Source organism: Myotis daubentonii, chromosome 3, assembly GCF_963259705.1.
Source record: "Myotis daubentonii chromosome 3, mMyoDau2.1, whole genome shotgun sequence".
NCBI classification, from domain to species: Eukaryota; Metazoa; Chordata; class Mammalia; order Chiroptera; family Vespertilionidae; genus Myotis; species Myotis daubentonii.
The window spans coordinates 156,186,491-156,247,438 of NC_081842.1; the positions used below are offsets into that span (position 1 = coordinate 156,186,491).

The 60,948-nt window shown below is 40.4% G+C and overlaps 1 protein-coding gene and 1 pseudogene across 4 annotated transcripts; both read left to right on the top strand.

Moving 5' to 3' along the window:
• Window positions 1-12,868: 12,868 nt before the first annotated feature.
• Window positions 12,869-60,208, top strand: SYDE2 (synapse defective Rho GTPase homolog 2). 4 transcript variants are annotated; one of them, XM_059689012.1, is made up of 8 exons: window positions 12,870-14,342; window positions 14,549-14,626; window positions 23,734-24,432; window positions 36,326-37,428; window positions 42,404-42,530; window positions 46,753-46,934; window positions 51,746-51,977; window positions 58,134-58,398. In XM_059689012.1, exons 1-8 carry the CDS (start codon window positions 13,031-13,033, stop codon window positions 58,247-58,249), a joined length of 3,849 nt encoding a protein of 1,282 aa, XP_059544995.1. In that variant the 5' UTR covers window positions 12,870-13,030; the 3' UTR covers window positions 58,250-58,398. The 4 variants fall into 4 exon arrangements, with proteins under 4 accessions (XP_059544994.1, XP_059544995.1, XP_059544992.1 ...); XM_059689009.1 differs by having other exon boundaries at window positions 12,871-14,342; window positions 58,129-60,208; XM_059689010.1 differs by lacking the exon at window positions 14,549-14,626 and having other exon boundaries at window positions 12,873-14,342; window positions 58,129-60,208.
• On the top strand, window positions 28,923-30,494 carry LOC132229449 (ATP-dependent RNA helicase DDX54-like; annotated as a pseudogene).
• Window positions 60,209-60,948: the final 740 nt, after the last annotated feature.

The window sequence follows — 60,948 nt, forward strand, 5'->3', positions numbered from 1 at the left end:
GGACCCACCTTCATGACCTAACCACCACCCAGAAGCTCCACTTCCCAACGCTGTCACACTGCGGGTTATATTTCAACGTATGAGTTTTGGGGAGACATAAGCATCCAGTCCATGGTGCAGTCTCTTAGGTTCTTTTCATTTCCCCGGTCCTTCTTCTTTTGGTCCTTGGGCCACCAAGCCAAGGTGTCAGTTGTAGACTTGCTGTAGACTTCTATGATTGTGCTGGCATCCATGGCCAAGCAGCAGGAGGATGGAAAGAGAGAAAAAGGCAACGGGGATGTGTCCCACTATCTTCGGGCCACAGCTCCATCATTCGGAGAAAGGTTTTCCTCCCCCAGAGTGCGGGCTGCCCTTGGCTCCCATTGTGTCCTCCATCATCTCCACCACGGGACTGCCTGGGAGCTGGACTACAACAGTACAAAGAGAAGAAGGAAAATGTGCAGGGATTTCTGCACGTTCTCTGAGCTTGGGAGTTCCCTTCCACTTTTATGAGAAAGAGTGGAGGGCTCCTCCTAGAGCTCTCCCTTTGGGGGGCCCCTGTGCCCACTTCCAGGTACTAGGCTGCATTGCATTGAGATCAAGGGATACTAGGGAAAAAAAAGGGAAATTCACCACCAATTTGGTGGTCCTTTTAACTGTGCTGTTCCCCAGTCCACCTGCTACTATATACTTTCCTGAGCCCTCAAATAGGTGATGTATGCGTTCTGTCCATGTTTGATAATTAAGATAGAGTGTGAAGAAGAAAAAAAAGAGATAGTGTGCATTTTACCCAAAACACTAGTTGGCCTTATTGCTTCGCGATATTTTTTTGTACTTGTCATGACTACAGTCTAGAAGAAACTCCCAGGACCTGTGTATGTTCAGTTTTCATTAATACGTTTTATCTAAGCAAGAATTCTCTTGTTTCTCCCTGCCTGTAGTATCTGAACCAAATATAATGGTGATTCCTATGTTGAATAAGCATTTATTTCATTACTCCTGGGGTAAACAGAGATGTAAAACTTCTCATACCTCTAGGCAGTCTTGACTTATGCATTGAACTTTGTTTAGGAGCTTTGTTCTCTTTTTACTTAGATAATCTTTGGGCGTGTAATTATGCCATTGCTGACTGGTATGCATAGTAAAAAAAGAAAAAGAAAAAAGATAAAGCTTTCAGATTAGCGACCTTCTGCATGTAAAGAAAAACTTTTGTTTTGGGTGTGTTTTTTCAATAAAATTGCATAGAGATTCTGGTAGAAATGACATTCCATGTTGAATTATTTGAAATTCTTGTTATAAGTTTTTATGTTTTTTTCCCCTCAGCCATGTTAGATCAGATACACTAGCAAATACCATGTGTCAACATCCTATATAATAAAAGCCTAATATGCTAAGTGTTCGGTAGACCAGTCGGCTGTTCAACCAATCAAAGCATAATATGCTAATGATATGCTAAGGCAACTCAACCGCTTGCTTGCTATGACGTGCACTGACCACCAGGGGACAGATAGTTGACCAGTAGGTTAGCTTGCTGCTGGGGTCTGCGGCGATCAGGACTGAGCAAGATGGGCCAGACATGCCCTGGAGTCCTCCTGCTGTCCCTCTCTGGCTGGCCAACCTCCCGTGTTTCCCCCTGGCCCCAATCGTGCACCGGTGGGATCCCTTGGCCTGGCCCGCACCCTCTTGCAATCCAGGACCCCTCAGGGGATGTCAGAGAGCCAGTTTCAGTCCTATCCCACAGGCCAAGCCAAGGGACCCCACTGGTGTACGAATTCGTGCACCAGGCCTCTAGTTTATAATAAAACACCACACTCTAAGATAATTGTTCTGGATTACCAGAATATAATTTTAATACTGTTAATGGTGTTGAAATATTGAAAATCATGGTTTCCCAGCAGCAACTATCCTTTGTATGAAGTTGAATTCCACTGTAATAGCTGTGTGTGTGTGTGTGTGTGTGTGTGTGTGTGTGTGTGTAGGACGGGTTATCTGAGTTTTTTTCACTTTGGTTTTCTATGTTTTCCAAGTTATGCATAATTTTAAAGAAAGAATTACTTTCATCAGATAAAAAATGTTTTTAAGATGGAAGGGATTTGTATTAGAAGCTTGGAAAACTGGCTTGGGCCCTCCTCAGGCCTGAATAACCATGGTTAAATGGCTTCCTCTCTCTCTGGTTGCTATCCCTGGGCTGGTACACTCATTGGCAGGACCTTGCCTGATTCCAGTGAGCACTGAGTTTGGACCCTATTGTAGATGTGTGAGATCAAGCTGTCTTTGCATGAAGGTCTTTAGTTATTTTTCAGAGCAACTACTGAGTTTTCATAGGGTACTGACCCTTCTGTTCACCATCACAGCTTTGATAATGACTCTGTAGATTCTTCCCTTCCCTCTCTCCTTTTTAAAAATATATTTTTATTGATTTCAGAGAGGAAGGGAGAGGGAGAGAGATAGAAACATCAATGATGAGAGAGAATCATTGATTGGCTGCCTTCTGCATGACCCCTTCTGGGGATTGAGCCTGCAACCCAGGCATGTGCCCTGGACTGGAATCAAACCTGGGCCCCTTCAGTCCGCAGGCCGACGCTCTATCCACTGAGCAAAACCAGCTAGGGCGGCTCTTCTCTTAATTCAGGGGTCAAGCTGCATGGTGCATCTTCTTATAGGGACACTAATCCCATCAGACCAAGGTCCCACCCTCATAACTTAATTTCCTCCCAAAGGCTCCATCTCCAGATTCCTCTATATTGAGGCTTTAACTTATGAAATTTGGGGAAACACAAATATTCAGTCTATAACACCACTTGAATATGTTTCTTGAAATCTACAATTTCTACACTGAATGGACATTTCTGGTCTTGCATATACTTCCTTGTATGTGTCATAATTGATAAATGTACCAAAATTTAAAATAGCAACCGAAATAAAATTGAGATTTTTTTGTTGTAAAGCAAAACCATGGAGGTATTACTAGTTATAAGTGCTCTAACAAAAATGAGCTTGGGAGAAAAATAACTGGTTGTATGTAGTAAAAAGAGTGTCGTATTCTTTTCTGGATTACCTGAAATAGTTAATAAATAAGTGCTCACCTGAAGTTCCCTCTTTACATATAAGTAAATAACCAGAAGATGATTTTAATCAGGAGAGAAGTTATCAGGAAGTTTTTGGTTTGTTTTTCCCCTGAGGTGGTTCCACTGCTATTCCAAAATGTTAGGTAATATGTAACTCCTTACCCTGTCTGTGCCTTAGAGAAAACCTCCAGTAAAAGAATACAAAAGCCTAAAGATGTGTTTACTTACTTGTCTCTCTCCGTATAATTATGGTTTTTCTCAGTAGTTTCTTGCTTATAAGTGTAAGTAATGGTCTTTGGCTTTGTTTACATAAAAGAACAATGAGTTTCCCTTAGGAAATGAAAGTTATTTCTAAGTGCTACATTCTTTCTCCCTTAACTGATCTTAGAGGAAGGGAAGGAGAGAAAGAGAGGACAGGGAGAGAGAGAAAGAGGGGGGGGGGGGAGAGAGAGAGAGAGAGAGAGAGAGAGAGAAAGAGAGAGAGAGAGAAAACATATTGATTGATTGCCTCCCACCAGGGATTGAATCCACAACCTAAGTATGTGCCCTGACTGGGAATTGAACCTGCCACCATTTGGTGGATGGGACAAAGCTCCAATCAACCAAGCCGTACCGGCCAGGGCTCTGTTTTCTTGGTAGTGAGAAGTTGAGGGGGATCAGAAAAGTCTTTTGGTTTATTTAATTTTGCAAGCCTAGGTTTAAATTTGGTAATTGATAGAGAAAAGCCAACTCTAAGTAAGAAACCACTGGTACTTACGTGTTGCATATGTAGAGTTCCAATGGAAAGCTCTATTGAAAAACTAGGATGTGGTATGTGAAAGCATTTCTGACAGCAATTGCTCAGTGAAACAGCTTTCAGGCTGTTTTGTTTTTTTTAACTTTTAAAAATATTTTTTTATTGATTCAGAGAGGCAGGGAGAAGGAGAGCGAGATAGAAAAATCAATGATGAGAGAGAATTATTGATCAGTTGCTTCCTGCACGCTCCCTACTGGGGACTGAACCTGTAACTGGGGCATGTGCCCCTGACTGGATTTGAACCTGGGACCCTTCAGTCCACAGGCTGACGCTCTATCCATGGAGTCAAACCAGCTAGGGTTTTCAGGCTGTTCTTGTGTGCATGTCCAATCCTCTCTTAAAGGTTCCCTTAAATTTTTTTCTTTTTCATGAATATTAGCTTGGCGTATAGCTAAAGATAAAAGGTAAGGAAAACAGTGCTCCATTAAAAAAATCAAGATACAATTTGCTTAGCATAAAAGTCACAGTTTTTAAAAGTGTACAATTCAGTGGTTTCTAGTATATTTACAAGGTTGTGCAACCATCACCACAATTTAATTCTAAAACATTCTCATCACCCTAAAAATAAAATACCCTTTAGCTATCACTAGTCCTTCTCCCCTAATCTCACCCCTGGTCACCACTGATCTCCCTTCTGTCTCTATGGATTTGCTTATTCTGGATAATTCATATAAATGGAATCATATAATATGTGGCCTTTTGTGTCTTGCTTCTTTCATTTAGCATAGTTCTCATAGTTCAGCTAAGTTGTCTATTACTTCTTTTAATCTTCTTATCAATATCCCATGAAACAATAGCAAACTGATTTTACCATGGAGAGAAAAGAAATATATATTAACTTGCTCTTGGGCATGAAAATCACCCATTCATTCAACAAATATGTATGGAGGACCTACACTGTCGGAACTATTTTATAAGGCGAGGTTATGGCAGTTAAGGGTGGTGGTAGTGTTCCATAAACAGACATCGAATATAATATTAAATAGTAATAGGTACAATGAAGAAACATAAATCAAAATAAGTGGACGTGTCAGAGGTGTTATTTTAGACAGAGTGGTCAGGGAAGGGCCCTCTGAGGAAGAAACATTTGAAGTGAGACCTGATGAAGGAGTCATGCAGAGTCATTTTGGGCAGAGGAAACAGCATGAGCAAAGGCAAGGGCTGTGAGGCAGGAGTGTGTTTGGAGGAACTAGGAAGCTAGTGTGGCTAGAGGTCACTGAGGAGGGAGGAGAGCAGAGAGGTAAAGGGGACCAGAGAGTTGGCCTCAGGTGCAGGGGCAGCTCAGCTATGATAAGGGGGACTGGAAAGGGGGGCTGGTGGAGCCTCAGAGAACGAATAATGCCAGCTGGTAGATTTGGTGGTGGAAGGATGAGGAAGTTCTCTCTTAGAAAGGTCATAATTGAGAGGGAGGAGGGGGTGATGGTGTCAAAAAGTTGAGAAAGAGAAGAGGATGAGTAGACAAGGAAACTTTGTGGAGTTGTAGAGTATCACTGAGGGACCACTTGAAGTTTGTGATGTTCTTTTCCACCCACATTAAGCCATCCAAGTGTCAATGCAAAGTACTAGTATATCAGAAAGTTATTCCTCACCAGAGTTGAGGTTTTGCTAAGTGAGTAGGACCATGGGAAAGAGGAGGGAGAGTTGAGATTGTATGCGAGGGAGTGATTTTACAAGGACCATGCAATCGAAACTGGGAAAGCATGGAAGAAAGGACTGAAGGACAGTGATAGACTGGAGAGATTGTGGGGTTAAAGTATTACTGGAGTCTGGGTGCCAGAGGGAGGGAGCTAGAAAATTGGAATTGGTGTCTGGAGAATTTGCAGTTATTCATTATAACAGACTAGAGGCCCGGTGCACAAAAATTTGTGCACTCGGGGGAAGGGGGGGTCCCTCAGCCCGGCCTTTGCCCTCTCACAGTCTGGGACCCCTCGGGAGATAACGACCTACTGGCTTAGGCCTGCTCCCGGGTGGTAGAGGGCAGGCCCAATCCCTAGGTGCAGCCCCTGGTTGGGCTCAGAGGAGGGCCAATTGGGGAGCTGGGGCGCCGCCCCATGTCATGCACAGAGCAGGGCAATCGGGAGGTTGTGATGCCACCCTCAGTCACGCTCAGGGTAGGGCCGATTGGGGGGTTGGGGCACCGCCCCCTGTCACACTCAAGGCAGGGTCGATGGGGAGGTTGCGGCGCCACCCCGTCACGCACAGAGCAGGGCCCATCAGGGGGGTTGGGGCTCCATACCCTGTCATGCACAGAGTAGGGCCAATCAGGGTGTTGGGGCTCCGTACCCTGTCACGCACAGAGCAGGGCCAATCAGGGGGTTGGGGAGCTCCCCCCGTCATGCACAAAGCAGGGCCAATCAGGGAGTTGAGGAGCTCCCCCGTGTCACTCACAGAGCAGGGCCAATCAGGGGGTTGGGGAGCTCCCCCCATCATGCACAGAGCAGGGCTGATCAGGGGGTTGAAGAGCTCCCCCCTGTCACGCACAGAGCAGGGCTGATAGGGAAGTTGGGGCACCGCCCCGTCACACTCAGGGCAGGGCGGATCAGGGGGTTGGGGCACTGCCCTCTATCACCCACAGAGCAGGGCCGATCAGGGGGTTGGGGCGCCGCCACTCTCATACTCAGGGCAGGGCCAATGGGGAGGTTATGGCTCTACCCCGTCACACACAGAGCAGGGCCCGTGGGGGGCGGGGGGTTGGGGCCCTACCCCCTGTCACACACAGAGCTTCAGGGCGATCAGGGGGTTTGGGCACTGCCCCCTGTCACGCTGATCCTGGTGCCGGGAGGCCTCGCAGCTCCGCTGATCCCGGTGCTGGGAGGCATATTACCCTTTTACTATTTAGAATAGAGGCCTGGTGCATGGGTGGGTACCGGCTGGTTTGCCCTGAAGAGTGTCCTGGATCAGGGTGGGGGTCCCCACTGGGGTGCCTGGCCAGCCTGGGTGAGGGGATGATGGCTGTTTGCAGCTGGTCACACACCCTTCAGGGTGGGGGTCCCCACTGGGGTGCCTGGCCAGTCTGGGTGAGGGGCTGAGGGCTGTTTTCAGGCTGGGACTGAAGCTCCCAACCGCTCCTTTTTTTCTTTTTTCTTTTTTTTTATTCTGGGCCAGCTTTAGCTCTGAGGCCTCGGCTGCTGAAAACAGGTTTCTGGCCTTTGTTTACCATCTGCATTTGATACAATGTTGCGGTCCGGCTGGCTGAAGCCCCGCTGAGAGGCCGGCAAGTCAGGCGGGGAACGTTGGAGTCCTCCATCACTGAAGCAAGGAAGCCTCCCTGTTCGCATCAGCTGCCTGGCTGCCGGCCGTCATCTTGGCTGCCAGCTAATTTGCATATCTCGCTGATTAGCCAATGGGAAGGGTAGCGGTCGTACGCCAATTACCATGTTTCTCTTTTATTAGTGTAGATTCTACCGTGTGACTCTGGGATTGGGTAACGGAGGTGGTAGAGGAAAAGAGAAGTTCAAGGACACAACAGGCCAGGCTATTGGATGGATCTTTTTTGTGAATAATGAAGTCACCCAAGATGATGACATGAAAAATGGCAGAGAGAAAGGGGATAGTGAGGTAGATACTAGAATGAATGAAGGGGAAGTTGGTAGATGGCTATAAAAAGCAGAGGCAGCAGGTGGTAAAGTTTAATGCCATGTATTTCAAAAGAGCTGTGGATTTTTAGGAGGAAGGAATAACGATTAGGAATTGGCAAAGGTGAACAAGAGCTCTCCTTGATATGTGGTTCTTGTGTACATGTATGACTGATCAAGTTAGGATTTGAGCTAGTTCTTCTGATTTAAAATCATTTCCATTATAACACCTCAGATTGGGATTGAAATGATAATTCTTGGGCCTACATTCCAATATTCTCTTGCTATCCCTGCAGTGTAAACCATTTGCCTGCTGCAAAGTTGTGTTGCAGTAAACAGCTGCAAGGATCTATTTTAAAAGTCTTATTCCTGTTAAAATGAAAATATATATTATAGAAAATTTCAAGCATGTATAGAAGTAGAGACACTAGTAAAACAAACCCCTAGTATTCATCACCCAGTTTCAACAATTATCAACTCAAAGTTCATCTTCATGTTTCTATGTCAGGTCTCCTTCCTCAATTATTTTGAAACAAATTTTCTGATTGCATGTCATTTTATCAAGATTTCAATATTTATTTCAAAGGATAAAGAACTATTTAAAAAATTAGAACTAAAATTATAATTCCTCAGCATCATCAAATATCTAGTCAGTGTTCAAACCTCCCTGATTGGGTCATAATATTTTTTTTGAACAGGTGTTTACTTAAATTAGGCTTTAAGTAAAGTCCAAACATTGCAAATGAAGAAACTGGGTCTCTGACCTTTTTTTTTTTTTTTAACCATAGTCTGGATTTTGTTATTGTATTTCCATGGTATTATTTTTATTTTTTTATTAATCCTCACCCGAGGATATATTTTCTATTGATTGAGAGTGTGTAGGAGGAGGGGAGAGAGAGAGAGAGAGAGAGAGAGAGAGAGAGAGAGAGAGAGAGAGAGAGAAAGAGAGAGAGAGAGAGAAAGAGAGAGAGAAACATTGATGTGAGACACATAGATTGGTTGCCTCCAGCATGTGCCCAGACCAGGGCTGGTGATCCAACCTGCAACCCAGGTATGTGGCCTTGACCCTTTGAAGCTCAGGCCGACACTCTAACCACTGAAAACACTGGCCCGGGTCCCACAGTGTTGTTTTACCTGCTCCTCTGTTCTCTGAAATTCCTGGAAACTGGTAATCAGATCTTGCGGCTGAGCAGACACAGGCTCATTTTGGGGAAGAATACCTCATAGGGGTGATGTGTGCTTGATCAGTGACCACAACACCAGGTGCGTCTCTCTCTTTGTGATGGTAGTAGCCACTGGTAGTTTTAGCCGAGATCCATCATTTCATGAGGGTGCTGAATGGTAATATTCTATCCATTTTTTATGCGGTTGACAATTTTTGAAGGAGAACAACTTCCCTTCACCAACCTTGGGTTACCCTGACGTACAAGTCATTCAGCAGAGACAGGCTATCCCATCAGTTCACTTTTGAAAGAGGTCTACCTGAGAGCGCGTGTGGTTTTAAGGATGCATATATTTTACTTTTAAGGTCTTTAACTGTAGCTTGTCTTACCTTTAAAACCAGACTACATTTACAGGAGGCAGTTTCACACCGTGGCTTAAAATTGAGCAAATTTACTGTTAAATGGGAATAGGTTCTAAGACTTGGTTTTAACATCCTTGAAGAGGGCTGCCCTGAGAAGCATTCAAAAGTTCAACAAACAGCTTTGCAATGTTCCACTGCATTTCACAAAAGATCATAACATATTAAACTCTTTTCTGATAGGCAGCCACCTAAATAATTTATAAAAACGAAGGCTCAAGTCAGTGCAAGTGCTATTATTACACCAAGTGTCAATTCCCTTTTTCTATTCGAGGAAATGTGCCAGGGGTGTCGTGGATGGGCAATCAGACAAGGTTCGAATTCCCCTTCACTTTTGGTGACCTTGAGCAAGTTACTACTCTGCATAGTGTACCTATATAATAAGAGAACCTGAAGTATTAGCCAACATTCTAAACATTGTAGATTTCTAAAAAGTTAGTACATTTAGCAAAAGCCTCTTTCCCGCATCCCCACCTCACCCCTCAAATCACTTTGATTAGGGGTGGGATGAAGTAAGAAATGTTGCCAGTTGCCAGATATTGCTAATAATGAAAACACGAGCAGTAAAAATCGCTGTGTTGAGGATAGTGGCAGTGCAGTCAGCTTGGATTCTCGAGGCCGTGGTAGTGCAGTCAGCTTTAGGCTGAAGCCCATGTTACTCAATATGATGGAGCTGCATAGCAGAACAGGCAGGTCTGCTACACCAGATGATCCCTGGAAGGCGTTTAGAGAGGGAACTGGGCCTTCGACAGAGTTAAACTTGCCTTCGGTTCCACTGAGCAAAATGGAAGATCTAGCAGCAGTGAGACAGAAATGCATTCTAATTACCTAGAAAATAACCATGACATACCTAGACATTTCCTTCTACTACGGCTAAACTTAGCCCTCTGCCTCAACCTGCCCTCCCGTGTCCCTTCCAGATTGTCAGTCCTGCCCCAGTCTGGTTTGGCTCCCTGCCTCCCTGGAGACCTATGATCCCATAGTTGCTTCACCTTTTGCGACAGTGCCGCCGACACACAGATGTTCACTCATGGGGCATCAAAATGATTTCCAAGTCAGTGAGAAACAAGTACACACACTGGAAAATGTACCACCCCGCCCCCACCTGATCTTCATAGGAATCTGTTGATTAGAAATATATGACAATTCAGCTAACTGGAGGAAGAAGTTATAAATTGTTAAAACACAAAACAGGATTTTGCAAGCATAGCTTCTTTTGTTTCTGTTCGATCACCGCCTTAATTATAATATGTATAATGTTAGTTCTGTGGCCTAACTATCATCTTAGAATGAAATTTTAATAAACTTTTTGAAGAGTAATGCACTGTAGATAAGTGGGATTTGCGTTTTTAAGGTTATTAAGTAGGGTCACATTGCCATGGCTGCCTTGTTAATTTCTGTTGTGACCAAAATAGTTCTTAAAACTTGTGAATTTCTGTGATGGAACCCTCTCAGCTTTAAAGGGGCAGTAAGTTCAGTTGTGCTGTGCAGCATCAGACTAGTTCTGAGTAATGCCTGGAACAATGCAGTGTTTTGTATTGGCTAATACGTTTTGTAACTCCTAAACTCAACATGTTGGCAAGGTGAATTAAAAATGAAGTTCATCTAGACCTTCAAGGTTGTATGTTTCCATTCATTTTTACATACATATCTTATGCTATTCTTAACAAATAGGTTAACTGCAAAGAAGTGAAAGATCTTGCAACCGAGAGTTGGAATGGAAACAATTTCTGAGATACAGATCAAATTGTTTATAGACACCATTATTGGCAGCTTTACTATCAGTCATTTCCTGTGGGAATATTTCACTGGAACATAACTTTATGCCTTTACTATTCATTAAATAGCCTTGGCTCCATGGAATAAACATAGTGTAGAACTAAAAATAGTGATGTATGCAAATTATAATGTAACATTTCATGCTATTTTCCTAGATCAGAAGTAGGATAATTTAACGAACCATGTTCTTCTCCATCACTGAAAGAATTTTAAAACAACACCAATAACAGTATGGTCTAGTGGAGAGTTAGGCAATAGACTGGAAATTAGAGCCATTTATTTCCTTTAAAGTATTGACATTTAAAATATTTACTTATCATGTCCAGTACATAAGATACCGTTTTTATACTCTGTGGATAATACAAATGTCAATTATAGTTGCTGCCCTTCAGGAGTTTATGAATTTTGTTCTATAGGAGATAGGGTATGTTTTACATAAAGCAAAAGCAATAAATATACTATACAAATAAATAAAGTACTGTTGGAGTGTGGAAGAATGGAAATCATGTCCATCTGGGAGATCAGAGATGACTTTATAAAGAAGAAAGTTGGGTGGGATCTTCTTTTCTTTTTTAAAAATTCTATCTTATTGATTTTAGAGAGCGGGGTGAGGGGGAGAAAGAGAGATCAATTTGTTCCACTTATTTATGCATTCATTTACTTTAAAAAATATATTTTATTGATTTTACAGAGAGGAAAGGAGAGGGAGTTAGAAGCATTCATCAGCTGCCTCCCACGTGCCCCCAATGGGGATGGAGCCCGGGAACCAAGATACATGCCCTTGACCAGAATTGAACCCAGGGCCCTTCAGTGCCTGGGCTGATGCTCTATCCACTGATATTTTTAGTTCTACGCTATGTTTATTCCACGGAGCCAAGGCTATTTAAACGGGTTAGGGCCATGGCGTGACTCCTGTGTGTGCCCTGAACAGGAATCAAAGCCCCAGCCTTGGCATATCAGGACAATGCTCTGACCAACTGAGCTACCCATCCGGGCTAGTTGGGTGGAATCCTAAAGGATGGGTAAGATTTCTAAGATAGAGATGCAGGCAAAAATATCCCAAAGAGGCAGAGACCAGGTAACAACGAAGTTAGTACAGATCAAAGCACAGTTATTGACTGGAGCCTTTGACTGGGGGGGGGTGAGGGGAGGGAGACTACACAGAGAAATATACTTAGAAAGTATGTTAGAGCTAAATTCTCATGTTCAGTTATGCAAGCTTTTATTCAACAAATATTTCTTGAGTACTTACTGTGTGCAAGTACTGTGCTAGGAGATAGGAGTACATTCATGAGCCAGCTCACAAAGGCCCTTTCTAATATGTAAACACCGAAAAATGTTACTGAAGTCAGATGATGCAACACATGGATCCCAACACGAAGTGCTTTAGCTTACAACTGTTACATAGAAGATGTTGGAGAGTTGGTATTTCCAAATGACAGTGTTTCTCTATTTCAATCCAACTGTTCCTCAACCCAGCTTTAATAAAAATAAAGCTCCATTTTACAAGTTTTGGTTGATGTCTGAATTAATTTTGTGTTCGCATGGATTGGGGGGGGGGAGGCTGAAAAGGGATCTCTCTCTCCCGGCCCCCAGCCCCCCCTTTCTCATACACACACACACACACACACACACACACACACACACACACACACACACACACAAAAGGAACCACTGCCAAGGTCCTTGAAGTAGCTAACTCTCTGTGCAAATAAAATGATTGGGAACGTTTCGGGAACACACGGAACCGAGATACACCTGTACTCATAACTTTGTTTTCTCTCAAGTTACGGCTTGCTCCTGCAATGGTGGCAACGGGGAGGGCGGTGAACATGATGGGTGGCAGCCAGGAGGGCACTTTCCCTTTCTGTCTTCCTAACAAAAACTTTGTAGCCTCCAGCCTAGACAGACTCACCTCGTTTGTTTTTATCCTGCCTTCCCACTGCACCCCCACGCTGGCTGCGTGTACTTTGGCACCCCCACCTCCCGGGCCCGCCTTCCCGGCCCCGCACCTGGGCAGCCCGCAGCCCGCGCGCCCCGTCGCGGCCCGGCCCTGGGGCATGCGCTCTGCGCGCCGCCGCCCGCCCCCGCCCCTTCCCGCGGCAGAGTTATGCCAAGTATGTGAGCAGCCCGCGAGGGCCCGCGCTGGCCATGGGGAGCCGCCGCCGCCTCCGCCAGCGCCGCGTTCTCCCGAGCGGGGCGCCGACCTCTCCCCGCGGCGGGGGTGATCCCGGTTCCTGAGGCTGAGAGGATGGCGGACCCTCTGAGGCGGACGCTGTCCAGGCTCCGGGGGAGGCGAGGTCCCCGCGCCGCCGGCGGACTCGGGCTCCGGGCGGCCGCTGCCGCCACGGTGGCGGCCTCCTCCGCTGCCCAGAGAGACGCGGGGGGTGCTCTGGCCGGCCCCGCACGCGAGCGCGCCCGCGGAGCCCCGCCGAGCCCGGAGCCGCCCCCGCCGTCGCTGCAGGCGCGGGGCCCCAGGGCGCTGGGCGCGGGACGGCGTCCGGAGCCGGCGGGGGCGCACGGGCCTCGGCCGCGCGGCGGGAAGGAGGCCGCCCCTCGGGGCGGCGGGCTGGCTCGCGCCTCGGTGCTCGGCGCGCCGGACTCGGAGGGCAGCGCGGAGGAGGACGAGGACGAGGACGCAGCCGACTACTACGAGAACCTGCCCGGCGGCTCCCGGTCCGCGCCGGAGCCCGAGGGGGCGGAGGCGGAGCGGTGGCCCCCGCCTCCCCCGGCGGCGGGCTCCTCCCCGGGGGCGGAGGGCGGCCGCCTGGAGACGGGCAGGCTGCAGACCCAGTTGCGAGAGGCCTATTATCTGCTGATCCAGGCTATGCACGACCTGCCCCCTGACTCGGGCGCGCGGCGGGGCTGGGCGGATCGCTGCTGCCCTGCGGGAGCCCGGGCTCCGGGCCAGCCGCCTTCCGCCTGCGGCGCTGCGGAGCGCCGAGCCGGCCCCCGAGGCTGGGAGCCGGGAGCCCGGGGCCGCCCTTGGCAGCAGGTGTCCCTGCCCTGGTCGCCTCCGAGGGAGCCGTGGAGAGGCCGCCTGCAGACTCCTCGGATGCGCCTGTCCTGCAGCAGAAGCCTCGAGAGCCTCCGGGTAGGTGCCAAGCCCGCGCCCTTCCAGCGGTGGCCGAGCGACAGCTGTATCAGGTGCGGCGCGCGCGGGGACCGGGACGAGCCCCCGCCACGTGGAGGCGGGATGGACGGCTGGAGTGGAGGCAGCGCACCCGCCGCCGCGCCTTACGGCCTCCCGAGTCCCCGCTCCAAGGACCCCGGCCGTTCCCCGGGAAGCACTTTAAGGGATTCTGCGGGCTCCCCTGTGATCGGCAGCAAAGGAGACGACCAAGAGGGGCTCCCCTTCCTTAAGCCGCCCGCGGTGACAGTCAAGAAGCTGCAGAAATGGATGTACAAAGGACGCCTGCTGTCCCTGGGAATGAAGGGTCGCGCCGGGGCGACACCCCCCAAAGTCACGGGAGCGCAGGACACCTCTCCAAGTCCGGGAGCTTTGAAAATGCGGGAAAGCCAAGTCCTCTCGGTGCCCCCAGACGAAAGAATTACGCTGACAGGTAGGACAGTTTGCAACCACAATGCTAACACTCCGAACTTCAAGGTTTACTAACGAGGCTTCTGTCTTTAGGGCGAAGAATAAGGTATGTTTTTGCAGACAGGTACGTGCCCGTGCCAGAGTAAGTGTCATGTAAGTGGCAGCTTAATGCGATTTCGGGCTTATTTAGTAGAATGCATTCACTCGTTTTGCTTTTCTTTTTTCAAGAGGGCGGGCATGAGGAACTCGGGGGCTTTTGTTTTTTTCTTCTCTATGAACCAGTGTGCCTACTTCCTAAGCACAACAGTGAGTAAAGGTTAAGTTCACCACACGCTTTTAGTAGGTTTGGAGTTGGGCGGTGCTGCCTTGATTGTTATTCTTTGTAGCTCTAGGCAAATCCGTAGACTTGTGGAGTTTGTGCATTTGAATTTGTTCCAAGGTAGACTTTACAGGTTTCATAAACTGTCATTTTGCTCATTATACCTTTTCTCTCTCTCTTTCCCAGGCGCGTGTGCACACATACACACAACCCGAAAACAAAACCCAACCAACCAACCAACCAACCAAAATCTATGATAGTAACATTTCTTTTTAGTCAGGTAGGATTTCGAGTACTTCTCTCCACCTTTCCCTCCCGCCCCCCAAAGAACAAAGTAGTAATTTTTTTTATTGTGGAAAACCAGGGGCACTAGTATTTTAATCAAAAGGAAAAATGTCCCTTACATACTTTTTGAGAAACTGTAGACATTTAAAGTCATTTGTAAACTTAAATATACTTGTCCTTATAATAGGATTTTGATGCCTATTTTTTTATGTGTGTGGTTTTTAATTTACACTGAAGGCTTAGGTTATCAGTTCTAGAAATCTCTTAATTATGTTGTAAATAGCAAAAATTCTCTTCTGAAAGAAGTATGATACCTTCAGATTGAGCCAAAAACAAGATGATCTTTTGAATTACACTCTTAAATATAAAGATTTTAGTAGACATGACTTTAGTAAACTCCTTAAAAAGTCAGGAGTTTTTAAAATATTAAATGCTGAAATGTAAAAAGTATTCACTGTACTTGGCAGTTTCTCTGGTAAGAATTACAGATCTTACAGGACTGGGTTTGTACACATTAACTTTGTTTAACCAATAAAGACAAAACTGGGGAGAAGCAAAGTTCACAAACCTTCTAGTCGAACAATGAGACCAAATCAAATGACTCATTTAAAGTGTATAGAAACTTGAAGTTTCTTTGAATCTATAAATCTCTACCCCACACCTGTCAAAAATTTCCCTCAAATTTATTCCATTTCACTTGAATAACAGGATAGTAGAATGCAATTTGTGTGTGTGTGTGTGTGTGTAGAGAGAGGTGTACTTTATGCTAAGTTCAAATTAAAAATACACGTTTCAGGAGCAAAGTATTTATAATCATTTATTGCAGTTATGGACGTTATAACTTTACCTCCCCTGATATTGGTTCAGTTAACTCTTTGTAGGACAGTTAAATTTGAGCCACAACAACAATCTGTATAAAACTTCAAATATATTTTTTATCCTTGTGGCAAAGGTTAAACATTTACCATCAGATGGCTTCTAATGGCCTCAGTTGTAGTGTAAACATTAAGGATTTTAGAAGCAATAATAAATGTAACCTTTACAAATAAATTGATTTTTTTTTCATTGTGAAAATAATTAAATGAAACAAACTTTTATTTATTTATTTTTTTTATTGCTTAAAGTATTACAAAGGGTATTACATATGTATCCATTTTACCCCCCCTGCCCTAGACAGTCCCCTAGCCTCCCCTATCACCCAGTGTCTTATGTCCATTGGTTATGCTTATATGCATGCATACAAGTCCTTTAGTTAATCTCTTACCCCCCTACCTCCTGCCCCCCAACCCTCCCCGGCCTTCCCGCTGCAGTTTGACAATCTGTTTGAGGCAGCTCTGCCTCTGTGTCTATTATTGTTCAAAAGTTTAGAATGGTCTCTATTGTCCATGAATGAGTGAGATCATGTGGTATTTTTCCTTTATTGACTGGCTTATTTCACTTAGCATAATGCTCTCTAGTTCCATCCATGACATTGCAAATGGTAAGAGTTCCTTCCTTTTTACAGCAGCATAGTATTCCATCGTGTAGATGTACCACAGTTTTCTAATCCATTCATCTACTGATGGGCACTTAGGCTGTTTCCAGATCTTAGCTATGGTGAATTGTGCTGCTATGAACATAGGGGTGCATATATCCTTTCTGATTGGTGTGAAACAAACTTTTAAAAGAAATTAAAATGAGCCCTAGTTGGTTTGGCTCAATCCCCAGTGGGGGCCATGCAGGAGGCAGAGCCAATCAATGATTCTCTCTTATCATTGATGTTTCTAGTTCTCCCTCTCCCTTCATCTCTGAAATCAATAAAAATATATTTTGAAAAAAGAAATAAATTAAAATGAAACGTTAGAATTACTATGTGATGGTGTTTTAGATATTTTACAAGATAAGCAAAAGCTTAATCTCTGGTTTAAACAACTTTCTCTGGTTACTTCCTTTCAAATCATCAATTCATCTTTTATAAAATATAAAAATAATTTGTGCAATGTTTACATATCTAGTGTAGATTTGGAGAGTTTATTATTTTAATACCTATATTTTTGAAGGTTAGTCAAAGTTATTAAAATCATCCTGGATACTTTATGTGGTTTGCATATAATCTTTATTACCCCCCTCTCCCCATGAAGGTATGACAACTGTCATTGAACAGCAGCCAAAGAAACAGAAGGGTTGAGTAGGTTGCCCAAGGTCACTCAAACTAGTGTATTGTTTGTATATATTAGTATATGGATTCAAACTATTATGAGGATTCAAACTCAGGTCTTTATGACTCCAAAACCCCTATTTATATGAAGTCAAGAGACTCTAAAGTTCTTTAGAGGTTTGAGTCAATTCTATTAAATTGCTTGGATTGAGGAGATGGATGGAATTTCAACAAGGCTTAGAAGGTTAAGTAACTTTCTCAAATTTGCAAAGAAGATGGGGGCACTGTAGAATAAGTTTTAAGACATTTTTTCATCAACTGCTATATCCATTTTAAATCTTTACCTTTAAATGCTTACTTAGTTCAAATTGATGTTACTTGGATTCTACTTTTAAATCATGTTTTCTAAAAAATTAATTGGGCCCTAGCTGGTTTGGCTCAGTGGATAGAGCATCAGCCTGCAGACGGAAGGGTCCCTGGTTTGATTCTGGTCAAGGGCACATGTTTGGGTTGCAGGCTTGGTCCCCAGTGTGGGGCATGCAGGAGGCAGCCAATCAATGATCTCTGTCATCATTGATGTTTCTATCTCTCCCTCTCCCTTCCTCTCTGAAACCAATAAAAATATTAAAAAATAAAAAAAAATTAATTGGGCAGTCCAGATGAATCAGTACATTCTTGGTTGTATAAAGATATTAAATTGCCTAAAAGGTTTGTATCCATTTTTCTATACAATATTATGAGTATATTTTCTTTCAAAATACAGTTCTATTTAGAATTTATAACAGAATAACTATATAATGGAATAGAGATACCTTTGTAGGTATTTTAGAAATTTTTGAGACCACATGTCAAATGGGAGTCAAAATGGTATTTTATTTTGATTTCTGGCTCCTACTAAGAACCACTAAAACTTTTAGTAGTATAATAATGCCAGTGATTTGATGCAGTTAGGATGTAATGTTCACAGATTGGCCAATTTGTTCCTAATTGAGATGGTTATTTACGAAATCTAAAGTCATTACACATAGTAAATATTGTCAAGTTTCTGCAAGTCTTGATATTACAAAGGAATTTTAACCTTTCTGCAAGTCTTGATATTACAAAGGAATTTTAACCTATTTGCCAACTATACTTCATTATAAGTCTTTATAAATAAGTTTTTAATTAGTATATAGTACTCAGAAATACATTTAATTCAAAAGTTTCAGGTTGAGCTATTTCATCCTTTTACCACCTTAAAAAATAATTAGCCTTACTTTGACTCAATTTTTCTTGATTCATGATGTGTGAAAGAAAAAATTTAGGACATGTAACTTGTTAATATTTTGTCTGTAATCTTTAGACAATTCTTTTAAAATATTATTAGCAGATATGATCTTGTGCAGTATATCTTAAAGAGAAGTTGACACTTTTTTAAAAAAAACATTTTTATTAATTTCAGAGAGGAAGGGAGGAGGAGGAGGAGGAGGAGGAGGAGGAGGAGGAGGAGAGAGAGAGAGAGAGAGAGAGGTATCAATGATGAGAGAGAATCACTGATTGGCTGCCTCCTGCACAGGATCGAGCCCACAACCCAGGCATGTGCCCTTGACTGGAATTGAACCTGGGACCCTTTAGTCTGCAGGTCCATGCTCTTTCCACTAAGCCAAACTGGCCAGAGCAGAAGTTGACACTTAATGCAGATACCCATCTGTTCTCTTTTCGCACCTAATTTCTTACCTTTATGAGATAAATGATCTTTATGCATTTTTCCAACAAATTCTTTTATGCATCTGCACTTTGAGATTAGTAGCTATAGGCATATACTTTTTGACTGTCTTCTAGTTTTAAATCCCTTTCCGAAAAATTCTGCCAGTGTGGCCCTAGAAGCAAGTTCAGTTTTTTGTTTTTCTGTATGTTTGTTTGGGGAAGAGTGGCATAGAACATTTATGTTGCTGGGGGCAGGAAAACCAAGAATTACAAATTCAGCAGAAGGTCCTGTGTTGATTGGGAAGTCCTACATTTCTAAGTAGTGTTATTGTTTTGAGAATCACTAAGGATATTTTTCTAGACCTTTGCCACTCAATGTGTGTGTGTGTGTGTGTGTGTGTGTGTGTGTTTCAGTTATAGAGCAGTGCTTTTCAAGTTTAATGTGCACATGAATCCCCTGAAAATCTTGTTAAAATGCAGGTTTCATATGTGTGGGCATGGGACCTGAGAGTCTGCATTTTGATGAATTCCCAGTAAGGATGCTGCTGTTTGGTACTCTCTTTTTTTGTTGTTGTTAATCCTCACCCGAGGATATTTTTCACATTGATTCTAGAGAGAGTGGAAGGGAGAGTGAGAGAGAGAGAGAGAGAGAGAGAGAGAGAGAGAGAGAGAGAGAAAGAGAGAGAGAGAGAGAGGAGAGAGAGAAACATTGATGTAAGAGAGCCACGTCAATTGGTTGCCTCCCACACTCGCCCCGACTGGGGGGGAGGGGGTGAAGCTGCAACCTAGGTATTGTGCCCTTGATGGGGAATCGAACCTGAGAACCTTCCGTGTGTGTGTGTGTGTGTGTGTGTGTGTGTGTGTGTGTGTGTGTGCTGATGAGCATGCTGGCCTGGGCTGGTACTCACTTTAATTAGTAAGTTTCTACAATTCCCAGTCTTCCTAATCACCTATCTTAATACATTCGTTAAACTTTTTTCTTTTTTTACATTTGTTAAACTTTTGAAAAACCATACTTTATTCTGATATTGATACTAACGCTTACTAGAGAAAAGCACTTGAGCTCTTTCTGCTTTAGTTTTATAAGTATGAATTTATACTTACTACTTATATATGACAAGTTCAAGCAGTTTCCGCTATATTGGTCTGATCTTTCACCAATAAAAATGAGACTTTGGAATCTGCAAACCATAGTATGGTGGTAAACCATAGAGGTTCTGGGTTCCTAACCAGACCCTCCACTTACCAGGCTTGTGACCTTGGACAAGTTACTCAACTTGGCAAAGCCTCAGTTGCTGTGAGACTGAAAAAAGATCAGCTATTTGGTACCATGCCTGGTGTTTAGCTGCTATCAAGAGAAAGGCAAACAGACTTTGTGAGCATACTGCCCTGCCCACATCATTGGGATTCTGGATGGAGAGTGAAGTAATCAGAGGTTGAGGAGTACTGCCTTGCAGAGCATTGGGAATTGAGCTAGAGTATACCCCTTTAGGAGCACTTATTTATTCTACTCTTCTTTTCGGCTTCTTTTTTCTTGCTCCTCCTCATTACTATTGTGGATCTGGAAACAGTCTCTACATTTTCTTCTCTACTTTCCTGTCCCGAAAGGTAACACACAGCTTTTTTCTTAAGGGTTTTTATTGCTAGTCACAAGGGAGGGAAAAGAAAAGATAGAAACAGCACTTTTTCCCTTTTCATTGTACTCTCTCCATTTAGATTTATCTGGAAAAGATTATTACCTAAGGCTAAGGCTTTTATTCTAGACATTTCTTCTGGGCTATCAGACTTGACTCCATAAGCAGGGCTGCTTGTATTTATGTAAACTTAAATACAAGGTTCATGAGAATACTTTTACTTAGGTTTTTAAAAGAGAAGTATGCAAAAGCACAGAGGTTGTTTCTATAGTAGGAATTTTAAAATGATGGAGAGAAACCTGTATATATTATACATTTTCAGTGAGAGTTGGAATACATAATTTCTCAGAAAGTTTGTTGATGATTAAATGTTTAGTAATAGTGAGTCATCTAGACTTATTATGAAATAAAAGTTGAGAGCACAAAATTGGCTTGAGTAGTTCACCACTGTGTAAATACTTTTCGAGTAAAAAATTTTAATTACCACTTCTGGATTTTCTTGTAGGTATTTAAAGTAAAATGACTTTAATAAGAATCTGATAATCATAACATAACATGTGCACTAATAAGAGAATAAAGACTTTTTGCCTTGTAACTTTGCATACTTATTTTTATATTTTTTTTGTTTTTACATTTTTTAACTTTTACTTTATATATATACACAGATATGAAATCTGAAGTTAAAGGTAAGTTTTGAGTTTATGTCAATAAGGTTTAATATTACTTTTAGCATCAAAAGGGAATGAAGGCAAGATTCCAAATACCTTTCCATTTCTGTGTAATGCGCATTCATATGCACCCATTTAACTAACTGTGATGCAAATGGAGTGATTTAAATTATTTATAAGTAATTGCTGAAGTAAAATTTATTATTAAAATTTAATGTGTTGCTTATATTCAGGATTTTTTGTGTGTGTGAGAGAGAAAGAGAGAAACATTGATGTGAGAGAGATACATTGATTGGTTGCCCCCTGGGCTGGGGATCCAACCTGCGACTCTGGTACATGCCCTTGACTGGGTTTGAGACCCTTTGGCACGTGGGCTGATGCTCTAACCACTGAGAACACCAGCCAGGGCTATATTCAGTTTCAAAACTGAAAAAATTGGACTATCAGAAATTATTGTGATGCTCCTATCTATCTATATTTAAACTCTATTCTCACATATTTTGAAATATTCAGCAATAGCAATGGAACTATTTGGTTTCAAGTTTTTGCAGTGTGTAGTTTCATGAAAAATAATGTCTCATGGTGTAATTATTCCCTTTAATATTACACATTCATTAAATGCTTATATTTATAGAAGTATTAAATTTGCTTTATTTTTTTCATTGTAGTTCTTGGAATGTAGCAGCACAAGTAGCAGTATGTTGATAGTGTAATTGTACTATAGTAGGATTCAAAATAATATGTTAACCTATATAAAATTTTGCATGTTTTTAGAGACATCTGAGAGAAAGGTAAAATAAGTTGTGGATCATAGCAATTGTGAGTTGTATAATTTTACACTTTGTGCTTCAAATATATAATTGTGTCAAAACTACATATAGTATCCTGTAAAGGTCTAAAATGTTATTAAATAATATGAGACTTGGTCTTAAATGTAAAATAGATCTAGATTTTAGTGCACTTGGCAGAAGGATGTACTCACTAAAAACCCAGAAACTACAGTGATTCTTGTGTATGTGTTGAATTTCAGTTCTGAATTTTAAGTGTAAAGGAGACAGAACCAAAGAACGACCCTTGAATCTTCAGGTTTTTGTTAATGAAATTAAACTAGACCAATTCAAGATACATATTGAACACCTGTTACATGTTTGCATGTTAAATCCTGGAAGTTGGAGGTGGGTAGCCCTTCCTCGTAGCCCAGGTGTACTACTACAGACTTTGAAGTCAAAAGAGTTTGAGTGCTGCCTCTTCCATTTTCCCACTAGGTGATCTTGGGCAAGTTACTTGACCTTTCTGAATAGTATTATATAGTTTTCTAATGTTACTAGCAGCTACCACCCTATAAGGTTAGCCGAGTTAATATTATCACCATGTCCAGAGAGGGTTGCCTACTTCCCTACTTCTAGTGAGGATCAGGAAGACTGGTAAGAGCATGGATTTTAGGATTAGAGAGGTTTACATCTGCATTCTAGGGCTACCATCTTGACCATATTCCACATATTTTTTGAGGCTCGTGAAAGCAATCGTACCTGTCTCATAGGATTCTTGTGAAGGTAAAATGAGGTTAAGGGCTTTCTTATTGCTTTATATCTCATACCTGGCACAAAATAAGCACTCAATAAATGTGTTGAGCAAATAAATGTCTGGCATAGTAGGCATTCATGGGAGCTTTCTTCCCTTCTGATTCTGTTCATGTCTCTGGAACTAATTGAACTTGAAACTCAATTTGTTAAAGATATTTTATTTGTTTATTCACCTGGTTGGTTGGGTAATGTTTACAATTAAAAAAGATAAATGTACATTTTTAAAGGATTTTTTTTTCAATAGAAGGGAGGTTACTGAAAGCCTTGATTATGCACAAAATAATCTTTTGGGTGTTATTTTTGCCTTATATATTTAGAACTTAAACATTGCATGAGATGCTACTGCATTATATGGTAAGGAAACAACTGTTGAAATCTTAACAATCAGTGAGGCATTTAATAATGAGTAAGGCTCACTTATTTTGCTCAAAGTTAATCTTCATAAAGGTAGGAATATTACTCGTGTTTTCTAAAGAACCTCTAGTCCGTGTAGTGAGTTGAACATTACTCAAATATTAAAGGCATATTGTGTACAGTGCATTCTATATTAGCTTTTAATGAAGTATGTTTTGCTTAGGGTAAGGCTTTGTCAGCCCTAGCATGTTAATAAAGACAGTCTCAAGTTTGTCCATCCTTTTTCTTAGAATTCTTATGACACTTATACTCGCAGTCTGAGTTATAAATAATATAAATAATCTTTAGGTGGAAAATCCAAATTTTTTCTTGTTCAATTTTAGTCTCCGAATATGATTAATATTTACTTTTCTTTTTATCCTTTTTTAAAAATATGTTTTTATTAATTCCAGAGAGGAAAGGAGATGGAGAGAGAAAGAGAAACCTCAATGATGAGAGAATCATTGATCAGCTGCCTCCTGCACACTTTCTACTGGGGGTTGAGCCCGCAACCTGGGTATGTGCCCTTTACTGGAATCAAAGCTGGGACCTTTCAGTCTGCAGGCCAACACTCTATCCACTGAGCAAAACCCACTAGGGCTCTTTTTATCCTTTTAAAAATAGTACTTGAATAACTGATCTCAAGGGACATGTCTTTCTTGGTATACCAGGCATTATATTCTACCGTCTTTTTTTTCTTCAAAACAGATTTATTTGAAAATGTATATGGTTCTACAATGAAAAGAAGAGAACTTGATGATTTGAAGGGTAATATTGGATTCAGAGATCATAAGCCACTTAACAGTATCACTGTGTCAAAGAAACGCAATTGGCTATATCAGAGTACTCTGCGACCTTTTAATTTGGAGGAAGAAGAAAATAAGAAATACCAACATATAAGCCATTTACCCATCTCACCTGTCTCTCCACGTAAACATCAGCTATCACAACCTTTCCTCAAATCATCTGAAGATTATTGTAGGTATGTGGGGTGTAATGATACAGATTCTTCGTTATCAAGAAACTGTTCTTTAGACTTCAATGAGGAAAACGATGCAGATGATGAAGGGGAAATATGGTACAACCCCATTCCTGAGGATGATGACGTTGGCATATCAAATGCTTTGAGTTTGGGTGAGGCGAACTCTGCTGTTCTGAAGTTTCCTGCTGTCAGTTTGAGAGTATTAGCCAGTAGCGACCTACTAAAAGCAGAGCCGCATCCTGACGACTTGCTGTGCTCTTCTGAACACACAGGCAGTGTTCAGACCACACAGTCAAATGCAGTGAAGCCTGTAGATTCTATCCATTCCACAGAATTTGTGCAGCAGTACAAGCAGAGGCTTGGACACAAGACACAAGACGGTATAATGGTGGACGACAATCCCATGTTGAAATCTCCGTTTGCAGGTAAAGATGATTATATATCTGCCTTTTCTTTCTTCACATTTTTCAATTCTTTGGTGGTAGTTAAAACTAAATATAGATGTCTATTGTAGCTATGTACTTTTCCTTACAGAGTGAATGTCTTTTCATGAAAATAAAACTCAAAATCATTTATAAGCATTTTATATACATGACGATTGTTTTTATACACTTGGGTTTGTTAGTGTATTGATCTTTTGAGATAGTAATTATTTTTCTCTTAGTTGAAAGGATGGCATGATGGGAAGTAGAAGAGAAAGATATATTTTTTGTTTAAATCTTATTTAGTTTCATTCATTCATTCATTCACACCTAGCCTGGCTACAGCTGAAAAGTTGCATTTTCAGTGTACCAGTAGGCATTAGGTTGCACTTTTAGGCCTGTGTCTCCTCAACAAAGGAAAGGGAGAAGAAAAAAAGAAATGAGAGATAGAAGAAGTAAAGACTTTGTAGATAATTTCTACGATAGTTATGAAATCCAGAAAGGAAAATTGAAATTTGATAAATATTGGATTGAACCACGTGAAATTGCTGATATTCAACCAATTTTTTTCTTTTTCTGGTTATCTCTTTTTTTAATTTTTTAATTTTATTGTTTAAGGTATTACAAATAGTAGTACTTATGTCTCTCTTTTTTTTCCTCACTGACCTCCCCACATTCAACCATTTTTGATCTGCAAAAACCCCCAGTATCTCATATAGTTTAACCTAATGATTTTATTCTTCCTTGATTACCTTTGCTTTTCTGATGTGCTTCTTTTCAAATTTAATTCAAAGTGTTAGGAAGTCTCTTTGCAGGGTAGCTTTGGAGCCTCAACCAGTGCTGATAGGAGTTGGAGTAGGACTACCCCAGCTCCCTTCTTCCTTGGGTGGGATAATTCTACGTTTCCCAGGATTTTCTCTTGAAGTTAAGCTCCACTTGCCCATAATGGTAGCAAGGTGTGATACTTCACCTTGAATTTTCTCACTTCCTTACTGATGTTTCTGTACATTATAAGTAAACTACTTGCATTTGAGTCCTTTCCTTAGGAATATGAGGAGATGGTGTAAATGTTATATTGTTAAGAGAAAAATCAAGTTACAAAACAGTGTGTACTATCTGATGCCAATATTGTAAGAAACACTGAAAAGCTATTCTGGAAATGTTAATGGTTTTTCTCCCTGTGTGTTGAAGGTAATTAAAAATGTGTGTGTGTGTGTGTGTACGCGCTGCCTCGTGCTTGTGTGCATTTCTAATCATAGACTGATTTTCCAGAGTAAATTTGTGTTTCTTTTGTAATTTGGATAAAGAGAAGAATAAATACCATATAAACTAATAATTTGGAATGCAGGTTGTGATCAGGGTGGTGTGATAGGGAAAGCTTATAAGTGTGTGGCAAGTAGTGATGGGTGTGGAATGGGGCAGAAAAGGCAAGAGGGCATAAGGATAAGAGCAAAGTTAGAAAGCCAGTGTCTATAAAGTGTTATACATTTAACATTTCTGTCTTTAAACTTTTTTTTCCTGTTTGTGGCAATTTGTGAACCTGGAAAGACGAATAGACATTTTTTAAGAATACGGTGGCACTGTCATTTATGTCGTTTTCCTTAATGTCTTCCTTCCCTTTAATATATTCTATATATATAATAAAAGCCTAATATGATAAGTGTCTGGTCATCTGTTCAACCAATCAAAGCGTAATATGCTAATGATATGCTAAGGCTGCTCAACCGCTCGCTATGACGTGCACTGACCACCAGGGGGCAGATGATCCGACGGGTAGGTTAGCTTGCTGCTTTGGTCTGGCCAATTGGGACTAAGCGAGATGGGCCAGACATACCTTTGAGCCTGCGTCCCTTCCCGGCTCCAATTGTGCACTGTGGGGTCCCTTGGCCTGGCCTGCGCCCTCTCACAAACCAGGACCCCGTGGGGGATGTCGGAGAGCTGGTTTCGGCCTGATCCCTCTCAACACAGGAGCTGCCCCCTGGTGGTCAGTGCACTCCCACAGGGGGAGTGCCGCTCAGCCAGAGCCAGGCTCATGGCTGACAAGCGTTGCAGTGGTGGCGGAGCCTCTCCAGCCTCCGCAGCAGTGCTAAGGATGTCCGACTGATGGCTTAGGCCCCCGCTCCTGGGTGGAGCGGGCCTAAGCCATCAGTCGGACAATACCCCTGTGGGCTCCCGGACTGCGAGAGGGCGCAGGCCGGGCTGAGGGACTCCCCCCCCCCCCCCCCCAGTGCAGGAATTTTGTGCACCAGGCCTCTAGTCCTATCTTATATAATAAATGGCTAATATGCACATTGACTGAACAGCAGAACGATTGGTCGCTATGATGCACACTGACCACCAGGGGACAGACGCTCAACACAGGAGTTGCCCCCTGGTGGTCAGTGTGCTCCCACAGGGGGAGAGCCTCTCAACCAGAAGCCGGCTCACGGCTGGCGAGTGCAGTGGTGGTGGCGGGAGCCTCTCCCGCCTCTGTGGCAATCGGACATCCCCTGAGGGCTCCCGGACTACGAGAAGGAGCAGGCCAGGCTGGGGGACACCCCACACCCCCAAATGCATGAATTTCATGCATTGGGCCTCTGGTTAAAATATAATAGGCACAATCCTAAGTTGACCAAAGGAAATATTTACATAGTTTACTTAATGCCATGCTTTTTGGTTTGAGAATGATCAGAAAGGTTACCTAAAGTGATCTGTTTTCTTTAGCAATATTGCCCGAAAGCTGTTGAGGAAATGGCAGAGAATGGTTGAATTTCAAAACAAATTCTGATATAGGAATAGGAAAGCTGAAGTATTGTTTTTGCTTATTAACTTCTAGATGTATATGTGTCTTTTACATAGATGGCATCAGTGGACTATTTTTGGTTTTTGTTACTTTCACTTTATATCTTCATCTGGTATTGTACATGTTTAACATTTTGTTAACAGTCTTTCTTAATCATTATAGTATTTAATTGGGCTGATTTGCCCTAATCTGTGTGACTGGTTCCCTAATGGGTGTTAATAGATTATTTCTATTACAATTGCATGACTTTCACCACTATCTTTTTTGCTTCATTAGGATTGATTACTAGCTTTATTACTGCTTCTATATGGCTCGGAACAACTGTAGGTAATTCCTATATTGTATTTTCTAAAAAGTTTACCAATTTACAGGCAACAATTGGTTGATTAATTTATTTATTCAGTAAACACAGTTTCTGCTGTGTGCCAGTTACTGTCCTAGGTGATGAGGGAGTGAGCCAGTTTCACTTAATTCTGGCTGGCTCATACATTTATATTTAAACATTTTTATCTTATATTTTCCCCCTCAATGCTAGTCTGTGATTTATTAGTAAAATTGCGGTTTAGTTTTAAGTGATTGTTGAATTCGGTAATATTTCCACTCTTGAATTTTAAAAAAACAAAGCATTTTTTGTTTTAATAAATTCACTGTTGTCTATAATAGATTGCTAACATATACAGTATTTTATTTTAATAATTAGTTAAAGACTTCAGTAGGAAATTAATGCACAATTAAATATTTGTACTGCAAAAAAAGTCTGAATGTTAGAGTAACTCCTTTATAATTTAATAAAACCTAGAGCAAATTAATATACTGGCTAACTTTTTTTATGCCATGACGAAATTGTAGTCTAAAGCAGGATTTCAATTACTATAGAATGTTTTAGACCAGTAAACCAGTAGAATTGCACTACAATTTACAGTACAGGGAATGCTTTGTCTAGTTTGTCAAACACTCCATTTATTATTAGTTGCTCCCTAGAAAAGCCCAGCAGGCATACTTAAAATAGTCCTTTCTCTATGAAGAAACCACTTATTTGTCATTAGGACACATAAAGAGGGGCGGGGAGAGTATTATATTAATACTTTAAAGAAAGGTTATTCAGTCTATTGATTTTTAAAATGAATAAATACTTTCCCCCCCTCATTTCTAATATTACATAGAATAGCCTCTGGTACTAGGGTTATTAGGGATTTTTTATAAGGAATGGTAAGATCTAGTATGAAAAGTTAATTTAAATTTTAAATAACTGGGATAATATCTGATTGTTTCTTTAATGGAATAGTTAAAGTTTGTGTAATATATTTTAAAAGATATTTTTATTTTGCTTTATTAATTTGAAAACTTACTAGAACCAGGTTCAAATTTGAAAATAAAATTGATCAGTCTGTATAATTTTTTAAACTGGGGGAATGAAAATTTAAGGTTCAGTAGAATACTTTAACTATTTAAGAGTTGAGAACAAAACTTTAAAAATCAATTTAATATATTCAGGGGAGGGCCAAAGTAGGTTTATAGTTGTTCATTTGCAAAATAATACAATCCTATATAATAAAAGGCTAATATGCAAATCGACCGAATGGCGGAATGGAACAACTGGTTGCTATGACGCGCACTGAAGTGCACTGCGGTGGCCAACCGCTGGATCTGGCCCCGATCAACCCCTCCCCCCAGCCGGCCCCACCCCTGATTGGCTCCCCCCACCCTGGGCTCAGGTGTTGAGCATCTGCCTCCTCCCAGCCGCTTGGTCTCTGTGGGGCCGAGGCCGCTCCTGTGGGTGAGCTGCGCCCACGTCTACAGCGCCCTGGACCAGACGGCCTGCAAGACCAACTTGGCCGCGTTCACCCGCCTGCAGTGCTCCATCCTCACTGTGACTAACCTGGCAGCCTGGGGCCTGGACACCCTGCTGCTGGACGCCATCAGCTTCAGCTTCCCGGCCAAGGGCAAGCGCTTCCTGCACCACGTGGGTCGTGTGGCCTGGGCTGGCTGAAGTGGCACAGCCTGCTCCTTGGTGGCCCCAGATGAGGTCTCCTACCTGTTCCTCACCCTCGCCCACCCCCATGAGGAGCCTTCGGGTGCGGTTGGCATGGATGGTGTGCTGGGCCGGGTGCCACAGAGGGTGGTGGACGATGAGGACTGTGGCCTGCAGAACACCCTGGAGGTGTCGCTGCCGCTGTGGGGCCTGGGCCGTGTGGCCGACAATGCCCAGCAGCAGTACGTGCGCTCATGGCCGGTGCACTCGCCAGAGTCCATCAAACGGGCCAAGGAGCTGGACCTCACGGTGCTGGGCCTGCACCCACTCTTCAGCTCGAGCTTTGAGGAGGAGGAGCTGCAGTGGCTGAGGCGGGTGGACAGCATCAAGCAGTACTTGCAGGCGTCCGTCTTTGAGATCAACGCCTCCAGCCAGGATCTGAGCAGCCAGGTGATGCGGGCCAAGTGGCAGAAGGACTGCAAGGCCATCACCAGCTTCCAGCAGGGCCGGCAAGAGCGGCAGTAGGGCCTGGCTGGCCCAGCCCTGAGCTGCCCGGCGTGGCAGGCGGAGTAGCCTGGGAAAGAGGAAGAGGAGGAGGAGGAGGAGGAGGCGGCGGTGGGAGAGAGCGTGGAGGATGTCTCCACAGAGGTTGTGGGCCAGAAACGGCAGCAGCCAGGACCTGAGTGGGGAGCCAAGAGGTGGAAGGAGGAGGCCAGGTTGCTGGACCAGAATTTGTCCCCTATCGGCTCAAGGATTTCTACAGTGAATAGGGCCTAAGCGTTGTTGGGGACAGGGGCGCCTTTGAGCAGCAGGTGGCTGGTTCTGTCCTGGACCTGATGGGGGACAAGGCCCAGGACCTGACCAGGGGCCGGCAGCAAGCTCAGTGGGACCAGAAGAACAAGACAGAAAGTGGTCACTACATCAGCAGCTCCTACAAGCGGGACCTCTGCCAGATGTGGAAGCAGAAACAGAAAATTGCCATACACTCAATGCCTGAGCCCCAGTGGGCCACCAGCAGTCAGCCCTGTCGGCAGCGCTGTTTTGGCCTGATCTGGTCAGGGTGCAGGAGACAACCAATTGATGTGTCTTTCTCACATTCATCTTTCTTTCTCTGTCTCTCGCCTTCCCTTCTACTCTAAAAATCAATGAAAAATATCCTCAGGTGAGGATTAACAAAAAAACGAACAATGCATACATACACACATAAACAAAAATACATGAATATTGGAAGGTTGGGGAGTGGGTCCCCACAAGTGCACAAATTTTGTGCACCAGGCCTCTAGTCTACATATATAAAAGCCTAAGCGACTGAATGACCGGTTGACTGGTCATTATAATGCGCACTGACCACCAGGGGGCAGACGCTCAACACAGGAGCTGCCCCCTGTGGTCAGTGTGTTCCCACAGTGGGAGTGCTGGTCAGCTGCTGACCTAAGCTGGCAGTTGGACATCCCCCGAGGGGTCCCGGACTGCGAGAGGGCACAGGCTGGGCTGAGGGACACCCCCCTGCCCCAGCAGTGCATGAATGTCATGCACCGGGCCTCTAGTAATTCTATATAATAAGAGAGGAATATGCTAATTAGCCATTACTCCGAGGTGTAATAACCAAGTGCGCATCATGACCAGATCACGGATCAGCAGGAGGGTGAGCCAGCGAGGTACAAGTGGGCTGCAGAGAGCTATAGGAGGGGTGAGGGCAGCAAACTATGGGGGGGGGGGTAAGGGATAGGGGGGTAGGGGGAGCTACAAGAGGGCAGGGCAGTGGGTGGAGAGCTACAGGAGGGTGGCAGTGACCTACTGGCTACAAGCGGGTGGCAAAGAGCTATAGGACCGGGCAGGGCAGCAAGCAAGTGGGAGGCGGAGAGCTACAGGAGAGGGTAGAGCAACAAGCTATGAGGAGGATGGTGGGGGGAGCTATAGGAGGGCGGCAGCGACCTACTGGTGCACGAATTTTTGTGCAGGGCTACTAGTTAATAAATAATAATACAAAAATAAACTGCTTCGCCCTGGCTGGTTTGGCTCAGTGGATAGAGCATCAGCCTGCGGACTGAAGGTTCCCGGGTTCGATTCTGGCCAGGGGCATGTACCTTGGTTGCGGGCACATCCCCAGTGGGGAGTGTGCAGGAGGCAGCTGATTGATGTTTCTCTCTCATCGATGTTTCTAACTCTCTATCCCTCTCCCTTCCTCTCTGTAAAAAATCAATAAAATATATTTAAAAAAATAAAAATAAAAATAAAAATACTACCTCCTTACCTTTAAAAAAACAAAACAAAACTGTTTTGTACCACTCACAACTGTAAACCAACTTTTGCCCCATGTATGGATAGAAAAGTGTTTAAAAGGATGGGGGAGGCTGTATATATGCAGAGAGAAATGTTTACGAGGATGGGGAGGCTGAAAGTGTAGTATTGAAGAACGTAGGCTCTGAAGGCCTGTGGCTAGTTTTGAATTCTGGTTCTGCCACCTACTACCTGTGTTGTCTTAGACAAATTAGACAGTTCTGTGCATGAGGTTCCTTATGTGGAGACTGAAGTACTAGTGGTATTCCAACTTACAGGGTTATAATGAGAATTGAATGAGGGTCTGTGCATACTAAGTATATTAATTTTTCATATTTTGTGTAACTCAATAAATGTCTAGTATTATTTTTAATATTTAATAATGTCATATTAAACTACTTTTAATATAATTTTGAGCACAATGTTTACAATGGTTAATCACTTGATGGTAATGAAGTTTGGGCTGTTATTTACTGGTACTTTTTTGTATCTTCTAAAAACGTTTTAATCATAAACCTGGATAATTTTGACATTCAGAAAAAAGTAAAGCTATTTCTGTGTGGAAAAAAATTAAAAACATTTCAATGCTTTGCTCTTTATGAAAACTGAAAAAATAAGAAAACTTGTTTATATCTCTGTGTTGTCTGTTTAATATGTTGAAACTGCATGGAAAGTCCCTGATTCAGCTTTTGAAGTTCTGGGGAATTATTATATAGAAGTAATACAAGGAAGAAAATGTTTTTACAGTTTTGAAAATTATTCAGTTAGATTTGGTATTCACTATTCCATTAATCTTGATTGACTAGATTGCATATATTCTTTCAAGTCAGTGTTTTGGGTTTCTTAGGATATTTTCCCAGAAACGGAATCGCTGGGCCAAAATTTGTTTTTTAGAGGATTATAAATATAGAGGAAACATCATATCTAATAAAAGACAAAAGGGTAATTGACCATACCTTCGCTAAGCTTCCCATCAGCTAATCAGGGCGATATGCAAATTAACTGCCAACAAAGATGGCAGTTAATTTGCATACATAGGCTCCAAGTGGTGGGGCGAAGCCAACATACCCAAAGCCGCCGAGCAGCGAGGCCTCACGGCCCTGGGATCAGCGGAGCTGCAAGGCCTCATGCCCCCGGGATCAGCGGAGCAGCGAAGCCTGACGCCTGAGGGGGGAGGGTAGGGGGGCTCTGGCCAGAGCCCAGCCAGAGCGAAGGCCTGGGTCCCGGGTGCCAGAGGAAAACTGGTGCTAGCAGCCAAGGGAAGGGAAGGCCTATTGCACGAATCTCTTCATGCAACAGGCCTCTAGTTCTATATAATATTTGCTGGTATGTCCTACTAGAATTTTAGAGCAAGGAGGGCCTCTTAGTTGTCAGAATTATAAACTTGTTTGATTTTTAACTTCTTTTAGAACTAGCTATGTGATAAAATTTACTTTTTTTTTTTAAATTAAATCTTTATTGTTCAGATTATTACATTTGTTCCTCTTTTTTTCCCCCCCATAACTCCCCTCCTCCCAGTTCCCGCCCCACCCTCCGCCCTCACTCCCCACCCACTGTCCTCATCCATAGGTGCATGATTTTTGTCCAGTCTCTTCCCGCATCTCCCACACCCCTTTCCCCCCCAAGAATAGTCAGTCCATTCCCTTTCTATGTCCCTGATTCTAGTATAATCAACAGTTCATTCTGTTCATCAGATTATTAATTCACTTGATTCTTAGATTCACTTGTTGATAGATGCATATTTGTTGTTCATAATGTGTATCTTTACCTTTTTCTTCCTCTTCCTCTTCTTAAAGGATACCTTTCAGCATTTCATATAATCCTGGTTTGGTGGTGATGAACTCCTTTAGCTTTTCCTTATCTGTGAAGCTCTTTATCTGACCTTCAATTCTGAATGATAGCTTTGCTGGATAAAGTAATCTTGGTTGTAGGTTCTTGGTATTCATCACTTTGAATATTTCTTGCCACTCCCTTCTGGCCTGCAAAGTTTCTGTTGAGAAATCAGCTGACAGTCGTATGGGTATTCCCTTGTAGGTAACCGAGTTTCTTTCTCTTGCTGTTTTTAAGATTCTCTCTTTGTCTTTTGCTCTTGGCATTTTAATTATGATGTGTCTTGGTGTGGTCCTCTTTGGATTCCTTTTGTTTGGGGTTCTCCGCGCTTCTTGGACCTGTAAGTCCATTTCTTTTACCAGGTGGGGGAAGTTTTCTGTCATTATTTCTTCAAATAGGTTTTTAATATCTTGGTCTCTCTCATCTTCTGGCACCCCTATAATTCTGATGTTGGTACGCTTGAAGCTGTCCCAGAGGCTCCTTACACTATCCTCACATTTTTGGATTCTTTTTTCATTTTGCTTTTCCGGTTGGGTGTTTTTTGCTTCCTTGCATTTCAAATAATTGACTTGATTCTTGCGCTGCTCTGGTCTGCTGTCGGGAGTCTGTATAATATTCGTTATTTCAGTCCGTGTATGCTTAATTTCTAGTTGGTTCCCCAATATAAGATCGAGGGTCTCATTAGTTTTCTTGTAGATCTCATTAAGTTTATCGGCGGCTTCTAAACAGTTCTTGAGAGACCTTAAAAGTGTGGTTCTGAACTCTATATCTTCCATTGACAATTTTGTCCTGTTTTTTTGTCTCCGCATTTTGTTATGCTTCCTTGGTGCACCCCCTAGTGGTCTTTGTTCGCAGTCTTATAGTTAAACCTTGATTGTTGTAGCTAATACCAGGAAGGGTTTGACCTCCAGGCCAAGTGGCTATGAGAATCAGCTGTGTCAGCAGTGAGAGAACTTCTGTCCTCTAGGGAGGTGCTAATCTAGCCTTTGCCTGAGGCTATCCGGCAAATGCCTCTGTGCAGGGCTTGGGCGGGGCGGGTCGCACAGGATCAATAGGGTGGGCCGGAGAGAGCAGTTATGGCGGCTCTCAGTCCTGTCCCCAGGGGCTCTGCCTCTCTGAGTCCCAGCACCCGCTGCAAACCTCGGAGAGAAAGCTGCACTCGCTCTGACCGAAGCCAGACAGTCCCGCTTCTCCCGTTTGAGTCTGGGTCCCTAAAGACTCGCCCGGATCTGGAGCTCAGAGTCTGCGACTCCCTCCCGATTGAAAACAACAACCGCGCCCTCCGCCGCCAGCCCGCTCCGCGCACTCCGCACCTCAGAATTTGACTTCAGCACTGTGCCTCCTCTGAGTGTCCGTATGCGTTTCTCTTTCCTCCTAGTTGTAGGACTTCCACTCAGCCAGCGTTCCTGTGGTTCTGGGTGATGTCCCTTCCGTTTCTTGGTTTCACTTTTGAAGTAGTTGTTCAAAGCAGCAAACTCCGGCGTTAACCTATGCCGCCATCTTGGTTCTCCAAAATTTACTTTTTTAAGAGGAGATTATTTTTATTATAAATTGATTTCCTAAAACAAAAACAGAGGAATAACTCTCTCGCTCCCCATTATATTTTGTGTATTTATTACCATATATATATGTTTAAATATATTTAAAACAATTATTACATTTATAGGGGTGATATTGGTTAGTACAATTATATAGGTTATGTGTACAATTTATAATACATCATCTATATGTTATATTGTGTGTTCACCAACCAAAGTCAAGTCTCCTTCCATCACCATTTATCACCCCTTTATCTTCTTATGCCTCCCTCATCTCCCTTTCTCTCTGGTAATCACCATACAGTTGCCTATGTCTGTGAGGTTTTTTGATGGTTTTATTGCTTAATCCCTTCTCCTTTCCACCCAGTGCCTCCCAAACTCCTCCCCTCTTATCACTGTTAATCTGTTTTCTACTAGTATATGAGTCTTTCTCTGACTAGCTTGTCTCACTTAGCATAATACTCTTGAGGTCCATCCATGTTGTTCCAAAAAAGTAAGATTTCCTTTTTTTTATGGCCAAGTAATATTCCAATGTGTAAATGTACCACAGCTTTTTTATCCACTCATCTACTGATGGGCACTTGGGCTGCTTTCAAATCTTGGCTATCTTATATAATAGAAGGCTAATATGCAAATCGACCAGTGGAATGACCGGTTGCTATGACGCGCACTGACCACCAGGGGGCAGATGCTCAACACAGGAGCTGCCCCCTGGTGGTCAGTGTATTCCCACAGGGAGAGCACCGCTCAGCCAGAAGCTGGGCTCACAGCTGGCGAGCACAGCGGCCATGGCAGGAGCTTCTCCTGCCTCAGCGGCAGCGCTAAGGACCCCTCGGCGGACATCCCCCGGGGGGGGGGGTCCTGGACTGCGAGAGGGTGCAGGCCGGGCTGAGGGACCCCCAACCCCCAGTGCATGAATCTCATGCATCGGGCCTCTAATTGTAAATAACACTGCAATAAATATAGGGGCACGTATATTTTTTCAAATCGGTGTTTTGGATTTCTTAGGCTATATTCCCAGAAGTGGAATCGCTGGGCCAAAATTTATTTTTTAGAGGATTATAAATATAGAGGAAACATTCTAAAGAAATATTAAAATAGGAGATATGTTAATACATGTTTTTAATATACTCAAATACAAAGCTTTCCTAGTTTCCTCTGATATTCACTCTTTATAGCTATAAAATAACATACTAAAATATATTACAGTAGAAAGATCTAAAAGGAACCTATATTACCCTTCCTCCAAATTTTCAGAATAGAAAAGTGGATGGAAAGGGAGGGAGGTGCTTCTTTCCTCTGTAAGCCATTTTGGAGGTGGTTGCTGTTCTGCTTGAACATGGTAATGAAGATTCACCTAACTTAAAACTAAATCTCCCTATTGAGATGAGACAAGAGAAGAATTTCTGTGCATGTGAGAGCTTGTTAAGTTGGTGGTTTGTAAAGTAGGAATCAAAACATATCAATTTATAATACCTTTTTTTTTTTTAACAGGTCCTAGTATCCTAGCTGCTACAAATAAGACCGAATTGGGAGTTATAGAACCATCTTCTCCAAGCCCTAGCCTTGGGAAAAAAGGCAGTTCGATTAATTGGTCTTTCCCAGATAAAATAAAATCTCCACGCACTGTGAGGAAACTTTCCATGAAAATGAAAAGGTTGCCAGAACTTAGCCGAAAACTGAGTGTTAAAGGAAACTTGAATTACATAAACAGTCCAGATAACACCCCTTCCTTGTCTAAATGCGACTATCAAGAAATTCATCATACTGTTATTCTGCCTTCTGGGAACACAACCACAGCTGCTAAGAGGAATGTTATAAGTCGGTACCACCTCGATACCAGTGTGTCTTCTCAGCACAGCTACCGGAAGAAACCCTCTATGAGTTCTAAGTATTCCTGCAGAGGGGGTTATCTCAGTGATGGAGATTCACCTGAACTTATAACTAAATCTAGCAAACATGGATCTGAAAACAGATTTGGAAAGGGAAAAGAAATAATTCCAAATAGCTGTAGCAAGAATGAAATTGACATTGATGCTTTTAGACATTATAGCTTTTCTGATCAACCTAAGTGTTCACAATACATATCTGGGCTCATGAGTGTGCATTTCTATGGTGCTGAGGATTTAAAACCACCTCGGATAGATTCAAAAGATGTCTTTTGCGCAATTCAGGTAGACTCAGTAAACAAAGCAAGAACTGCTTTGCTCACGTGTCGGACGACATTTTTAGACATGGATCACACTTTCAACATAGAAATTGAAAATGCTCAGCATTTGAAGTTAGTAGTATTTAGCTGGGAACCCACTCCAAGAAAAAATCGAGTGTGCTGTCATGGAACTGTTGTTCTCCCCGCCTTATTCAGAGTGACAAAGACACATCAGTTGGCTGTCAAACTTGAGCCCAGAGGCCTTATTTATGTAAAAGTGACGCTTTTGGAACAGTGGGAGAATTCTCTTCATGGACTAGATATAAATCGGGAGCCAGTCATGTTTGGTGTTGATATTCGAAAAGTTGTAGAGAAAGAGAATACAGGATTGATGGTGCCACTCCTGATACAGAAATGTATTATGGAAATTGTAAAGAGAGGCTGCCAGGTATTACCTCACTGTTTCTCTAGCCTCTGTCTATCTACTTATCTATCTACCTAAAGCGGTTAATTAATTAAATTTATTAATAGTAATTCTTGGGGGGAGGAATTACAGGTAAAAATAATCTAATTCAGACATTTTTCTTTTCTATACTTTATTATATTACTGGTTATGGTATAATTCATACCTTAACCTGTGTTGGCAATAATTGAGAGCACGTTAGGTGGTTCTGCAATTTATGTTGTAATGCAAAGCTGATGGGCCTTATACCAAAGATCAAGATTGTGTCACAGTATCATTTCTAGGATAAGCCAGAGCTGATAACATAGGCAAATAATTAATTTAAGTAATGTGTGTCCATGGTTTGATTCCTAAGGTAGAGAGTTCCAACAGTAAATCTAATCACCTTGCTTCACTCCTAAAATTAACTCCCTACTCCTCTTCCCTACTCTCCCTTAGTCCCATTCTTTGGAAAGCATAAGCTTATCTGTTTCTTAACTTCAGGAAAACATGGAAGATGAAGAGATGTCCCACTAATAAAAACACATCTCTTTCTCTATTCCTTTTAAATAAGAAGTTGTTAAAGCAGCCCATTAAAACAAACAAAAAGCCTGCTATTATTTGTAACAAGATATGTAAATGTTAACCAGTTAGTAGAACTTATTTTTCTTTATTTTCATTAATACACATGGACTGTGACAATGAGAAACAGCATATCACTGAGGATATTGTTCTGGTTTATAAGTAATTATTTATACTTATTTTTGTAACACAAATTAAGCCTAAAGGTCATTATGCTCTGAGGTATTTCTGCTTTGGTGCTATCAAAATTGATAATATTGATTAAAAAATCAAGGGTAAATATCACAAAATCTGATATAGGTTTCTTTATACATAAAAAGGAATTTAAAATAATCTATGAACTTATAGAAGATATGGAAACAGCATAAGTTAGTGGAGTTTTGTAATAAAATGCAGGGAACTTGGATTCTGTTTTTTTCTTCATTAATAGCTGTGTGATGTTGGGCAAGTCATTTAATCTCTGTGGGTCTTATGTGCTTATATCTACAAAAATAGATGTGGTAGCTTCCTGAAGTTGAAGGTAGGACATCTGAACTTTTGAAACCTCTTAGATATATGAAACTTTTTCTAGATGGGAGTGAAGCCTTTAGTTTCTAATCCAACTTTTGGTCCAGTTACTTTTTTTCTTAAGGTTCTCTGTTTCTCTCCATTCTCTCCATTCTCTCCATTTCTCCTTCTCCTTCTCCTTCTCCTTCTCCTTCTCCTTCTCCTTCTCCTTCTCCTTCTCCTTCTCCTTCTCCTTCCCCTTCCCCTTCCCCTTCCCCTTCCCCTTCCCCTTCCCCTTCCCCTTCTTCTTCCCCTTCCCCTTCCCCTTCCCCTTCTCCTTCTCCTTCTCCTTCTCCTTCTCCTTCTCCTTCTCCTTCTCCTTCTCCTTCTCCTTCTCCTTCTCCTTCCTTCTCCTTCTCCTTCTCCTTCCTTCTCCTTCTCCTTTTCCTTCTCCTTCCTTCTCCTTCTCCTTCTCCTCCTTCTCCTTCTCCTTCTCCTTCTCCTTCCTTCTCCTTCTTCTCCTCCCCCTCCCTTTCCCCTCCCCCTCCCTTTCCCCTCCCCCTCCCCTCCCCCTCCCCTTCCCCTCCCCTCCCCTCCCCCTCCCCTTCCCCCTCCCCCTCCCCCTCCTCTCCTCTTTCCTTCCTCTTCCTCCTCCCTTCCTCCTTCCTTCTTCCTTCTTCTTCCTTTTCCTCCCCCTCCTCTTCCTCCCCTTCCTCCTCCTTCTCCTTCTCCTCCCCCTCCCCCTTTCTTCTTCCTTTCTTCTTCTTCTTCTTTCTTCTTTCTTCTTCCTTTCTTCTTTTTTTTCTTCTTCCAGAGAGATTAGTCACATTTTAAAGGTAATTATTAAACGGAAACTTTTATAATTGAGTAGTAAAATAAGTAGTAACTCAAATAGCACTGTCCTTTTATGGTCCATTCTGTGAAATATTTTATAAAGAGCAGGTATATAAGACTGTTGAAGCTTATTTTAAATGCCAAGAAAGCATTTTTAGCAATGCCTTTTATTTCTATACTTAAATTTTAGAAAGATTCATTTTTTTAAAAAGAATTTTCTGTGAGCTGAAAAGTAAATTTCATAGTTACACATTTGGAATTGTACTTTTTAAATCTGTGTGTGTGTGTGTGTGTGTGTGTCTTTTGCTTCTCCCCACTCCCCGCTCTCCAGAGAGGTTTGTTCTGTCTGTATTTTACAGACTAGCATACTGTTTAAATTTTGTTTACCATTTTAGCCAGTAATTTTTCTTGTGGTTTTCTTTTGTTGTTGTTGTTGTTCTATTTACTATGAAAATCAGGTTTTGATAGTCATGCAAAAATAGTCTATGGCATTTTCCAAATGCTCTGAAGGCTACTGTCACCCATCTCTTGCTTCCAATGGGAAAAATTACTATAGAAATCACACTCTTGGTGCACCTAGTACAGATTCTATCTCTGATAGAGGCATCAAGCATGTACTTCAAGTCTTTGATTCAAGAAGTCAGCCTCTGAAGTTAGGGATATATTCTAAAATATCCTTCCCTTGAAATATCTCTATTAGATTTTTTCCCTTTACTCACCTTTAAAAATATGTTTATAATTTCATTTTAGAATTTTGGGATAGCATGTTCCATTAATTTATTCCTTACTATTGAAGTATTATTACTTTCTTTAATTTGTTCTAGATTTATCTCTTTCTCAAGTTCAAGGGGATACATCCTTATGGGATTTGTGACACTTAATTGTGCTCACACGAGAAGGGCTCTACTCAAGTTAGTTTCTTCTAATGTGATGGCATTTCCTTTGATTCTGTTTAATATTTTACTTTCATTTTTTGGACCATCTACAGTTCTACCACATCTCTCTTGCAGTAATGACCAGCATAGCACATACTATTCTCAATGTGAATGCACTATGAATGTGCATTAAAGTAGGACATTTGGATTTTCTTCCCAGTACATTACTTGGTTCCCCACAGTAGGTTGATCCTTTTGAATATAACTGCATCTTGCATTACCTTCTCTTAGAAATAGTTGTAGGTTCCTTATTATCTTTCAGTTAATACTTGCTAGCTTGTCATCTCAAATATTTTGGATAACATTTCTCTGTATCCATTATTGATACTTTCCTATATTGAGACCCACCTTCTATAGTGTATTCTATCAGTTATTTAATTACTCACAAGAGGTTAGTGTCATAAGTAAACCTAGAAATTTCATTTGTGTACTCCTTTCTCTGGATTATTTATAACATTTTAAATTTTTATTATTTTAAAAAATATTTATTTAAATTGATCATATTTAATAAATCATTAAATATATTGACTATAACATTTTAAAGTGATTTCTAGTTCAAATTCTTGGGGGTCTCCATTGTTTGTTTTTACTTTATTTCTGTCTTGAAATAATTTCTTTATCCATAATTTCTTCAAGGTGATTGAACTTGCTAAGTAGTCTTTGCTGTGGAAGTCTAGGCACCAACCACTTATTTCCCCTTCATGTTCTTGAAGGTTTATTCTTTTAAAAAACTTTGCTTAATCAGGCATGCTTTTTCTTTACAGATACCATGTTCATTTTTTCTCAGTGAATTTATAGTGAACTTCTTCAGCCATAATATTTTAGAACCTGTCTGAGCTAACAGTGTTTAAAACACAGACCCTTTTAATGTAAGTTGAGGGGAGGATGGGAGGTTTCTGTGCATCTTATTTACATTTTGAACTGGAGGTTTTATTTTACCTTTAATATATTATTTTAATTGCATTTCCTCCATCACTCTATAATCAATTAATTTAAACAAATCCTAGGTTTGCTTTTATTTCTCCCTGAGAATCCTTTTTTTTTTCCTGAAAAGATAATTTTATACAAATAGTATGTTGTAACCTTATTTCAACTATATACTTTTTTTTTAAAGAGAAACATTTTCATCAGTACAGAGGTCTTTTTATTACACTTACCGTGCCATGAATTTATAGGGAATGGGTTCCAGCAGCTCAGTCTCCTTTCCATTGGTTCTCACAAAGTGTGCTGCTCTGGGTGGGGTAGGCTAATGCTTCAGTTGAACCCCAGTACCTTTCTCTTTGTCTTCCTTCTTTTTCTGATCATTTTCCTTCACACGTTTCAGGAAGTGATCTCAGTTCTCAGAGTGCTTAATATGCTCAGAATGAGCATTAATCCTCTTGGCAACAATCTTGCCCTTGACTTGCTTGTTTACAGCCAATGCCCACTGCATGCTGGGTGACATTGTAGAGTAGACCCTTCCAATTTTGCCAAGGTAACATTTTTGGGGCACTCCTTTTTGAACAGTGCCCATTCCCTTGATGTCCACAATATCACCTTTCTTGCCAAAGAAACAACTCCATGTTTTCTAAAAGGCCTAGAGAATATATAGCAGGTGCCTCTCCTCTTTCCCTCTGTGTTAGTCATTTTGGCAAATTACTGGAAGATGGCAGTTCTGGCCTTAAGGCTCAACTATATACTTTTAAGTGGGTAAATCAACTGAGTTTTAAAGGGATTAAATCACTTGCCCAAATTCATCAAGGAAGGAGCGGTAGAGTGAGGCTTTATGAATCCAAAACCCTGTTTAACAACTGTGCTGTGTTATTTCAGTCCAGAGCCAAAAGGATGTCAGGGGCATGATCTCAGCATGGAGATATTGGTTGAGCATATAAAACTGAAAGGGAATGGGTTGTATCTTTGCTTAAGATATCCAGCACTGCAGAAATCATAATATATTGTTTGAATTTAAATGAAAGAGTAGATTTGTTCTTATTAAATGAGTTAACATGGTCTATGGTGAAATTCAAAAGCTGTTCTTGAGGTATTTTTAATTACATGCCATCAGAACATATTTGATGGCCAAGCTCATGGGATTTATACATACTGTACAATTACAATTTCTTTTTATCAAACTTACCACAATATGGCCATAATTTTATTTCTAGGTAGTAGGCCTGTACCGATTATGTGGTTCGGCAGCAGTCAAGAAAGAACTTCGGGAGGCTTTTGAGAGAGATAGCAAAGCTGTTGTTCTGTGTGAAAACCAGTACCCAGATATAAATGTAATAACAGGTAATAGATTTTATTTTATGTACACATTTTGGAAAGACTACATCTGCAGGAAAGAGAATTGAAATGCTAATTTTTAGCCCAAGTTTATCATGAAAGGATGTTGGATTTTGTTCAGTGACCTTTCTGAGTCTATTGAAATGACCATGTTTTTGTGTTGTTGTTTTTTTTTTGTCCTTTATTTTATTGCGATGGTATATTACATTAATTGGTTTTCAGATGTTAAACCAACTTTGTATTCCTGAGATAATCCCATTTGGTCATGATGCATCTTTTTTATTTTTTTAAAATATCTTGCTGGATTTTATGTGTTAGTATTTTGTTGAGTTTTGTGTCTATATTCCTAAATTTTGGTCTGTAGATTTTTTGTGCTGTCTTTGTCTGGTATTGGTCTCAGGGTCATAGTAGCCTTGTAGAGTGAGTTGGGAAGCGTATTCTCTTCTATCTTTGGGAAGAATTTGTGAAGAATTGGTATTAATTCTTCTTTCAATATTTGGTAGTATTCATCAGTAAAACTACCTTGGTTTGCTTTATTTTGTGGGAAGTTTTAAAATTATTCAATCTCTTGTTATAAGTCTATTCAGATTTTCGATTTCTTAAATAACTTTCTAGTTTTTATCTCTCAATGAGTCCTATTTTCATCTGAGTTATCTAATTTATTGGTATACAGCTGTTTATAGTATTAACTTCAAATTCTTTTTGTTTCTGTGAGGTTGGTAATGGTGTTCCCCCCTTTCATTCCCTATTTTAGTTGAGTCTTCTCTCTTTTTTCCTTAGTCACAGTAGTTGAAGGTTTGTCTTTTTTGTCTATCTTTTCAAAGAACCAACCTTTGGTTTTGTTGATTTTCGTTATTGGTTTCTATTATCTATTTCATTAGTTTCTACTCTGATCTTTATATTTTTCTTCTGCTTACTTTGAGCTTAATATGCTCCTCTTTTTCTTGTTTCTTAAGAAAGAAACTGAGGCCATTGATTTGGTTAATTGAGAGTTGATCATGCACCAGAGCGTGTTTAATGTGCTGGGAACGCGGGGTCAAGTGACAGAAGATTCCTGTTCTCATGGAGGCTACATTCTAGTGCTGGGAGCTGGGGGAGTGGAGGAAGGATGGAAGGGAACACAATAGACAAAAGAAGTTAAAATGAAAATAAAATAGCTAATAATTATGTTTTCTTATTCTATTTCTCTCCCTCCTTACCTCCACTCCTTCCCTTCCTCCCTTCTCTCCCCCGTTCTCCAGGGTATCTATTTAATGTCTTCTCACTCTCCTCGAATCTCCTGTCACCCATGTCACTCTTAGTGATGACCTTGCCCCTAACTTCCCAGAGAAAATAGAAGCCATCAGATGGGAACTTTCTCTGCTTCTTGTGGTTCAGCCTGCCACCTGCCTTCTTTGGCATACATCCCTTTTCACTTTCCCACTATCCTTTCTGTAACCGGATAGAAATGATCTTCCTCACATTTTGGACTAATTTTAATTCTCTCACGTGTTCTCAGGAGTCTCTTCTTCCTTTAATTTTGGGGCTTTGCTCAGTTGATTATATTTTTCTCTCCTAAACCTTAAAAACCATTTTAATATCGTCTTTACATTAGCATTTAAATGTTGAAGTCTCTCCCATCTTTAAAATAATTCCTACTTTGATCCTCCTTCACCCCTGCTCTTTCTGCGCGTCTGTGGTCATCACCTTCTCTCAAAGACAGATTTCTGGAGCAGGTTGCCCATCTTTCCCCCTCTTTCTCCATTTCCTTAACGTCCATTTACTTCCTAACCAACTGCAGCTTGACTTCTGTCCTTTAGGCTCCTGAAACTATGCTTACCAAGGTTGCTGATTTACTTCTTGGGTGTACCTGTTTTGGCTTGTGTCTTAAATTATCTCATCGTTTCTTATCCCTATTTATAAAACTCTGCTGCCTTAGAGCCACAACAGGAATTTGTGAAAAATACCGGGACATGAGCCCTGACCCTTAGGGATTCTGATTTAGTAGGACTGACAGGGGGCTCTGGAGTCCATTCTTTTAAAGTTTCTCAGATTATTTCATTGTGCAGCAAAGTTTGAGAAACACTGTTCTCCATAGTATTTAAAAGTTCCTGTGTAACCTAACGATTGTTGGGTATCAATGGATGCTGTAAGCTTTCTTGAAAAAGAAAGTCTCTGCTTGACTTCCTTGGCAGCATATTTGCCCCCTCACCCCCTCTCCACCTCTTCTCACCACTCATACTTCTTTAGCCATTATTCCTTAGTCACCTTTGGGAGATCCTCTTTCTGACAACCCATTAAGAGCTTTCTTCAGGGCCTTCTCTTATCACTAGGCCTTCTCATATCACTCAGCATGCCTCCCTAGATAGTCTGTCATTCTCAAGCTTCCACTTACCATCTTTAGTTGATCATTCTCAGATCCGTGTCTCCAGCCATCTCTTTCCTGAGCCTTAGATTAAAAAAAAAATTTAGAGAGGAAGGGAGAGAGGGAGAGACAGATAGAAACATCAATGATGAGAGGGAATCATTGATCAGCTGCCTCCTGCATGCCCTCCTGGGGTTTGAGCTCACAACCCAGGCATGTGCCCCAACCAGAATAGAACAGTGACCTCCTGGTACATACATCGACGCTCAACAACTGAGCCACTCTGGCTGGGCTCAGATTTTTATATCCAGCAGCTTTCAATGTTTCATAGATACCTTAAGCTTAATATGTTCAAAATAAAACTCTTTTCTACCCCTTAAAACATGGTTTTCCTCCTTTTTCCCCTGTTTCAAGTAATGGCACTACTATTCACCTAGATGCCAAAACCCCGAACCTAGGAAACGGCCTTATTCCTTCTTTCCCCTCAAAATTACAAATGCGTATTTTACTTGGCAGTCCTGTTTGGAGAATTTATCCTACATATACAAAGTATTGATGTGCAAGGTTATTCATTGTAGCATGCTTTAGAATAACAAAAGATTAGAAACAACCCAAGTATCCATCTGTAGCAATTGATAATGGGACATCTATTGGAATAATGTTTTCTCACTCTCTTCTAATCTCGTGTCACCCATATCACTCATATCACCCATTTCATTATGCAGCCAAGTTTGAGAAACACTGTTCTCAGTGTTTGTTACAGATGTGACTGTAAAATGTTTGAGGAAGCTCTCTGTGTACTGAAAAGATTTCAAGCATATGATGGTAAATAAAAAAAGCAAATAACAGAACAGGCCATATATGCTATATTTGATTTAATAAAGATGAATATAGTAATACATCTTATACTTTCATAAACACATATGGTTAATATATTGTTTATATTTTTGTAAACACTGGAAGGATGCATAAGAAACTAATGAACCATATTACTATCAAAATTTAAAAGATTATCAGATGGGAAGCTTTCTATATGACCATGTTGAAGTTCCACCTCAGCTTTCAAACTAGATTCTAAGCTCAGAGAATGTTCTGAATCAATGTCGTCTATTATATTTGGGTTTTTGGTGTCAGCAATGTCTTCTATATTTCCTTGTGATCACATTCCAGTATTTAGCTAGTATCTTACCTCGCTTGCTGGTATATAACAACCATTCATTACCCTTTCCTGTTTCCACTTCTTTAGGTGATATCTCTTAGTTCATAACCACTGTGATGCCTTTGAAATCAACGTCTTTCCTATTATTGTGACAAGTCTGATGCTTTCTGTTCTTGGCTTTTGGCTTCATTTGTTCGGTTTTAGGAATGGTTTTCTTCTTCCACAGTGTAGCGTTAGGGTTAATCCAACCACCCAGTACTTATGTTTAAGACATATGTCCTGTATAGTTCAGTTATTTGCAAGGGCTTTGGGTCATTGGTACTCTTTCACTATCAATGAAAAGTCTAGAAATTCAAAATTCATATAATTGGAATAATTTAGGATTAATATTAATGTCTTGCTTTCTTAACTTTTACATGCACTTAGAGTAGCTTTTTATGAGGGGGCAGAATCAATAGGGTATATGTATCAAATGACTTATTTTATGAGCAACAAACCTAATATGTATGCTAATTGGAAATTATATGTGCATTTTTAGCATGCTTTCAAAACAAAATGTCAGTTAATGAAGCAATTAATAAGAATACAAAATGCTACTGTTTTGTTATAGTACTCTTAAAAAATTATTGCTTTTATTATATAATACTTGAATTAAAAAAAATCACCACAGTTTTTATTTCACTTTGAAGACCAATTGCCACTTGTCTCTGGTTTGTTTTCTGAAGGTGTTCTTAAGGATTATTTAAGAGAACTTCCTTCTCCGCTGATAACAAAGCAGCTTTATGAGGCTGTATTAGATGCAATGGCGAAAAATCCCCTGAAAATGTCATCAAACAGTTGTGAGAATGATCCAAGTGACTCTAAGTACACTGTGGACCTGTTGGATTGCCTGCCTGATGTTGAGAAGGTAAGCATAACTAGTGTACATTTTTCCTGAAAGCCAGCTAATGAATTACATACTTAGCTCCAGAGCTGCAAATACTTTTTTAGCTATTTCGACGTTTGTGGCACTCATGAGTTTTAGCTCTTCCTTTACTAATGGCTTCTTTTTTTAATTTTATCTTTATTGTTGAAAGTATTGCAGATGTCCCCTTTCCCCGCACTGACCCCTTCTAGCCTGCATTCCCCCCACGCTAACCCCTGCCCTCCCTGCCCCAGGCCTTCACCACACTATTATCTGTGGCCATGGGTTATGCATATATATAAATTCTTCCGTTAATTTCTTAATCTCTTCCCACCCACCCTCCCTTCCTTCCCCCTGAGATTTGAAGGTCTGTTCCATGTTTCTATATCTCTGGATCTATTTTGTGCATCAGTTTATTTTGTTCTTTAGATTCCAAATATGAGTGAGATCATGGCTTCTTAAACACCATAAATCTAGAAACTGCTTCTTAAGCAGAATACATTTAGAAAAAAATTTTGTCTTTTCGTATATGATTTTAGCCTAGACATAAATATTCTCCTAAGAATATTCTCCTAAATATTCTCCTAATTTTTAAAGAGCATTGTTAGCTTAATATTAATATGTTTATTATAGAACTAGAGGCCCAATGCACGAAAATTCGTGCAAGAGTAGGCCTTCCTTCCCCTTGCTGCCAGCACCCAGGACCTGGGTGGCTTCCTGCCGGGGTCCAGCCCCAGCGGGTCCAGGGGTCCCCAAGGGCGTGGACGGAGTCGGCGAAGAAGGAATGACACGGAGACAGCGTTCAGTTGATCAGCAGCCTAGCCAGGATCTCTAGCCCGGATCTCCAGAGAGGTTCTGCTTCGGATCTCCAGCGAGGTTCTGTAGCCATGTTCCCTCGCTAGGTTCTCCAGCCAGGTTCTGTCCAGGCTCTCCAGTCAGGTTCAGTGTCCAGGTTCCAGTCAGGTTCTCCTGCCAATCTCTGTAGTCAGGTTCAGTCCAGGATCCCTTGCCATGTTCTCCCGCTAGGCTCTGTCTCTAGGCTCCGAGGCCAGTCCCTCTCCAGGATCCTCCGGCATGCTCTCTCCAGCGAAGTTCTTCTGTCTCTAGGCTCCGTGTAGGTTCTGTCTTCTTGATTCTGTTCTAAGTTCTGAGTGTTTCTGTCTTGTTACAACTGTATTTATACCAGTTGATTCAATCCTATCAATCTCTATTACAAAGGTTAGGGCGTTTCTTATCTCCATTCCAGGGAGAAAAGATTATGTAGTTTAAGCATGATTGTTCGTAGTTAAAGGGATTAATTACTCGCCTGGCACTTAGTTGAGGGGTTTTATTCCCTCCCTAACTTCAGGGGAAAATCCCTACCTGGGGATTCAACCTTTCTCGGAGAGGTGACTTTGGTTAAAACACAGCGCCAAGAAGGTGAGCAAACATATTAAGAACCGTATGCCATATATGCCAGGTCCCTTGAAACAGCAAGGATGGACCGGCTCCCGGCAGCTTCCGGGGGGACCCAGGCTTTCCTCCAGCTGCCTGTAGACACCTGGGCTTCGCTCCGGCCCTGGCTTTATACGGAAGGATGCCTGGAATGACGCCTGGTCTAATTAGCATATTACCCTTTTATTATTATAGATACTTGGGACTATATAGAAAAGAAGAATGGAAAATTATAATGATCAAAACCCAAAGGCAACTGTAATTAATATTTTTATTTATTTCCTTTTAGTATTTTAAAAATATGATCACTATTTTGGTGCACATGGCTTAGCCTTAAGACTTAAGCATCCCTCACCACCATTTCCTTTCTCCTTGCTTCCTCCCATTAGTCCCCTGCCCACAATCTAAATCTTGGGACCAGTGTCTTCAGGTATGCCTGCAGGGTAGGTGGGAGGATGGCTGGGTGTGCAGAACCAGTCTTAACCTACCTCGAGCGGTTGTTTCTTAGAACAAAAGGAAAATTAAGGGGAAAACATGTGGCTGGGATTGTCCAGATAAATATAGGGCTTGCCTATATTTCTTATGTGAGGGCAGAATGGTCAAGAGTTAGTGAGTAGAGATGTTCAGCCCAATTGCTACATTCACTGGTTTACTGCTGTCATCTGAAAGACCTGTGCTCTGTCCAATTAGATTAGCAATTACTACTCCTTTCGGTGGGGGATGGGAGCAGCTATAAAGAGGTTAGCAGATGCAGAAGGGTGGGGTGAAAGGGTAGAAATATTCCCACACAAATACAAGGTATAATTATGTGTCATTTTACATGTAAATGAAGAAATGAGTATCAGAAGATTTAAATCACTTGCCCAAGGCTAGATAGCTTTTATGAGTGTAAGTCTGTCACAGGAATTTAGGTCTTTCTGGCCCTTAAGCTCACGCTATTAACATCCTTTCTAAAAAGGTTGTGCAATATCACAACCTTATAATATATCATAATCTCTTTTGTATAATATTTAGGTTTTGAGCCTATTTGTATATATTTGTTCACATATTTCTTTTCAGTTACAATTACTTATTTGCATGAGACTCTCAGTGGAATTGCTAATTTAAAGGATGTGAACATTTTAAGGCTCTTAATATGTGTTTATATTACCTTTCAAATGGTACAAAACAGTTACTTTTTTGACTCATCTTATTTAATAGACAGAATAGGTTTTTATTTATTTATTTTTTCAATATATTTTATTGATTTTTTTACAGAGAGAAAGGGAGAGGGACAGAGAGTTAGAAACTTCGATGAGAGAGAAACATCGATCAGCTGCCTCCTGCACACCCCCCACCAGGGATGTGCCCACAACCAAGGTACATGCCCTTGACCGGAATCGAACCTGGGACCCCCCAGTCCACAGGCTGACGCTCTATCCACTGAGCCAAACCCATCAGGGCGACAGAATAGGTTTTTAATTTTTAGTTGAATTTTTTTGGATTTCCATTGAGATTGAACCTAATGTTTTTAACCAGTTGTGCTTTTTTTTCCTTTTAATCCTTATGCAAGGATATTTTCCCACTGATTTTTAGAGAGAGTGGAAGAGAGGGGAAAGACAGAGAGAAATATTGATTTGGGAGAAACACATCTATTGGTTGCCTCCTGATCAGGGCCCAGGCCGGGGAGGAGCCTCCAACCGAGGTATGTGCCCTTGACGGAATGGAACCCGGGACCCTTTAGTCCCCAGGCCGATGCTCTATCCACTGAGCAAAACCGGCTAGGGCAAACCAGTTGTGCTTTTGTTTGTGTATGTGAGTGTGTGTGTGACAGATTTTGAGTTCAAAATATCAATTTATGTCTTCTCTGCTTTCATACTCTCTTAATTCTTTCCCTTCACAGCCAAACACTGGAGGAATCTTTCTTTCAGCTGTCATTGCTTCTTTACCACTCATTTATTACTCAACACATTGTAATCTGGCTTTCCTACCCCCTCTCTGCAGACTTCTTCTTGCTAAGGTTACTAATGACCTTCTAATCACCAAACCCAAGTGTTACTTAGAGCTCCAGAAATAATATATAACTTTCTTTTTTCTGTTTTTACTTAAATTACAGTATTAGTTGGAATTTATTTCTTCAGTACAATTATGAAGAAGACATCACACACTCATTTTATTTGTTAAATGATTGATTATATGCCACTACTTCAAAAAATCATAATTCCTTTTCATTATTGACTAAACCTAAATAACCATTCCACTTCTTGAGCATATTGCCTTTATGAGATTATTTTCTTCAAAGATTAAAATTCTTAAACTTTTTATTTTTTATATATTTTTTTATTGATTTTTTTACAGAGAGGAAAGGAGAGAGATAGAGTCAGAAACATCGATGCGAGAGAAACATCGATCAGCTGCCTCCTGCACATCTCCTACTGGGGATGTGCCCGCAACCTAGGTACATGCCCTTGACCGGAATCGAACCCGGGACCTATTCACTGAGCCAAACTGGTTTCGGCTAAAATTCTTTTTTTCAATAAATTTGCTTTAATTTCTGACTATACTACTCTTCCCTTTTTCATGGTTCGTCACTTAAAATATTGATTAGTTAAGAAGCACATTGGCCATTTTCCTAATCTAGATCACAGTAGAACCTGGCCACATTCTGAAATGTTTAGCTTCCTAGATAATACCCTATTTTGGACTGCAGGATTTATCTGTACTTAAAAATGAACACTACTACTCTAATCCCATTTCCGTCATAGCCTTTTTGCTATTGTCATTTTAGAGGAGGAAAGAGAGGAAAATGCTGCTGATATATTTACCCAGGGATTCCAGCTGAAATTTGGAATTCATTCATGAACATTTTATAAAGAGTATATATTTTAACCACTTAATGAATCCAATTATGTTATTGGAACCTAAGGGTTTTGTATAACATTTCTATAATAAAATGTTTCAAGTTTCAAACATCTAACTTCTAAGCAAGTCTTTGAAATAACCTTTTATTTATTTTTATTTGGGGGGGGGGGTTTTCTGTTTTTTAAATTAAATTTATTGGGGTGACATTGGTTAATAAAAATACATAGATTTCAAGTGTACAGTCCTATAATACATTACTAATGTATGCATATTGCGTTGTATGTTCACCACCCACAGTCCAATATTCTTCGGTCACAATATATTTGACCCCCTTTACCCATTACTACCTTCCCCTACCCGCTTTTCCCTCTGCTATCCACCATTTTGTTGTCTGTGTCTATGAGTGTTTGTCTTGCTTGTTCATGAAATAACCTTTTAAGAGTAACAGGATGCCTGTCTATATTTTCTGCTATACAGTGTGCTCTTGAGTTTCGCCTTGTGTAACTATATTAGGTGAAATGGAATTTGATTTCATTCAGGCAACCCTAAAGATGTTGTTGGATCATTTGAAATTGGTGGCTTCTTACCACGAAGTGAATAAGATGACCTGCCAGAACTTGGCTGTGTGCTTCGGACCAGTATTACTAAGTCAGAGGCAAGAGACTTCCAACCACAACAACAGGGTCTTTACCGATTCAGAAGAGCTTGCAAGTGCTTTGGACTTTAAAAAACACATTGAAGTTCTTCATTACTTACTTCAGCTCTGGCCAGGTAAATGATTCTATGGAAATATTTTTCTCTTTTAATAATAGGATATTTTAATTCGTTGATGATTAAATATATTCCTGTGTAATTAAAGAACACCTTTTTTAGATTTTGTGTTTGGAAATAATTATGAATTGGTACCTGCCCTTTAGATTTCTCAATTTAATATGCCTGCTCTTGCTGGTAATATGATAGACATATAGATCAATGTACACATTTTGGATTTGGTTCAATCTGGATTTGAATCTGGCTGTGCCACTTATTAGCTGTCTGACCTTGGGCAAGTTCCTTAATATCTTAGACTCTCAGCATTACCGTTTGTCATATGGATTTAGTATGTTTGTAGAATTTTTTTTTAAATATGTTTTATTGATTTTTTACAGAGAGGAAGGGAGAGGGATAGAGAGTTAGAAACATCGATGAGAGAGAAACACCGACCAGCTGCCTCCTGCACACCTCCTACTGGGGGTGTGCCCTCAACCGAGGTACATGCCCTTGACCGGAATCGAACCCAGGACCCTTGAGTCCGCAGGCCGATGCTCTATCCACTGAGCCAAACCGGTTTGGCTGTTTGTAGAATTTATAAGAGGATTAAGTTAAAAATTATGTATGTAAGTGCTCAGCCCAGTTCTTGGCACATAATAGGTACTCAAGTAAATATTAATTTCTTTTCTCATTTTTAGTTCAACTGGTATGAAGGAGAATTTATTTTTCTCCTTAAATCAATTCTTCTTGACATCTTCACTGTATTTATGGTCATTCTTCAAATTATCCAGGCTTGAATTGACAATTATCTCTGATCTTTTTAGCTTTCTTATCCAACTCTTGAAGCAGTCAATAACAAAATGCTAACAGTTATTGTCCTCATGCATCTCTTGTGTAGTTTCAGAGCTAAAAGGAATATGTATTTAATTAGATGTTCCATAGAGAATCCTGTATTTAAGTTCCAAAATTTTCTTATCCTGAAGTAACCCTTGCTTCACTTCCCAACACTGCACAGTAATTAGATGCCTAGTGGAAGGCACAGTGGTGAAAGTGTTTGGCCCTGGAGTCAGGCATGGATCCAGATTTGGATTGTGGCACTCACCCACAGTGTGGGCTGAGGCAAATACTTTATTTTCCTGAGACCTGTTTGCTTCTCTGTAAATAGTGTCTACCTCAGGGTTGTGAAGATTGAGATAAAGCATCTAAGGCAATGAACAGAGTGTTTAGCATAAAGTTAGCTCTCAGTAAATGTGCACTCTTATAGACAAACTAGAGCCCTGGTGCACGAATTTGTGCACTGGTGGGGGGGGCGTGGCCTGTGGGGATCAGCCCGCTGGGGGAGCAGCTGCTCATCCTGGTCAGCTGAGCGGCACTCCCACTGTGGGAGTGCACTGACCACCAGGGGGCAGCTCTGTGTTGAGCGTCTGCCCCCGGTGGTCAGTGTGCATCATAGTGCAGGGTTGTTCTGATCGTTCCGCCTTAATGGTTGCTGGACTTATATATACAGACAGTCCTCAGGTTATGTCGGACTCATACATCGTTTCGTGGTTACGTCGCTATCTCCCATTTATTTATTAAAAAAAAAGCTCCGTCTTTTCGACGTATCTACATATGTGTTTTATGTTTTTTATTATTTATTTTATCTTTCTTTTAATTATTTTTTACTGTTTCACTTAATTACTGCTGTGTATGTGCTCCATGTGAGTGACGTAAGTGCTTATGTATGTGGGTTCTGACTTACGGCAAAAATCGCATTACGTAGTGCCGTAGGAACGGATTTCTGGATCTCCCACGTAATCCCAGGACCTACTGTATATAGATGAGAAGAAGAGATTAAAGTACAAAGGAATGCTGATTCAGTCTTTTAAATTACATCTAATTTTTAAAAGTGAATTAAAATTTAAGCTAAAATTTTCAGCTCTTAAATTTGGAAAGTTAAAACTTTTGCTTTCTTTTAAACACAGACCTAAAAATAATTTCTAATTGACATTTTAACTGAATTAGTATGTATTATTATTTTAAAATTCTGAGTCAAGATTTTCTGTACAATTGGTCTGAATACTACATTTGGTGCCTAAAATAAGGAATCATTCTGGTTAAAGTTTTAAATGTGGGTTTCTTAGCTTTTCCTAAAACTGCTTTAATTATAATAAACATCAGGAATTTGGAGAGGAGCTATCTTATTCTTTTTAAAAATATATATTTTTTTTATTGATTTCAGAGAGGAAGGAAGAGGGGTAGATATGTAGGAACATCAATGATTAGAAAGAATCATTGATCGGCTGCTTTCTGCACACCCTACACTAGGGATCAAGCCCACAACCTGGGCATATGCCCTGACCAGGAATCGAATAGTTACCTCCAGGTTCATAGGTTGATGCTTAACTACTAAGCCAAGCAGGTCAGGCTGTCTTATCATTCTAATCGCACATGTAAACTTGCTTGCTTGGAGATATCATTAAATTACTATCAGTACCTGAGTCCTTTATCATTAATTCTGTACCAGAGGTTAATGTCATTTCATTATTTTGTAATAGCTAACTTAGTTCAGGGTGTAGAAGTAAAAATTAAATTATATCCTCTGTTATAGAAAAAAACAGGTGTAGTTTTCAGATTCACTGTATTTCAATGATATCCTTAAACAACTGACTCCTAGTGTATTAATACCTTATTGCAGGGATTTGTGTTGTTGGATTTAGCAATAACTGCTCCCTTTTCTATAATCTTTTCTTTTTCTTTAGTTATACCATCTTAGACAAAGGACAGAACAGGGTAGAAAGATGAGAGGAAACAGCAATTAGTTTTGCCCTCTAAATCATTACTTTTGGGTTCAAGAAAAGGCAGAAGTCAAGTTGATGTAAGACAGTTACTGAGCCTGAGAAAATTGATGGTGACATAGAGACCGGGTCACAGCATGTGAACTTGGTGAATGCCCATCATACATTCAATAGGAGGGTTGTGCTCTCCTTGTTATGCATATTTTATTTGTCTTTTGGAATCTCCCCTGCTCCAGAGGTAAGAAGAGTTGGTTCCACCGTTCCTTCTTGCTTTCTTAACTTTTTGTTTTGTGGGTTTGTTTGTTTTATCCATTTTGGGCAAGATTATAATTTCCTTTGACTTTCCATTTGATAAACTTGTCTTCAGAATGATCCATTAGAACCCTGGCCAATTGGCATTGGGAGGTGAAATCATCCTGCCAGTGGTTTTCAGCTTTCCTTCTGCCAAAGCTCTACAATTCTTTGGGAGCAGCAGCTTCACGGACAGATTGGTAACATGTCGGGGAACAAAATGGAAACACACTTCCCTTTTTGAACAAAACAGACTTCTTTACCTCTTTTCTTTAATATAGTAGATTTTAAAAAATGTTGGTTTTTAAAAATACATTTGCTGTTTTAAGAAGAATATTGAAAATTATTGATGGGCCACTCTTTCACTTTACAGGTGGGGAAATAGCTTTAGACAGAGTGTAACTCTAGACCAGCTATTTGCTATATCGCATATTCTATGATGAGTAGATTTGGGACAGGTTTTTTCGGAAAAGCTATTGATTTTTCCCTAATCCTTATTCTTTAATTTTTCTCACTAGACAAAGCTTCAAGAGGTCAGGGACTTATATTCCCAAGTCCTAACACAGTGCTTGGCACTAATTAGACAATGTATTTTGTTAAATTAGGCAATTGCACTGTAGATAAAAGGCTAGTAAAGTGGTGATTAAAGATATAAACCTATTGGTAGAAAACAAGATAAGAAAAGTTTCTTAGTACTTATCATTACATTGTGAAACTTTTCCAGCACCATATAGACTGCATTTTAAATTTTATTCTGTTGCCCAGCCAGCGTGGCTCAGTGGTTGAGCATCAACCTCTGAACCAGAAGGTCATGGTTTGACTCCCAGTCAGGGCACATGCCTGGATCGCGGGCTCCATCCTAAGTGTGGGGCCTGCTGGACGCAGCCGATCAGGGATTCTCTCTAATCATTGATGTTTCTATCTCTCCCTCCTTCTCCCTTCCTCTCTAAAATCAATGAAAATATACTAAAAGACAAAAATAAATAAATTTTATTCTGTTGAAGTGGGTAGTCAGCAGTGCTGGAAAAACTAGAACTTTTTTGGGGTGGTTAAAATTAGCCATTTTTGCCCAGTCACTGTGACTCAGTGGTTGAGCATCAACCTATGAATCAGGAGGTCGCAGCTCAATTCCCGGTCAGGGCACATGGCCTAGTTTCTCGCTTGATCCCCAGTAGAGGGTATGAGGGAGGCAGCCGATCAGTGATTCTCTCTCATCATTGATGTTTCTCTCTCTCTCTCCCCCTCCCTTCCTCTCTCTGAAATAAAAATAAATAAATAAATACAATTAGCCATTTTCTCTGCATAATTAATAGGAAACCATTCCACCATCAGTAATTTAAGAAGCTAGTGAGGTTGATTTTTCAGAAATTGAAGTTTTAGTCTAAAAGATATGAGTATTATCATAATCAGTTTCTTAAATATTTCCCAAGAAAATATACAAAAATAATGTTTGAATAAGGACTTGATTAGTAAAATAAATATAGGGTTTGCAGGTGAATGTCAGAAAAGTAACACAAGCTCAGACACAGAGTCAAAAATGTTTTACTTTGGTTTGGATCACAAACCAGGTGACCTCAAGATAAGCAGAATATTGTAATAGGTTGACGAAAACAACAGGCATGGCACTTAAGCAGTAAGAACAGGAATAGCACAGAAAATGAGAGATAAGCAAGGAGACTTAGTGGAGATAAGAAGCTAGAGAAGAAAAAGCAATATGAATAATTAAACAGTGGAAAAATTCAGATGTCCATTCTGCCATTACATCAGTTAATGGCATGGGACATTCTTTATTAATACTGTTATCAAAGATCAATTTTAATACCAGACCTTTAGTTTCATGGAAAATTTTAGGTAAAGAGCTTTTAGCTATTCATAATGATATATAATAACCATAATAAAAATGCAGATAAACAGAAATGTTAAAGAACGTATCTACACACAGTTATCAAGTATTTTAATAAAATCCAAGTAAGAATATTATGTGACTCCTGAAAAATACTGTAATATCACTGTAATTCTGGAAAACTAGAACCATATGCCTGTTTGTATTGTTTTTCAATTATTTTATTTCATACAGTAGGAAGCAAGCATTTTGTACAATAGGAATGCAGCAACTTCACACTTTAGAGAGTGAAAGTTGCTGCATTGTTGATGATGATATGTTCCCTTTACCTTAGAGAAGGGACATATAGATGGAGAGGTAGTTATTAACTGAGAATAAACAAGCAGAAAGAGAGGTATGGACAGGTTTTCACAGCTATGCTTCAATATTTAAATTAAGTTTGTTTTACATACAGAAGAGCCTCAGACAAATGTTCTGTTCATTGTACACAAAAGACTAAATGGTTTGTTATGGAATAATGTGTGTCTCTGTGGTAATCTGTACAGCCAGCAGAATGCATACCCTTAGGAGAATTTACTCTTACTGTGAGGAATGTTATTTGAGATTGTTAGATACCTAACCAGAATGGGAAAATAAAATATCTGTACTATTTTCAGGCAATAAATGAAGACTCTTAGTAGCTAATGCCGTATAATCAAACTCAGGTAACATGTAGTCAAGTCTAGTATTCGTGCATTTTATCAAAGTGAAATTGGGGCTGCTTGGTAACGTAGATTATGACTCTGCTGCTAATAGAATTGCAAAGAAACACAAAGGTCAGAACTTTCAGAGTGAGCACTGTAGATGCCTTGCCTTATTTAGACGTTTGCAGACGAAGGAACTTTTTGTAGAGTTTTGTTTGTACATCAACATGCCTTGCCTGCTTTTTGCTGTAGCTTTTAATTAGAAGAAGCTACCAGCTTAGCTACTGTTTGAATTATGGCTAGATAATAATTAACAGAAGTTAACCAACATTGGAAATTGATTTGTTTGGGGATGTTATGATATGGCATGAACTAGCTCCACTGTACATTCTACTAGCGCTGTCCCTAATCTTGATCATGTCTGGTGATAGAAAAAATAATTATGGAATGCTTTCTTTGATAGTGTGCATGTTTTTGTTTTAATGCATGTTTGTAGTTACTAAGGGGCTTATCTTTAGCTGTTTTTTAAAGGCCAGCTGGATCACTATCACCAAAGTACATTTATTGTTTGTTTCTAGTGCAGCGTTTAACTGTCAAAGAATCACCAGAACAGAATTCTTCTCTGAATTATTTGAGGAAGAAGAAGGAACGACCTCAGATGTTAAATTTGAGTGGTACCGACTCATCAAGAGTACTTAGGCCACGGCAAACCAGGTTAGACAGTCCACTTAGCAATCGTTACGCAGGAGACTGGAGCAGCTGTGGAGAAAACTACTTTTTAAATACAAAAGAAAATTTAAATGATGTGGATTATGATGATGTCCCTTCAGAAGATGGAGAAAATTGCAGCAAAATGTATGGACCCGATATAATGATTAAACAGCCAATTCCCTTGTCCAAAGAGCGCACATTTCAGACGTATTTGACAATGCAGACAATTGAGTCTACAGTGGATCGAAAAGTCAATCTCAAAGATCTACAAGAAAGTATTGATACATTGATTGGAAATCTGGAGCGTGAGCTCAACAAAAACAAGCTTAGTATGAGTGTTTGAGAATTTTTGTTTTTTCATAATGTTTAAAGTTTCAAATCTTTCTCACAAGGGAAGTTTTTATTTTTATTTTTTATTCTTAAAGCCTTCAGTTAATTTCTAATAAGTTAATGTGATTCAATTAAAAACACATATTCACTAATATAATTTTTACCTATCTTATTAGGAAATTTTACTTGGGGTAAAGATAACTTGGACTTCTTGGGTATATTTTAATAAATCTTGCCAATTCTTTGGAGATAACTTTAAATGCACTTACAGCATTCACATAAGTTATTAGCCCCTCACAATTTTTGTACTTCATAGGAATTGCTCTTCTGTAGCTGAAACAGATGTTCCTTTTAGAGGAATATTGCAGCTGCTCAGTTGGATTTGCAGTATGAGTCCATGGACACTGCAACACCACTTGATCACATTTCATTTGCAATGCAAATGCTGCTATATAAGAACCTTTTTGTAAATGAAAGTAAAAGTATACAAATATTAATGTATTCTGTATTAACAGTATTTAAGCTTATGGAAATTAAATATTTTTATAATCCTGAAAATATGTATATATTTATAAGTGCACATATGTGTAGGTATTAATGGGGGGGAAGTATTGGTTGCAGAATCACATGTATCTTTAAAATATATGTCATGAGGCCAAAATCATTAGCTTAAGAATGTTGTTTTCAGGGAAAGAACATTTAAGTCAAAGGAGGAATTGCATAGAAACACATGAACCAAAGTACTAGATGCCTCTGAGTAGAAATAATAGACTATATTTGGTTCACAGAAAGTCACAATATCCCCAGTGAGAAGTCACCTTTTAAATTGAAATCCTCTAACTGAAAGGATTAAGTGCCCAGATTTCTGCACTGGTGACTTAGATTATAAAAATGTTCACCTACTCTATGCATATTTTAAGTTCTGCTTTAAAAAATCATGCATAAATCATATTTATTTGTAATAGTACATTTATAACATTGACTTTATAATTACCCTCATTTGTTTCTAAAAAAATCTTGCCAGTATACTACATGTTACTGATTTTTAAAAATTAACTTATTTAAGTTTATCTACAGGGTAGTCATTATAGCGATCACAGCAGTGTTTGAAAATGTACATTTAAAAGCCTTTTGTTTTATTAAATTGGAATGTATTTTTAAAACTTTTATACCTATGGAATGTATAATTTTAAAATTATAAATAAAATTTGAATTATCAACTTAAACATTTAGCAGCCATTAGGAAACCCGACTTCTTGATGTTTTTCTAAATATTATATTTAACTATTTCTTTGCAATACACATTGGTAAATAGAGGACCTTTTTATTTAATTTGAATACTTAATTGTTTTTTTAAATACCCAGATAAATAACTATTTTTATGTGAAATTTTAAGTTTTTAAGCTTTTGTATAACAATCTAGAAGAATAATACCAAAAGAATATATGACAGGAATATGTTCTGAGTAAATAGTCAAAAGAAATGTACTTTAAATAATTTGTAGGAAGGCTGTCTCAGTCTTCTTCCTCTTGTTTGCTATGTCATGTACAGACTATACAATAAGTTGTTCCAGAAATGTAAAACTTTTATTAAAATATTATAACCTTGGTGTCATACTGTTACCATAATAATTTTAAGGATTACTTATTTTAATGCCATTATTTTTAAACAAATGTGTTAAAGTATTGGACCATCATATGCTATTCATAAATTTACATAATAACTTTTTTTGTCCAAAGTTGAATTGTCCAGAATCCAATATACTTTGAGGGCCACATTTATTTGTTATATTACTTTGGATAAGAATAGTTTTAAAGTTAATCTTTGCCATTTTATTTTATTATTATTATTTTTTTTAATCTTTGCCATTTTAAATAGAAAATTCTAAACATTGTCTAAATCACCGAGTTATAACTATAAAACCTCTTTAATTGATTCTTGCTGTATTCAGTAGTACTCAATAAGTTTATGCCTTTTTTTAAGTGGCTTTTTAGTTCAAATCATTGTTGCGTTCTTATAACTGCTTTTTATAATCTCCTGAGATCTTCCTACAGTGTTACACTGTCAGCTGCCAGACATAATGTTTTTTAGGATTAAAAGCAATTGAATTTTAGTGCATGTACCTGAATAAAATTTTTAAATAATTCAGGCAGATAGAAAATAAAAAATAAACATGCTCTTCCCTGCCATCTACATCAATCCCACTTCTCAGAGGTAATAACCACTTAAAAAAAAAATCCTTGCCAGAGGATATGTTTATTGATTTTAGAAAGGGAGGAAGGGAGGGAGGGGGAGAGAGAGAGAGAGAGAAAGAGACATCTATGTGTGAAAGAAACATTGATCAGTTGCCTCCTGTA

What these genes read in the sequence shown, in the direction of transcription:
- SYDE2 (XM_059689009.1), top strand. Translation starts at nt 13,031, where the DNA reads ATGGCGGACCCTCTGAGGCGGACGCTGTCCAGGCTCCGGGGGAGGCGA. An exon ending in TTGTAAAGAGAGGCTGCCAG is followed by an intron (nt 37,429 to 42,403) that starts GTATTACCTCAC and finishes TTTTATTTCTAG; the next exon opens with GTAGTAGGCCTGTACCGATT. An exon ending in GCCTGCCTGATGTTGAGAAG is followed by an intron (nt 46,935 to 51,745) that starts GTAAGCATAACT and finishes GATTTCATTCAG; the next exon opens with GCAACCCTAAAGATGTTGTT.